At 35.7% G+C, this 72089-nt stretch overlaps 1 protein-coding gene across 1 annotated transcript; it reads right to left on the bottom strand.

Moving 5' to 3' along the window:
* Positions 1-31267: 31267 nt before the first annotated feature.
* On the bottom strand, positions 31268-64504 carry LOC114696796. The gene is made up of 3 exons (XM_028874748.2): positions 63138-64504; positions 58234-58323; positions 31268-33829 (listed from the first exon to the last, which is right to left on the bottom strand). Exons 1-3 carry the CDS (start codon positions 64366-64368, stop codon positions 31350-31352), a joined length of 3801 nt encoding a protein of 1266 aa, XP_028730581.2. The 5' UTR covers positions 64369-64504; the 3' UTR covers positions 31268-31349.
* Positions 64505-72089: the final 7585 nt, after the last annotated feature.

The raw sequence follows: 72089 nt of genomic DNA, 5'->3' as shown, positions 1-72089 counted from the left end.
CTAGGCCTTCTGCATAAGTGAGACAGTTAGCCGTGTAGCTTGATCTGGCTAAGGGGCCCCCAGGAAGTAAGATTCATCCCTGGTGCAGGTGGGACACCTTACACAACCTTGATGCAGAAGGAGGTGCTTGGACCTGCCTCTACTGAATGTACCAGGTTCTGCTGACTCCCCATGGGAGGTTATACCTCGTTGGAGGAGGGAAAGGGTGGTGGGTTGAGGGGAAGACTGGAGGGGTGGGAAGGGATGGGGATCTGTGGTTGGTATGTAAAAATGAATAAATTCCATAATTAAAAAAAGAAACACACCTCAGCATCAAAAATAGATGTTACCTCAGGGAAGAGTGTTAGAAAAAGATATTGCAAGCAAATGGACCCAAGAAGCAAACTGGCAAAATGATTCCAATATTTAACAAAATAGACTTCCAATCAAAATTAAAAGAGATGGGGAAAAACACTTTGTACTCATCAAGGGAAAATTCCACCAAGACAACATTTAAATTCTCAACATCTATGCCCCAAATGCAAGGGCACTCACATTTGTAAAAGAAACATTACTAAAGCTTAAAACACACACTGAATCACACACATTAATAGCGGGAGACTTCAACACCTGATTCTCATCAGTGGACAGAAACTAAACAGAGAAATAATGGAACTAACAGATACTATGTCTCAAATGGACCTATCAGATATCTACAGAACTTTTCAGCCAAACATAAGAATACAGACCTTCTCACCACCCCACAATACCTTCTACAAAATTGACCATATACTTGGTCACAAAGCAAATCTCAACAGATGCAAAAAAGTTGAAATAAACATCTATCTCTTATAAGACCACCACTGATTAAAGTTGGATTTCAACAACAATAGAAACACTAGAAAGTCTATAAACTCTTGGAAACTAAACAACTCTCTAATGAAACACCACTGGGTCAAGGAATAAGTAAAGAAATTAAAGTCTTCCTAGAAGTCAATGAAAATGAATGCACAACATATCCAAACTTATGGGGCACAATGAAAGCAGTGCTAAGAGGAAGGTTAATTGCACTAAGTGCCTTCATAAAGAATTTGAAGAAATCTCATACTAGCAACTTAACAGCACACCTGAATGCTCAAGAACAAAAAGAAGCAAACACGGGGCTGGAGAGGTGGCTCAGCGGTTAAGAGCACTGACTGCTCTTCCAAAGGTCCTGAGTTCAATTCCCAGCAACCACATGGTGGCTCACAACCATCTATAATGAGATCTGGTGCCCTCTTCTGGCCTATAAGCATATGTGCAGATAGAACACTGTATACATAATAAATAAATCTTTAAAAAAAAAAAAAAAGAAGAAGCAAACACAACCAAGAGGAGTCGACAGCAAAAAATAGTCAAATTCAGGACAGAAATCAATAAAACAGAAACAAATAGAACAATAAAAATAATCAATGAAACAAAGAGTTGGTTGAGAAAATCCACAAGATAGATCCTTATCCAGACTAACTAAAGACACAAAGAAAATATTCAAATTAACAATAACAGAAACCAAAGGGGGATGCCTAACAACAAACACCAAGGAAATCAAAAGGATCACTAGGTCATACTTCAAAAACCTGCATTCCACAAAATTGGAAAGTCTAAAAGAAATGAACAAATTTCTTGATACCACCTACCAAAGTTTAATCAGGTTTAGACAAAAATTTAAATAGACTTATAAGCCCTAAAGAAATAGAAGCAGTCATTAATTGTCCTAACCATAAAAAGCCCAGGGCCAGATGGTTTTAGTGAAAACATAGTAAAAATTAGTGAAACCAGACTTTCAAAGAAGAGCTAATAGCAACATTTCTCAAATTATTCTTCAAAACAGCAACAGAAGGAACATTGCTGAATTCATTTTACAAGACTACAGTCACAATGACACCCAAACCAAAGATTCAACAAAAAATGAGAATTACAGGACAATATCCCTCATGAACTTCGATGCAAAAATATTAAATAAAATACTAGCAAACCAAATCCAAGAATGCATCAAAAAGATCATCAATGATGATCTAGTAGGCTTCATTCCAGAAATGCAGGTACAACTACAAAAATCTGTCAATGCAATCCACCACATAAACAACCTGAAATATGAAAAGAACCCATGTGATCATCCCATTAGATGCTGAAAAAGCCTTTGACAGAATTCAATACCCCTTTATGATAAAAGATTTGGAAAGATAAGGGATACAAGGGACATAACTAAATATAATAAAGGTAATAGGCTGCTGTGGAATATTAATTTAAGATGTGTTACATCCATTGATACTGTGGAATATTTGTTTAATGATGCAAAGATATGTTACATTCTTTTATGCTGCATTTGTTTAACTCTGTTTTTTAACTCTGTTTAACTTTGCTTGCCCAACACACATCCTGATTGGTCTAATAAGGAGCTGAATAGCCAATAGCTAGGCAGGAGAAGGATAGTCAGGGCGGTTAGGTAGAAAGAATAAATAGGATAGAAAAGGAGGAGAAAAGGAGAGGTGGATGCTGGGGGCCAGCCACACAATCAGACACAGAATAAGAAAAAAAGAAAAGATATACAGAGAGAAAGGTGAAAACCCAGATGCAAAAGGGAGATGGGATAATTTAAGAAAAGCTGGCTAGAAATGAGTCAAGCTATGGCTGGGCACTTATAAGATGGAATAAGTTTCCATGTGATTATTTGGGAGCTGAATGCCAGACCCCAAAGAGTCAAAGAGTGAAAACAACCAACTGCAATATACAGCAAGCCAACAGACAACATAAAATTAAATGGAGAGGAACTCAAAGCAATTACACTACAATCAGGAAGACAAGGCTGTCTCTCCATATCCATATCTTTTCAATATAGGACTTGAAATTCTAGCTAGAGTTATGACAATTAAAGGAGATCAAGGGGATAAAAATTGGAGAGGAAGTAGTCAATGTAATGTTACTTGCAGATAATATGACAGTATACATAAATGACCCCAAAAATTCTACCAGGGAACTCCTATAGCTGATAAACACCTCTAGTGAAGAGGCTGGATACAAAATTAACTAAAAAATCAGTAGCCCTCCTATATACAAATGATAAATGGGCTGAGAAAGAAATCAGAGAAACAACACGCTTCACAATAGCCACAAATAATATAAAATATCTCTGTAACTCAAACCAAGCAAGTGAAAGACCTATACGACAGGAACATCAAGTCTACAAAGGAAATTGAAGAAGATAACAGAAGATGGAAAGATCTTCCATGCTCATGGATAGGCAGAATCAACACAGTGAAAAGGGCCATCTTGTCAAAAGCAATCTACAGATTCAACGCAATCTCCATAAAAATTCCAACACATTTCTTTACATATTCTGAAAGAACAATACTCAACGTCATATGGAAAAACAAAAAACCCAGGATAGGTAAAACAATTCTGTACAATTAAAAACTTCTGGAGGTAATTAAAGTATAGTTCTACTACAGAGCTATAATAATACAAACTCCATGATATTGACATTAAAACAGACCACTAGATCAATGGAATCAATCAGACAGAAATCCAGATAGCTGTGGATACCTGATTCTTGAAAATGAAGCCACAAACACACAATGGAAAAAAAACATCTTCAACAAATGGTGCTGGTCTAATTGAATGTTGGCATATACAAGAATGCAAATACATTCATATTTATCACCCTGCACAAAACTCAAGTCCTAGTGGATCGAAGACCTCAACATAAATCCAGATACAGTGAACCTGATAGAAGAGATAGTGGGAAACAGCCTTGAATGCATTGGCATAGGAGCCAACTTCCTAAACAGAACACCAGTAACATAGAAACCAAGACTGACAATTAATAAATGGCACCTCCTGAAACAGAAAATCTTCTGTAAGGAAAGGACACTGTCAATAGGACAAAATGATAGCCTACAGAATGGGAAAATATCTTCAACATCTCCACATATGATAGAGAGCTGATCTCCAAAATATATAAAGAACTCAAGAAACTAGACATCAAAAAAACAAATAATACAATTAAAAAGTAGGATACAGGTCTCAACAGAGGAATCACAAATGACTGAGAAACACTTAAAGAAATGTCCAACATCATTAACCATCAGGAAATTGCAAATCAAAGTGACTCTCAGATTCTATCTTACATCTGTCAGGATGGCTAAGATAAAAACAAGCAAATGCTCATGCTGTTGAGGATGTGGAGCAAGGAGAACAATCTTCCATTGCTGGTGGAAGTGTAAACTTGTACAGCCACTTTAGAAATCAATATGGCATTGTGGTGATATACTGTATCCTCCAAAATATTGTGCACCCTAATGAAGTTTACCTGAGGATCAGAGGAAAAAGCCAGCCACTATTATATAACATAGAACTCAGGCAACAGTAGCACATGCCTTTAATTCTAGCATTCAGGAGGCAGAGATTCATCCAGATCTCTGTGAGTTCAAGGCCACACTGGGGAACAGAGTCAGGCATGGTGGCACAGAGGTCTGGAGGTCTGTACAGACAGACAGGAAATGATGTAGCTGGGCAAAGAGAGGAAGTGAGTTGGCAAAACAGAAAGGCATATAGGCGTGGGTATACAGGAAGCAGGTCTCTTTTGGATACTGAGATATTGGTGAGATAAGGATGGCTGTGATTTGTCCTATTCCTCTGATCTTTCAGCATTTACTGCAATATCTGGCTCTGGATATTTTTTATTAATAAGACCATTTAGTAATTTGTCTTGCATCTGGTGGCCCAAAGTTTTGGCAAGAATTCACTAAAAAGTCACTTGTGACATTACAGGACCCATTTCAGTTCCAAGATACACTTGGCCAGAGTCTCCACCCAATTTGGGCTAGAGTCTCTTTGACTTTTTCTCACCTCCTGCATGGGGGGCTCTCTCTGGATTCCAATCTCATACTGCTACCACACTAGTAGCTCCCTTGAAATTCCCTCAGACTTATACTGTTCTACACAATCAGCACACTTGGTGAGTCAATTAAGATATCTTAAAGGGAGAAATTAGTTAAAAGAGAATTTTTCCCACATTAAAAAATGGGAAACATTTTTATAATGGAGGGAATATGGTCTCTGTTTGATAACATATTAGGCAGTCTGAAAATGAAACAATTAAATGAGAGGATAACTAATGTTGATAGGATTTTCATAATGCTAATTATGAATATTATGTTTGATCATTTTTATCTTAGCATTAAAAAAGTTGGCCAATGTGAGTGCCAAGTAAAAGTATTAGAAAAACTTGTTAAAATGAATTAAAGAGAAATTCTGACCTAGACAGAAGAATTTAAAGGTGAACCTATCTCAGCATTGAATTATATGGTTACAGAGAAACAGCCTAAGGTTACCAGACAGCAAACATTAATCTACCTGGTAACTACACAGGAACAGCCAAATGCTCAAGTCTGTGTGCAAGTTAATTGGACTCCAGTGGAAATGTTAGATTTGAGGAGATTTAAAGAAGCTATAGTATCATATGGTATGCATTCTCCTTTTGTAAAGTAGAAGTTAAACTTTTATTCAACTTGTAATAGAATTATCCCTCAGGACTGGAAAGATTTGGTTACAGCAGTCCTAGAGGCTGGGCCACAGTTACAATGGATGAATTGGTGGAAAGAGGAAACAAAGACTATAGAACAATGACGTAATGCTAGAAGTATTGAAATTTCCCAAAATCACCTTCTTGGAGAAGCTAATTATGCTTATATACAAAGACAATCTTTATATGATGATCATACCTTAATTCTATGCCACATAGCAGCCATGAATGTGTGGGACAGAACAGAAGAAGCAGGGAAAAAATTGAGTCATTTACTAAAGTTATATAGGGGCCAAAAGAACCATGGATTTCTCATAAAGGCTTTCTTCAACAGTAAATAGAATGATACAAAATTCAGAAGCAAAACAGATAATAATTGAATCTCTGGCTTTTGAGAATGCTAATACAGCATTCAAAAGGGTAATTAGGCTGTTAAAGGCACAATCAGCACCCTTGGAGGAATGGGTCTGGGATACAATTAATATAGAATCTCATGACCATGATGATACATGGATAGGAGAAGTGATTTCAAAAGCTTTGAGGAAAATAATAATGTCAGATGTTTTAGTTGTGGTAAACAAGGCTACCTAAAATGGGACTCTAAACAGGGTGTCCCTAGATGCTTCAAGGAACAATGGCAACAGAACACCCCACCCTTCTGTATTATGCAAGAGGCATGGTAAAGGCAAACATTGGACTAACAAATGTAGATCAAGGAACAGATAAGGTAATCCTTTGCCTTTGCCATTGGGAAACTCCCTGAGGGGCCTCTTGCAGGGACCTATGGTAAATTCAGTTCAGACCTTTCCTGCAATCAAAGAAGAAACCTCTTCTCAGAGCAATTAAATAACCAAATGCCTATTGTAAAAAATCATACTACTTGGGGCAATAGAAGAGCTATAGCAGAAAGAACAGGAAATTCAGGAGAAACCACAAAGTGAATTTTTTGGCAAACTTCTATAAATGAACAAAGACCAAAATCAAAAATTATGAATAAATGATGTTCTCATGGAGGGTCTTGTAGACACAGGTTTGGATAAAACAATAATTGCACTAGAATCTTGGCAACCAAATTGGCCTCTTCAGGAGATAAATATTCTGCTCAAGTGAAACAGAGAAAAAGATGGCTCAAATGTATAGGGCCAGAAGGACAGAGAAGAAAATTAAAGGCATATGTAGCTAATATAGCTATGAATTTATGGGGCCATGATCTATTACAAGAATGGAATACTCAGATTAACACACCTCCAATTTCAGAAAAAAAACCATAAACTAACACTGAGAGAAATATTAGAAGATATTATAAAGAACAGTCACCAGTCATCCAGGTTTTACAAGAACAAGGCACAACAACTGCTGATCTTTCAAAGACAACAACAGCTCTACCTTTAAAACACTTAACAGACAAGCCTGTATGGGTTCAGCAATGGCTTTTAACAACAGAGAAACTGCAGGTCCTGGAAGAGCTGATATAAAAGCAGTTAAGTGCTCAGCATATTGATGAATCAACCAGCCCTTGGAATTCTCCTGTATTTGTTATTAAAAAGAATTCTGGTAAGTGGAGAATGGCAACAGACCTAAGAGCAATTAACAAGGTAATTCAGCCAGTGGGCTCTCTACAATCTGGAATTCCTTTGCATACTCTGTTACCTAAAGAATAGCCTCTTATAGTTATCAATTTAAAAGACTATTTCTTCTCAATATCCTTACAAGAAAAAGACAGAGATAGATTTGCCTTCCCAGTGCCTACTTATAATAATTCTTAGCTGGTTAAGAGATATCAATGGAGGGTTCTCCCACAGGGAATGTTGAATAGCCTAATTCTGTGCCAATATATTGTATTACAGCCATTGGAAGTAATACATAAACAATTTCCTGAACCTGTAATTTATCATTACACGGAAAATATTTTACTAGCTGATTCAAATGCAGAAACCTTAGAAAGAATGCTTGGAGAAGTAAATTTTGCCTTGTTTAGGATTACAAATTGCTCCTGAAAAGATAAAAAGAGGAGATTCTATCAATTATTTAGGATACAAAATAGGTCTACAAAAAATTAGACTCCAAAAGGTACAAATTAGGAGAGATCAATTACGGACTCTTAATGACTTTCAAAGATTTTTTTGGAGACATTTCCCATCTACAAACTGTTGTTGGGGTAAAAAAGGATGAAAGGTTTGTTCAAAACCTTAGAGGGTGATAAGAACTTAAATAGTCCAAGAGAATTATCAGTTGAAGCTGAGAGAGAACTGTCCTTGGTGGAAAAGTAAATACAGGCTGCACATGTGGATAATTTGGATCCAAAGCTTGATTGCATTTTGCCTATTTTACTCTCTAAGCATTCATTCTCCTACAGGAATTTTAATGCAGAAGGAAGATATTATATTGGAATAGATATTTCTACCAAATAAACAGAGTAAAAATTAAAAAACTTACATGGAAAATATCTCTGAGTTGATTTTAAAAGGAAAATAGAGACTTCATCAATTAGCAGGGATAGACCCAGCAAAATTGTAGGACCTTTAATAAGGATGACATTGACAAATTATGGGTAGAAGGTGAACCTTGGCAAAGAGCTTGCAGTAGTTTTTGGGAGAGATTACCAACAACTATCCCCAAAGACACAGAATACATCTTATAAAGATAGCTGACTGGATCCTGTCTCAAATTGTATGGGAAACACCAGTATCTGGAACCCCTACATTTTATGCAGATGAAAACAAACAAGGAAAGGCAGGTTACAAATCAAAAAATTAAAGTAGTTTAAAGTCTTTACAATTTGGTTCAAAAATCAGAATTATATGCTATTCTGATGGTATTAATGGATTTTTTGGAACCTCTCAACATAATTACTGACTTTCATTATGCTGAAAGAGTGGTCTTACATATTGAGACTGCAGAATTTATATATATATATATATATATATATATAATATATATATATTTAAATATATATAAATATATATAAAACTTTTGTTATGACACTAATGGTCATATAGAGTACTAACTAATTCTAGAAAAAAAGCTTCATTTAGCTGTCTGTATATGTTTTCATGTTTGAGTCTCTATTAGTTTTATGCAAAAAAATCATGACCACACCTAACAGCAAATTTGAAGTCTCCAAAATGATGATGGGGCCCCACAACAACGATTCTATAAGGATGATGTTAATACCATTAAGCTGACAAACAATACCCAAAGATTGGCTTTGGACTACAAACTGCTCAGAACAATTTCAAGATGGCTAGCTGAGATGATCCAGCCTCAAGGACTTGAGATAACCCCTGTACTTTTGCATTATGCAGAGATTGGAAGCAAATGATACAGCTCCCTCTCCCAGAACTTGACAATTAACTCAATTTTTTTTTCTTTTCAGGATCCCCTAAAGATGCCTTTGCCCCCAGACAGCAGGAAGTAAATTTAAGAACATGGTGCCCACATTCTCAAGTGGTAGGTGGGTGGCTTTTGGTTTTTCAATGGGTTTTGGATAATTGTCATTGTTTAGGATGGTTGGTTACAAGTTGTTATTGTTAATGGTCACAAAAAAGGCTAATAAAAAGGAGATTACATTTAAGTTACTGTTTGAAAGAATAAAAAGAAAAAAGACACATAGATAACAGGTAGATTATTGAATGTACTTTTAGAAGGCAACTACTACTTTTCTGTATTTTACCTTGGATTGGAATTTTGTATCTTGTATACAAATTATGCATATGGCTACAAATTTGAGATTGATTTATATAGATATGATAAAAAGGTAGATTACTGAATCTACTTTTAAAAGGCAACTACTAATTTTAAATATTTTACATTGGATAGGATTTTTGTATATTGTATACAAATTATGCATACTGCTACAAAATGAGGACTGATTTTGTTAGAAAACATTGTACATATATTTCTAATCTTGTTCAAGATATTGTACCTATACAGTTCATTTAACAATGTATTGCATATTGATAATCCTTGAAAGTTAATACCAATTAATTAGGATATAAAGAAATGAAAGTGGTTAGTTATTACAATTAAATTTGTAGTCATATTAGGTATGTTTTCAACGTCAAGCAGAGATATATTTTAGATAGACAGGTTATCTTCAAACCCTTCAGAGATCTACAGATTATGGCATTGAAGATGTTTTAATAACATAGATTTCTTTTTTCTTTTTTTTTATGACTATGCAACATGTCTGCTCCTGGCAGCACCAATCTACTTCAGAGAAAAAGATAAGCACTGAAGAAACTCCATATGGAGTTAACTTTCACTTTGTCAAAAGTTAGCCACTGGTAAAGAAACTACCCTTGCATCGAGTACTGAGAGTATGCTGTCCAAAATAGACAAGCAGGACTGCTGATCCTTGTCAAGACAAAGTAAGAAGGCTCTTTAGAAAATCCTGCTTCACAGATGAGTCTGTCAGATATGCTAAGCCTGTAGGCCAAAGATGATGCCCCAACATTGCAGAGAAATCTTGGGTGACTGTCCAGTCAGCTGGCTGTTTCTGTCATAACTCACATTTTTGGAAGTCGCTTGTTTGCACTTTCTGTTTTACTAGGTAATATTATTTCCTTCTTGGGTCTCTGAGGGAGTTGAAGATTAGATAGTTGTAGTTACAGTTTTCCTTATTAACAATTTCAGGAAATAAACTCACTAAAGAGGTATAAAGTGTATAAATTTGAAAGACATCAAAAGATAAGTTTTGGGTATGAAAATTAGGATAGAAGGTAAATTAGATACAATTCTTTGGATTCACAAAAATAGGATAGATAATGGAATATTTTCTCTGAATTTGTTAAATGCAAATGGACTAGACATTGTTGATGTATTTGTTGCTTGTATATATTGTATATAGTTATTGTACTTATTGTATATAGTTTTTCTTGTATTTGTTATAATTTATTTTAGACAAAAAAGGGGAAATGTGATGATATATTGTGTTCCACAAAATATTGTGCACCCTAAAATGTTTATCTGAGGATCAGAGGAAAACACCAGCTTCTATAGACAACAAGATGTCAGGCTATGGTAGCACACGCCTTTAATCTTAGCAATCAGGAGGCATAGATCTATCTGGATCTCTGTCAGTTCAAGGCCCAATGAGGAACACAGTCAGGGATGGTGACACACACCTTTAATCTCAGCACTAACCACAGAGGTCTCGGGATCTGTATAGAAAAACAGGAAGTGATGTAGCTGGGCAGCGAGAGGAAGTGAGTTGGCACAACAGAAAGGCATATAGGTGAGGGTATACATGAAGTAGGTCTCTTTTGGAGACTGAGGTATTAGTGAGGTAAGGATGTCTGTGGCTTGTCCTATTCCTCTGATCTCTCAGTATTTACCCCAATATCAGGTTTCTCATTTTTTATTAATAAGACTATTTAGCAATTCGAGTTACATGGCACTTTCCAGAAAATTGGGTTTCAATTTACCTCAAGACCCAGCTATACTAATCTTTGGCATATATAAGGATGCTCTCCCATACCACAAAGATACTTATTCAACGCTTTCACAGCTGCTTTATTCATAATAGCCACTAACTGGAAATAACCTAGATGTCCCTCATATTTGTTATATTTACACAATGGAGTGTTACTCAACTGTTAAAAAAATACACAGACACTGTCAGCCCCAATTGTACCAAGAAGTGAGTGACTGTTCTCCCAGCTGGACAACCCAGTCTCTAGGCCCTAGGCCCTGAGGCATAGCAGATGTCCCCCACCCCCACCCATTGCAGCCCCAATAAACAGCCAGAGGCAAGCCTCCTATGGGCAGGCCTCCCCACCACCACCCCCATCAGACTTTGTATTCCACAAGTTACACTCTGTCCCCCATTCCACCCTTCCCCCGTGACCTCAGAGGCTCTCTGAGATACAGACACTGCCTGAACCAATTGTATCAATACTGGCTCTCTGAGACATAGACATTGCCTGCACCAATTGGACAAAGAGTGACCCCCAGAGGCACAAGCACTGCTGATTGGAGGAAGAGATGGGAAGACATCAGTACAAGAATAAATTCAACAACACAAAGAGCAATATGGCACCATGAAATCCTAGCAGTTCTACAATAGCAAAACCTGAATGTCCCAATGTAGAAGAGGCAGAAGAAAATGACCTTAAAAGTATTTTTATGAAGATGACAGAGGATTTTAAAGAGTAAATGGAAAATTCCCTTAAAGAAATCAAAGAAAGACAGACTCTGCCAGCTCTGATTGGACCAAGAGGTGAGTCAGTGTTCTCACAGCCAGTCACCCCAGCAACTAGGCCCTACACCTAGGGGTACAACCCGTACACCCTACCCCCACCCATTGCAGCCACAGTTGCAGGCCAGGAGGCAAGACTCTTGTGAGCAGGCCTTCCCACCACCCCTATTGGACCCTGCAATCTACAAGTTCCACTCTGTCCCCCAAACTCACCCAACCTCCTGAGACTCCAGCAGCTCCCTGAGACACAAACATCACCGGTGCTGACTGGATGAAGAGCAGCTCCCTGAGACAGACACCACTTACACAGTGCAAGAATACACTCAACAGCATAAACAGCAATATGGTACCACCAGAACCTAGTAGTTCTACAACAGCAAGATCTGAACATCCCAACATAGAAGCATAAGAAAATGACATTAAAAATGATTTCATGAGGATAAGAGGCCTTTAAAGAGGAAATGAAAAATTCCCTTAAAGAAATTGAGGGAAGGGGTTGAGGATTTAGCTCAGTGGTAGAGCACTTGCCTAACAAACTCAAGGCCCTGGGTTCAGTCCTCAGCTCCAGAAAATAAAATTTAAAAAAAAAGAAATTGAGGGAAAAAGCAAAAAAAGGAAGAAATCAATAAATCCCTTAAAGAAAATCAAGAAAGGGCAACCAAACAGGTGAAGGAAGCAGTTTGAGACTTGAAAATTAAAATAGAGGCAATAAAGAAAAAACAAATTGAGGGAATGCTAGAAATGGAAAATCTGAGTAAATAAACAGGAAGTATAGATGCAAGCATAACCAACAGAATGTAAGAAATGGAAGAGAGAATCTCAGGCATTCAAAATATGATAGAGGAACTAGATTCATTGGTCAAAGAAAACATTAAAGCCAACAAAGTCATAACACAAATTTTCCAGGAAATCTGGGATACCATGAAAAGACCAAACCTAAGAATAATAGGGATAGAAGGAGAATACCATCTTTCTTAAAGGTATAGAAAATATATTTAACAAAATAATAGAAGAAAACTTGACTAACCTAAAGAAGGAAATGCCTATAAAGATACAAGAATCTTACATAATGACAAACAGATTGAAACAAAAAATAAAAAAAGGTCCCCTCAACATATAATAATTAAACCATTAAACATACAGAGTAAAGAAAGAATATTAAGAGCTGCAAAGGAAAGAAGCCAAGTTACATGTAAATGCAGACCCATCAGAATAACACCTGACTTCTCAGTGAAGGCCCTGAAAGCCAGAAGGTCCTGTACAGATGTTTTGCAGACACTATAAGACTATGGATGCCAGCCCAGATGGCTATACCAGGCAAAACTTTCAATCACCATAGGCAGAGTAAACAAGATATTCCATGACAAAACCAGATTTAAACAATATCTTTCCACAAAGTCAACCCTACAGAAAGCACTAGAAGGAAAAATGCAACATAAGGAAATTAGATGCTCCTATGAAAACACAGGCAATAGATAATCCCACACCAACAAATCCCAAAAAAGGGATATGCACACACCCTATATCCAAAAAAAAAAAAAAAAAAAATCACAGGAATTAACAATCACTGGACATTAATATCCCTTAATAGCAATGGACTCAATTCACCTATAAAAAAGACTAACAGCCATTGCCAGCAGTCTTTTGTGGGGGTATCTTTTTGGATTTCTGTGGAACTCTTTAGCACTTTGTTTCTTCCTTTTCACATGTGGTCTTCATTTACCATGGTCTCCTATTTCTTGTTCTCCCTCTCTGTTCTTGATCCAGCTGGGATCTCCCGCTCTCTTTCCCTCGACCCTCGCCCTTCATTGCTCCCACTCATGTCCAGGTTGTTCATGTAGATCTCAGCCATTTCTCCATCATTGGGCGATCCTCGTGTCTTTCTCGGGGGTCCTGTTTTCCAGGTAGCCTCACTGGTGATGTGACAGCCGGGACTGACCTACTCTGGTGATGGGATGGCCAAACACCCTAATAGTTGCCAGAAACCCCATCCAAGGACTGAGGAATCTGGATGCAGACATCCACGGCTAGGCCCCAGGTGGAGCGCCGGGAGTCTAATTAGCAAGAAAGAGGAAGGTTATATGAGTGAGAATTGTTGAAACCAAGGTTGGATAAAGCACAGGGACAAATAGCCAAACGAATGGAAACACATGAACTATGAACCAAAGGCTGAGGGGTCCCCAAATGGATCAGGCCCTCTGAGTAGGTGAGACAGTTGATTGGCTTGATCTGTTTGGGAGGCATCTAGGCAGTGGTACCAGGTCCTGGGCTCGTTGTTGCATGAGTTAGCTATTTGAAACCTGGGACTTTTGCAGGGACGCTTGGCTCAATCTGGGAGGAGGGGACTGGGCCTGCCTGGACTGAGTCTATCAGGTCGATCTCAGTCCTCGGGGGGGAGGCCTTGCTCTGGAGGAGGTGGGAATGGGGGGTGGGCTGGGGGGAAGGGGAGGGGGCAGGAAGGGGGAGAACAAGGGAATTTGTGGCTTTTATGTAGAACTGAATAGTATTGCAAAATAAAAAATGTAAAAAAAAAGACTAACAGGCTAACAGAATGGATACAAAAACAGGATTCATCCTTTTGCTGCATACAAGAAACACATCTCAACTTCAAAGACAAACACTACTTCAGAGTAAAGGGTTGGGAAAAGATTTTCCAAGCAAATGGACTTAAAAAGCAAACTGGTTATCTAGCCTAATATCTAACAAAATAGACTTCAAACTAAAAGTAATCAAGAGAGATCCAGAAGAATATTACATATTCATCACAGGAAAAATACATCAAGATGAGGTCTCAATTCTGAACATTTTTGTCCCAAATACAAGATCACCTACATTTGTAAAAGTAACATTCCTAAAGCTTAAATCACACATCTAACCCCTCACACTAATAGTGGGAGACTTCAACATCCCACTCTCATCAATGGACAGGTCTGCCAGACAGAAACTTAACAGAGCAATAAGGGAACTAACAGATGTTTTTACTCAAATGAGCTTAACAGACATCTGTTGAACATTCCACCCAAACACAAAAGAATATACATTCTTCTCAGCACCCCAGGGAACATTCTCTAAAACTGACCACATACTTGAACACAAAGCAAATCTCAAAAGATACAAAAAATTCAGGTTAACCTTCTGTATTTTATCAGACCACCATGAGTTAAAGTTAGAATTCTACAACACAAATTACAGAAAGCCTAAAAACTCATGGAAACTGAATAAAGCTCAACTGAATCACCACTGGGTCAAGGAAGAAATAAGGAAAGAAATTAAAGACTTCCCAGAATAAATGAAAATGAATGTACAACAGCCAAACTTATGGGACACTATGAAAGCAATACTAAGAAAAAATCCATAGTTCTAAAGGGCTAACTAAATAAAGATGTTGGAGAAATCTCACACTATCGACTTAACAGCACACCTAAAAGTTCTAGATTAAAAAGAAGCAAACTCACCCAGGAGGAATAGACACTAGGAAATAATTAAATTGAGGGCAGAAATCAATAAAATAGAAATAAAGAGGGCAATACAAAGAATCAATGAAACACAGAGTTGGTTCTTTGAGAAAACCAACAAGATAGACAAACCCTTAACCAAACTAACCAAATGGCAGAGAGAGACTGTCAAAATTAACAAAATCAGAAATGAAAAGGGAGATGTAACAACAGACAAGGAGGAAATCTAGAGAATCATCAGGTCATACTTCAAAAACCTTTACTCCACAAAATTAGAAAATCTAAAAGAAATGAAAATTTTTTTAGATATGTACCACACACCTAAATTAAATCAAGATCAGATAAACAATTTAAGTAGACCTATAACCCCTATAGAAATAGAAGAAGTCATTAAAAGCCTCCCAACCAAAAAAGCTCAGGCCAGGTGGTTTCAGTGAAGACTTCTACCAGAATTTCAAAGAAGAGTTAATACCATTACTCCTCAAATTGTTTCACACAATAGAAACAGAAGGGACATTGTCAAATTCTTTTTATGAAGCCACAGTCACCCTAATACCAAAACCACACAAAGATGCAACAAAGAAAGAGAATTACAGACCAATTTCTCTCATGAACATTGATGCAAAAAATACTTTATAAAATACTGGCAAACCAAATCCATGAACACATCAAAAAAATCATCTACCAAGATCAAGTAGGCTTCATCCCAGAGATGCAGGGATGGTTCAACATAGGAAAATCTGTCTATGTAATCCACAATATAAACTGAAAGAAAAAAAACCCACATGATCATCTCATTAGATGCTGAAAAAGCTTTTGACAAAATCAAGCACCCCTTTAGAGCAAAGGTCTTGGAGAGATCAGAGATACAAGGAACATACCAAAATGTAATAAAGGCAATATACAGCAAATTGATAGCAAACGTCAAATTAAATGAGGATAATCTCAAAGTGATTCCACTAAAATCAGGAACAAGACAAGGCTGCCCACTCTCTTCATATCTATTCAATATAGTACTGAAAGTTATAGCTAGAGCAAGCAATACGATAACAAAAGGAGATCATGGAGATATAAATTGGGTAGGAAGATGTCGAACTTTTGCCATTTTTACGTAGGATGATATTATATATAAGTGACCCCAAAAATACTACCAGGGAACTCCTACAGCTGATAAACATCTTCAGTGATGTGGCTCAATACAAAATTAACCAGAAAACAAACAAACAAAAAAACCAAAACCCCAGCAGCTCTCCTATATACAAATAATAAATAGGATGAGAAAGAATTCAGAGAAACATCATCCTTCACAATAGCCAAAAATAATATAAAATACATTGGAGGTAACTCTAACCAAACAAGCAAAAGACCTGTATGCCAAGAAATTTGCATCTTTGAAGAAATAAATTGAAGAAGATATCTAAAAATGGAAAGATCTCCCATTCACATGGATAGGTAGGATCAACATAATAAAATGGTGACCTTACCAAAAGCAATTCTACAGATTCAGTGCAATCCCCATCAAAATCCCAACACAATTCTTCACAGACCTCAAAAGAAAAACACTGAACTTCATATGGAAAAACAAAAAACCCAGGATAGCCAAAGCAATCCTGTCCAATAAAGCAACTTCTGGAGGCATCACAATCCCTGACTTCAAGTTCAACTATGGAGCTATAGAAATAAAAACTGCTTTGTATAGGCATAAAAATAGACATGTGGAACAATGTAATTGAATTGAAAATCCTGACATTAATCCACACACTTATGAATACCTGATTTTTGACAAAGAAGCCAAAATTGTACAATGGAAAAAAGAAAAGCATCTTCAACAAATGCTGCTGGCATAATTGGATGTCAACATGAGGAAGAATGCAAATAGATCCATATCTATTGCCATGAACAAAATTTAAGTCCAAGTGGATCAAAGACCTCAATGCAAATCCTGTTAAACTGACCTGATAGACGAGGAAGTAGGAAGTAGTCTTGAATGCATTGGCACATTAGACTACTTCCTAAATATAACTCCAGTAGCTCAGACATTGAGAGCAACAATCAATAAATGTGACCTCCTGAAACTGAAAAACTTCCGTAAGGCAAAAGACACAGTAAGACAAAATGGCAGCCTATAGAATGGGAAAAGATTTTCATCAACCCCACATCTGATAGAGGGCTGATCTGCAAAATACATAAAGAACTCAAGAAACTAGACATCAAAATATCAAATAATCCAATTAAAAATGGGCTACAGGTCTAGTCAGAGAATTCTCAACAGAATAATCTCAAAGGGCCAAAAGACATTTGAGAAATTGCTCAACATCCTTAATCATCAGGGAAATGAAAATCAAAATGACTGCAAGATACCATTTTACACCTGTCAGAATGGCTATGATCAAAAACACTGATGACAGTTTATGTTGCAGAGAATGTGGAGCAAGGGGAACACTCCTCCACGGATGGTGGGAGTGAATACTTGTACTGCCACTCTGGAAACCAGTATGGCATTTTCTCAGAAATGTGGGTATCAATCTACCTCAAGACCCAATGATATTATTCTCAGGCATATACCCAAGGAATGCTCAATCATACTGCAAGGACACATGCTCAACTACGTTCACAGCAGCATTATTCATGATAGTCAGAACCTAGAAACAACCAAGAAGCCCCTCAACCAAAGAATGGGTAAAGGAACTGTGGTACAGTTACACAATGGAGGTAAAAATCAATTACATCAAGAAATTTGCAGGCAAATGGATGGAACTAGAAAAAAAAAATCATCCTGAGTGAGGTAACCCAGACTCAGAAAGACAAACATGGTATATATTCATTCATAAATGGATACTATATGTAAAGCAAAAGATAATCAGACTACAACCTGCAGCTTCAGAGAAGCAAGGAAACAAGGAAGACCCCAAGAGGGAAACAGATGAGATCTCCATGAGTAAACTGGTGACGAGGGGAGGCAGGGAGGCAATAGATGGGAGGGATTAGGGGATGAGAACATGAGGGGATGGGATAGTTGTGCTGGGGGAGGGATGGAGCGGGATAGCAATGAAAGATCTTTTTAAAAAAATGAACAGTCTCTATTACAAATTATGCATGTGCTACACATTTGTTGTGCAACATGGTAATTAGAATCTTATGCTTTTGAGTTAGACTAGAATTTAAATCCAATATCCTTAGCCTTGTGGTCCTTCTTAGCTATCTGACCCTATAGCCTTTGTAACCTGTAGAGCAGTCTCATGGAATGGAGCACTAGGTAATTTCCATAGGGTCAAATAGCTAAGAAAGAGGTATCTTGATAGAGAGTGCCATTATGAGGTTAGGGTGAAATCTAGTGCTAGGGACAAACACAAGAATCCATAAGGATGACCCCAGATTCAACTATTAGCAATCGTGGAGAGGTTGCCTAAACTGGCCTTCCTCTGTAATCAGAATGGTGACTACCCTAACTGTTGTCATAGAACCTTCATCCAATAACAGATGGAAGCAAAATGCAGAGATCCACAGCCAAGTATCAGGCTGAGCTCTGAGAGTTCATTCAAAGAGGGGAAGAGGGTTCATAATAGCAAGGGGGTTAAGATTATGATGGGGGAAATCTACAGAGACAACTGATTCAAGCTCCTGGGAACTCATGAACTCTAGACCAACAGTGGTGGAACCTGTATGAAACCAAACTAGGCCCTCTGCATATGGGAGACAGTTATATAGCTTGGTCTGCTTGAGAGGCCCCTGGCAATGGGATCAGTATCTATCCTTGGTGCATTAGTTGGCTTTTTGGAGCCTATTACCTATGGTTGTATGACTTGCTTATCCTTGATCCAGGAGGGAGGGGCTTTGTAGTACCTCAACTGAATGTACCGGGCTTTGTTGACTCCCCATGGGAGGTCGTACCTTTTTGGAGGCGTGTATAAGGGGTAGGTTGGGGGGAGGTGGGAGGAGGAGCAGGAGAAGGATGGAGTGGGAAATGTGGTTGGTATGTAAAATGAAAAAAATTAAATAAATAAAAACATAACATCATGAAATTTACAGGCCAATGGATGGAATTAGAAAAAAAATCATGAATGAGGTAAACCATACCCAAAAAAGAAACAGAGTATGCATTCACTTTTACATGAATATTAGTTGTGAATTAAATGATAACTATGCTACAATTCATAGATCCAGAGAGGCTAGGTAACAAGGAGAGCCCAAGGGGTGATTTGCAAATCTCCTTGGAAAGAGCAAATAGAAGAGATTTCATGGGTGGCCTGGGAAAGGGTAGGAATGGTAAGAGAAGAGAACATGTGGGTACCTGTAGGAGAATACTGGGATAGACAACTGGAACTGGGGGACATTTCAGGGGTGAGGTAGAAACCCAGAGCAATGGAAACTCCCAGAAATCTATGATATTGGCTCTCTAGCAAAGATTCCCACTAACAGAGTATATGGAAGGCCACCTTCTCTAACCAGGCAAGGCTTCCAGTAGAGGGATGAAACACCAAACCAATCACAAAATGACCTACAATTTGTCCTTCCTGCAACAGGTACTTGGGTAAAGACGACACAGAACTTGTGGGAGTGGCCAGTCAATGACTGGTCCAACTTGATACCCATGCCACAAGAGGGAGACCATGCCTGTCACTGCCTAGATCGCCAGGATCCAGAGGGTGGATAGACAAGACACCTAGGATAGTACCAAACACAACTTCAAAAAAAGAAAACTGTCAATGAAATGATTCCTAATGACGCTCTACTATACTTGTAGCCTGGAGCCTAGCATAATCACCACTAGAAAGGTTGTATCCAGCAGCTGATGGGAGCAGATACAGAGACCTACACCAAACATTAGGTGGAGGTGGGATAATCCTGTGGATGAATGGGAAAAAAGATTATAGGAGTCAGAGGGTTCAAGAATACCACAAGAAAATGGCTCAGAATCAACTAACCAGGGCTAGTAGGGCTCACAGAGACTGAACCGACAATCAGGGATCCTGCATGGTTCTGACCTAGGTACTCTGCATATATGTTAAGGTTGTATAGCTTGGTGTTTCTGTGGGACTCCTAACAGTGGGAGCATCGGTGTGGGGGGGGCTGTCTCTGACTCCTTTGTACTGCTTTGGGATCCTTTCCTTACTACTGGGTAGTTCCCTCATCCAGCCTTACGATGAGGAGATGTGTCTAGTTTTACTGCAATTAATATGTCATGTTTGGTTGATATTCCTGGGAAGCCTGGCCTTTTCTAAAGGGAAAGAAAGGAATGGATCAGGGAGGGAGGAGAGAAGGTGAGGAGGGAGGGCCAGGAAGAGGCGGGAGGGAAAATGCAGTTGTGGTGTAATATATGAGAGAATAAAATAAATACAGAAACAGAAGCAGCATTTCCAAACTCCTATGAATCCGGTATTGCTCTAATACCATAACCCGACAAAAGCTTGATAAAAAACAAGAACTATAGGCCCAATATTCCTGATGAACATAGATTTTTAAAAATCTTCAATAAAATACTTGTAAAAATACAGGCATATATCAAAAAATATTCACCATGCCAGGATGATCCAGCAGATATAAATCATTAAATGTAATAATCACAAAAATGGTTTTAAAGATATAAAGAATTATCTCATGGTCCTCTCAATAGTTGCAGAAAAAGCTTTTTGCCAAAATCCACTATTCCATCATGACCAATGTCCTAGATATTGTAGGACTAAAGGTGACATACTTTAACATAATAAAGTTTATATATGAGAAACTCACATCCAACATCATCCCAAATGGAGAAAACTCAGAGCAATCCCATTGAAATCAGGGAGGAAACTAGGATGTCAACTATCTACATTATTTTTTAATAGAGTGGTCAAAGCACTAGCTTGAACAATCAGGAAAGAAAATAAAATTAAAGGAATATAAATAGGCAAGGAGATGTCAAACTACCCCATTTTCAGGTGACATAATATACATTAAGAGATCCTAAAATGCTTACCAGGAAACACCTACAAATGAGCAACATTATCAGCAAACTGTCAAAATGAGAGTCAAATTAAAATATCAGTATCTATTTTTGATACACCAATGACAAATACACTGAGAAAAAGATCATGAACAAACACTCATCCACAATATTCTCAAGAAAATAAATGTTCTAGGAACAAACCTAACAAAGGAATTAAAAATATCTATAATGAACACTTTACACCTCTGAAGAAAGGTTGAGAAAGACAGTAACTGGAAAGACATCCCATTCTCATAAAATGGTAGAATTAACATTATGAAAATGACCATCATATTAAAAGTTATTCAGACTCAAATGCAATCCAATAAATAAAACCCCCATCTAATGCTTCACAGAAATAGAAGAAAAAACTATTCTAATAACCAAAAGACTCCAGATAGCCAAAGCAATCATGAATAAAATGAACAATGCTGGAGGGATCACCATTCCAGATTTTAAGCTATATCAGTGTTATATCGTAATAAAAAACAATATAGTACTGACACAAAAACAGGCATGTAGATCAATGGAAGAAAACTGAGCAATCGTCACTACAGCCATCTAATATCTGACAAAGCTAACAAAAAACATACACTGGAGAAAAGATAGCTTCGTCAAAAAGTGATTTTATGAAAACTGGATGTCTCCATGGTCACCCTTAACAACAATTAACTCAAAATGGATCAAAGACCTCAATGTTCACTTGCAACTGCAAGAAAAAAAGTCAGCAAGTACAATACAAGATACAGGTGAAGAAATAGCTTTCTGAAAAGGACTCCATTTACCCAGGAATTATGGCCAACAATTGACAAGTAGGACCTCATAAAACTAAAAGTTTCTGAATTGCTAAGGAAACAAAAGTGAAGAGCAGAATCTTTGTCTGCTACCCATCTGATAGAAGATTAATGTCCAAGATTTATAAAGAACTCAAAAAGAGACTCATAAAAACAAATGACCTATTTAATAAACAGGCTATGGATCTAAACAGAGAGTTCTCAAAGGAAACAAAATGGCTAAGAAACATCTCAATAATGTTTATCATCCTTAGCAATTAGAGAAATGAAAATCCGAACAGCTTTGAGATTGTATCTTATCTCAGTCAGAATAGCTAAAGGCAATAAAATAAATGCTGCATAAGGCATGAGGAAAGGAGAGCCATCATTTACTGCTGGAAGGATTGCAACTTGGTACAGTCACTCTGCAAATCTGTGTAGGAATTACCCAAAAGCTAAAAATGAGTCTACCATATGAACTAGCTATATTACTTCTTGGAAAATGCCCAAAGGAATTGACAATCTATTCTAGATATTTATTTAGCAAATGTCCAGTTGCTCTATTCACAACAGTGAATCTAATCAACCTTGATGCTATTCATATGGAAAAAATAGATAATGAAAATATGGTACAGATACACTATAGAATGGTATTTAACAGCAGAAAACTGAGAAATGATGAAATTTTCAGATTAATGAGTGGAATTAGAAAATATATTGAATGAGATAACCCAGATTCAGACAAACACCGAATGTTTTCTCTCTTCTGTGCATCTAGCTCCAAATCTTCAGATGTGAGTACATAACTTGGGACAACTTCAGAATCCAGTAAACTATGTAAAAAAGGACTATAGGGGAGCTCTGGAGAGGATGTTAGAGCCTTATGCCATATCCTTCCTATATATTGACAACTTTGTTGGTTTATTTTACAGAATGAATAGCATCTTCAAGGAGGCCAAGTTGAGTAACTATGAAAACTTGTTTTGTACAATTTACTGAATTTTTAAAAAAAACTGTATATTTAGAGTGTGCTTTACCAGTAAAATCTAGAGGAAACATTTTCATAGAAATTTGTTATTGAATGAAATGAATTAAAAAGAAAATTTATTCATATATGTTAGGATTATGCAGAAAAGACTCAGAAATCAATGAATGTTTATTTTATGTTCAATGTAAACATCTAGTTTGTTACTTTCTTGTTTATTTTAGGTTTTTATTCATTCACCTAATTGATACAAATAAAGAAGATGTAAGGTTCTGGAAATAAAATACATTAAAAACAAGGCATGCTTGGCTGGGCGGTGGTGGCACACACCTTTAATCCCAGCACTCGGGACGCAGAGCCAGGATCTCTGTGAGTTTGAGGCCAGCCTGGTCTCCAAAGCAAGTTCCAGGAAAGGTGCAAAGCTACACAGAGAAACCCTGTCTCCAAAAACCAAAAACCAAAAACCAAAAACCAAACCAAACCAAACCAAAACAAGACAAGATATTCTTAACAGTGTTATGCTTAGCTTTCTTTCTTCATTGAGGGCACTTAAGATTCTGGTCTCACACTAGATAAATCTGGAAAATCATTTTCATTTACATTTTTTACTTTCATTTAAAAATTATATTTATAATTTGTGAGTGTGTATGTGTGTGCATGTGCACTGGTACATGTGTGGAGGTCAGAGAATAAATTATGGGAGTTGGTTTGTTCCTTCCACCATGTACGTTTCATGGATCAAATGTAGATCATCAGTAGTGACAGTAGGCACCTTTAACCACTGAGAAATCTTGCAGGGTCAAGGATATCATTTCTAGATGTTACTCAGATTCTAAATCTTAAATCAAATGTAACTATCTCCTCAGGCATACATAAAACTCTTTGTTTTCTATTTTTAGATTAATCATACCACCAATATCATTCACATCAGAAAACTGAGTTCTCTTAAGTATTTCCTTCTTTCCTCCCTCATCCAATTATTCAGCAATTTTAAGTTGTTTTTATTTCAATATCTCAAGTATACTTTCTCATCTCCATTTTTACTGCCTACTGCCTTATTTCAAGACCATTTGAGTTAAAAGTCTACAATAATACAGGGAGACAGGCTTTCTAGTGCCCTTAACTCTCAGCTTCCTCTAAAATCCATCCTCCATACAACCAATAAACTGGTTTGTTTGCAGCTCAATCACATCATATTATTACCCGGCTTTAAGTTCTTAAGAATTATCCATTTTTTTTTAGAGAAGCCTGACTCTTCTATTATGGTAAACAAGGGTCTTACATCTGTTCCCAATGTGAGTTACTATCACCAACCCATCTACACAATGAACTCTATGCATGCTAAACTATTGGTAGTTCCCCACATGTATTAAGATCTACATTAATGACTTATAACTAAAAAACTCGTGGACAGAGCCCATCCATATTGTTTATATGAGGCTTGTGAAGGAAGTGATTTTTATGTTTTATGTTGAGGGAAGATATGAAAGAGAACATGCTGTGTGTGTGTGTGTGTGTGTGTGTGTGTGTGTGTGTGTGTGTGTGTGTGTGTCTGTGTATAAACAAAGTAAGGCATAGAATATTTAGGAGACTTGGCTAGCTGGAGAAGAAACTTATGCATAATAGAGCACACAGAGTTTCTAAACTGTCTGTAACTTACTTAAAGATTTCTCAAATTTGCATTGCTTGATTGTCCTAAGTGTGTAGTGTACCTGGAAATCAAGAGTCAAAAGAAGGTGTTTACTTAAGTATGTCTAGAAACCTAGCTCTGTCTTCTAACTGAAAAGGAAATAAGTTTTCTTTTATTTCAATTATTTTTCAGCTATATTGTTAAGTCCTATATGATCTGTTGTTTCTTTCAGGAGGATCCATAGATAGATTCACTTGAATGAGATAAATAAAAAGTTAAACAAACACTACACAATACTGATGAGTCTTAACTATTTTAATTTTGAGCTCCATACTCACAAGACAGTGATAACAATAACAATTAAGATTAACAATAAAATATAGATTAAGAATGGGTTCTTTTAAATCTAAAATGGTCACCACAATACTAAATAAAATTTGTCTTTAATTTTTTAAAGGTAAAGCTATCTTCTTGAGAATAAAAATAAAAGGAAGAATTTCAGGTTGGAAAACATGTCTGTATTTTGAATATTTAACAATAAAATTTACTTTTGTATGTCTAGAGAAGGTTATAGTGTGTCCTTTTCCTAATTCCACAGTCTGTCACATATAAGTAATATGGATGGGGCAAATATCACATCGTACTTTGAAGTATTTGTGGCCACAACAGACAATAAATGCATGGACATATAATAGGGAGAATATCTAAGAATAAACATAAAATAAACATTGCTCAGGGATCTTTGTAGTTCTTTTTGAAGTTATTTGCTCATATCCTCAGAACCTTCTTGGTTGTGCTTTTGTCTTTTCTATCTCAAGGTGTTCTTTTCATTAATCAAAGGCCAAGGTTTTGTCTGCTACCTGTTTGGAGGCTGAGCTGCAACAACAGGATAAAAAAAAAACTAGGGAGTCATCAGTGATAATAAAAGAAAAATATATTTCTTCTTATAGAGTACTTTAAATAGTTTATTTAATAGAAAATGTTAGATATTGTGACCCTTGAAAAGTTCAAGTCCTTACACAAGAAACTGCTATGATTATCTTATAATAACAGGGATAATACTGTTTATTAAAATACTAAGATGGGACCAAAGTGATGTTAGTTTGTAACCTATATGCATGATATATTAGGTTAATGCTATGCTTACTGTATTTGATTTCTACAATAGAATGTTATATCTAATATAGAAATTAACTCTATATGTTTAATTATATGCTATTTCATCTTATAGCTATGTAATAATGGAAATATTACTTAAATATTCTATGCTTCTAATTCCTCATGTGGGAAATAGAGATAATGTAACTACTTAAAAGTGTATTTTGTATTACTAAGCGCTTGAACAACCGCAAATTTTATCTATCCTCCAATTTCATCAATTTCTCAATCTTTTATTATGTAACTTTACATACCATTTACAATTTGTATTGAAGAATATTTTGAATGAGTTACATATTTTCTGAACTGCTTAAAATTCTCATAATTAGTAATCTTAGTAATTTTTTTCTGGTTGAGAATCATATAAAATTATCTATAAATTGTCATTTCAGGGCCTATCACAAACTTTTCTTTCGTCATTGTTTATCACTATGTATTTTATTTAGATGCTACCAGTTTCTATTGGTAGTATACAATTTACTAGATGAAAAATGCAGCTTTGATACTATAATAGAAAACTAGATGAGAAACCCTGAAGAATCAGGGAAATTATGATTCTGAAATTGCTTTCAGAAAGGTCATAGGCATTTATTTTTCTATACACTAAAGCAGTAACAAAGGTGTTTTTTACTTGGACTTTGGGACAATTGGTTCACTTTAGATTCCTTACCCATGTCTTTGTAGGTTTGTATTTGGCCCAGAAAACAACACATCACATAAATGTAAAGAAAAGTTTAAAACAAAGTTAAAAGCTATTTTTCTTTTCTAAGACATAGTCTTATTATGTAGTCTTTGTTAGTCTATCTGGAACTTGCTATATAGATGAGGCTATGCCGAACTCACAGAGATCTGCTTGTTTCTGCCTCTGGAGTGCTAGAATTAAAGGCATGTGCCATCTTACATGGCAACATCTTTATGTTTTATAAGATTAATGATGATTTTTCTCATAAATTATCCAGAGAACAACTGAAAGATTTACATTAGTAGTGGCTCTCTCTTTTTTTAATTGCAGTTTTTTTCCCCCTCTCAGAATTCTTGGAGAGAATACTTTGGTTATATTAAATTTGAGACCTTTAACTATACCAAAAATAAAATACAATTCAGTTTATTATATCTCAACTGAACATTATCAAGTCCCCATCTAAGTTATAGGTGTAGTTAAATGGCAGATCATTTGTCTAACACAACAGTGGCCCTGGTTCAATAACTCAACACTACAAAAGTATGAAAGATAAAAATCATTATCTGACAAGTAATATAACACTAAGAGACCATCAAGTACTTTAGTAACATGGAAAAATATTGAATTGTTATATCAAATAGCTACTTTATGGTGATGTTTAGTATACTGATGGTGCTCTTAGTAAGGAAGTCGAACAATTAACAGACCTTGAGCAAGTTGCCTTTATCTTTGAACAGGAGATCTTTCGTGGTATTTCAGACTGAAAATTTCTAAGAAACACATCTTCCACTGTAAGAAAATATAGCATACTCATAAAAAGCCAGGAGTGAACAAATTGATTATCTCTATGTAAATATATTGAGGGCCATTTTTTTTAGAAGGACACTACATTCCCTGGACTATGTGGGCTTTTAACATTTGTTTTAAGGTCTGTTAACCTCACTAATTAAACTTATAAATGTCCCTCTGTTGTTACATATTAGTTGAAGATGTGTTACATTTGTTTATGCTGTGAAACATTTGTTTTAATAATGAAAAGATGTGTTGTATTCTTTTATGTTGCCTTTCTTTAACTCTGAAGCTGTGTTACTTTGCCTGTCTAAAACACCTTACTGGTCTAATAAAGAACTGAATGGCCAATAGCTAGGTAGGAGAAAGGATAGTTGGGGCTGGCACTCAGAGAAAATAAATATAAGGAAAAATCTGGGAAGAGGATTGAGGAGTGAGAAAAGGGGAAGAAGAGGGGTACTCTATGGGCCAGACTTCCAGCTATACAGCAAGCCATGGAGTAAGAAGTAAAGAAAGGTATATAGAACAGAGAAGGATAAAAGCCCAGAGGCAAAAAGTAGATGGGATAATTTTAAAAATGGTGGCTAGAAACAAGCCAAGCTAAGGCCAAGCATTCCTAAGAATAAATCTCCATGTGTCTATTTATTTGGGAACTGGGTGGCAGGTCCCAAAAGAGCAAAAAGTATAAAATCCATCATGGTAATAAGATCAGGAAGGACATGTTATACTAGGGATAGCACTTAAAAGTACAAGTCCAACAACTTCTGTCCTCTTAAGACTATTTTACCTTTGACAATGTTATATTGTAACTTTCAGTCTTTCCAAAACAGCGCCTTATCTGTTGCATCTCTCAAATATTCAACATACTTATAAATAAGAACATGTTTACTGAATTATATTTGCAGCACTCTTTAGATGTAAGAGGGAACTTCAGCACAAAAAGCATATTTGTTATGTGCAAACATTTATTAATGGAAATGCTTACTCCATACTTATAACTTTCTAGTTTTATTAGACTATATAAAAGTATTGTATTGTTCATGAAAGTATTTTATTTTTCAGTGTCATTATTTCATCATTTTGTACCTCAAACATTATGCTGTAAACACAAAATGGCCGACTGAATTGTTTTAATGCAGTTCTTGTAAGTTATTCACATCTGTCATCAAATATGGAATTGTATTACTTCTGCTTTTATAATCTTTTAGATAACTTATTCAGTGATACTAGTCATTTAGTAATGTAGTTCTAATTCTACTAAAGACAAAATTAGCCATTGCCATAAAAGAGATAACTTTGGGAATTAAGATATCATTAAGCATTTCTAAAATTTGTAGCACAAAATGATAACCTACACATATACTTTGAACTAACTTAATTACATTGGCAACGTGTTGTGATCAAAGTATCTTAAACATTTCAAACCACTCTGGAAACTCAGAGAGAAGCTATTAAGTTTGTTTTCTTTTACCTGATATCTCAAATGTGTACTTGTTTTATATGAAAGTTAGTAGACTGTGAGTTTTTAGATGCTAGCAGCTATGTTTATCACTTAGACTTTATTTTATAGCATAAAGGATGGCTTAATTATTAAATGTCTATTAAATACTTCAATAAAAAAAGGTACAAGTGGTTTAACTATGTATGCTGGACCTGGGTTGGTTGTTTTAGTTGACTTGTGATTGGTAGAAAAGTTCTATTTCTGAAACGTGAGATTCTATCATTTTGTTAATGGTATGAATGAAAAGCATACATGTTCTATTGACAATTTTTGTGTTCAATAAACATGGATATAATAAACCAGGGAAATCTGGAACACCAAATGTCTAAGGGAAGGCAACTACTCTTGCAGAAAATACTGTTTGGAAGGCACAACAAATACATTATTTCCAAAGCTATTCACAATTTACTGTGAAGCCTGCTTTCTCCAATGAAAACATTTTAGTTGGTTGCAAATATTTCAATTGTCTAGTCCTGATATAAACATTAGAAAATATATTGCTGGGTATAATATTTATTTTGATACATAGTACATAAAAAGCTCATTTTGTTATTATATTTTAGAGAAATCCATGCCTTGCACTTGGAAAATTTGTTTTTAATGTAAATGAAATCTATTTTGTAGGTATATTTCATCTTGTCACCCTTAGTTAGAAAACATAGTTCTTAAGTGCCATAATTTTAACCACAAAATGCTAACTATAGTCCTCAAAAATTGTAAACTTTAAAACCATGCTTTCATTTTGCTATAAATAACAAAAGAATAAATAAAACATATTTCAATTTTTGTCATACTAATGCAAACAAACGTTCACTTGAGAGAAATAATTGGAAAAACAAGAAAAACAAACTCTTTAATTTTAAAGATTTTATCTGAGCAATACTTTTATTACTTATAATTAGCCAGTATTAAATTTAATTTTATATAATAAAGACATAAAAGCCATACTTGCTGTTTCTAGGAAGATGCTGTCTCTTGGGAAAAACCATAAAACTGTTCTCTACTAAAGTAATAAAAGCATTAAGGAGATAATTTTGTACTTCTCTTTTGGCTATTTGAATCTGTGCTGCAATCTAAATGTATAGTTATACTCATTTACTTATTTTATGAAAAATTATATAAAGTTGAATATTTGCACAAGACACTAAAAATTTATTTACTTTGTCTAATGTATAAAAGGGATAAAATTTTAATGTATAGCATCTTAATTATGCTTTGTTGATAATGTGTTCATAAAGTTACATAAAAAAACAGTACTTATTGTCAAAAACAGTTCTCCATATACTTTAGCAATCTTAATTTGTGCATGTAATTCAGACTACTAAAGGAAATATTTGATAAAAATATAGGTTCCTGAAGTTTGGGAGCACCTGGAATGATCTATATGCACCTCGTTGGCCTGCTTCCCCAGTGCTGTGATTAAAGGTATTCACCACTATGCCCAGCAAATATCACATTTTTTGATATTAACATGAAAATATTTTGATTGTGATTATATTTAACCTGCAAAGTTGGAAAACACTGACACCTTAATGGTACTGACTTTTCTAACCCGGGGGAGTATATCTCTCAATTTATTTAGTTACTTTAGTTTCTCAAAAAAAATGTTGTTTTCAATGCACAGATCTGGCACATGTTGGAACACTGTCTAAAAATGGAGTTGTGTGAGAATTCTGAGTATTTCTGAGAAAACTCCAAGAAAACAAGACAAGGGTCTTATGACCTCAGTTTCTTCAAAAACACATTGTTCTTGGAATGTGTTTTCGTACTGCTCCCTGGTAGCGGATAGGAGTTGTTTCAGATTATTCATTAAACTGGCTATTGCTATTTGTTTACATGTCTTTATGGAACAACATGGTTTTTTTTTGTTTGTTTTTTTGCCATGTGTGGCTTGTCCTTGTGATTGTACACTTTACTATGTGACTCTTCTTAACCCTAGAGTATAAATTTTCTGATTCTCTGAATAAAGTCAGCTATTGCATAAAAAAAGGTTTATTCATTATAAAGAAAAATAAGATAAACAGGTTTTAAACTAAAGTTAGGAAAGCAATTGGGGGCTTTGCTTTCTGATATATCACCAAAATAACTCAAGTGCTATTAATTTAGAAATAAATGAGAATTTAGAATGCCAAAGTTACTTCAAATACCCTTCTTAAAAAGATCAGTGTTTTGGTATGTAAAATGAAAAAAAATATTAAATAAAAAAGATGAGTGTTTTCAAAGTTGATTTTGGTTAAATGGTTTCATTCACAATACTTAAGATTAATTTTGATTTGATTGCTCTTCTCTTTTCTTCCTTCTGTCTCTTCCCCTCCATAGCTCCCTTAACCTTTCTTCTATTACTGAAGAGGACTATAGCCAAAACAAGGGTACACATGGGCATTACACGTGTAAAAATTTTACTAGCTCGCTTGTGACTAGGTTTCTGTTTATGAACTATTCAAACATTGTTAAGAAAGTAGAGAAGTAGAACAGTCTATTAAAGCCTATTCAGCTATCTTTCCATTCACCAAATGTATACAAGATGAATATTTCTTATTGAATATCATACTACAGACTTTAATGTGTCAAAGAATTAATACCGGATAACTTGTCTCCTCTATTCCAGAGTTTATATATGCAACTAAGTAAAATAATTTTAAACTATGTTCAATAACCTAACACTAAAAATTACAGGAGACAGAGATGAATTTGAGATGTGTATTTGTGTAAACTTACCTTAAATAATTGATTCACAGCACCTGATGATATAGCACACTTCACAACATCTTGTAGTTCAGCTTCCACTATAACATCAAAACTAGGGAGTGGAATATTTTGATTGGAAAGAATCTTGAAAGGAGAAGAATCCTTGATGCCAATTGGATTCTGGACCCTAGGAAAATCTTTTAAAAAGCCAGATTCTTTGGCATCAAGGGTATCTGCTGAGTCAGTGGCATACTTAGAAGTATCAGAGTCCATGTATGCAGCAGAGTTTTGGAACTGAGCACCAATATTTTGGTTATCAAAAATTATATAAACTCTACCATGTTCAAGTGAATCATAAAATTGAGAGGTTATCAAAAAATCAGGATAAGAAATATGGTTGGTGCCAGCAATAAAATTAGAGCTATTTCCATAAATAATTTTAAGAATAGATGATATGGAGCTGATTTTTAATTCAGTATCAGTGAAAATACTAGTATTGATGGTACTAGTAGAATTATGAGCATTCTGAATATTTTTGATGATAATGTTGAAACCATTAAAATGACTAAATCTAGGGAAATGTTTATTATCTGGGGCATAGTTTTTTCCAGCAGTAAACTGAAAGCTAATAGCATTAGTACAGCTGGTGATGTTGCTGGTAGCAATGGCATTGGTAGTGTTCAGTAAAGAGCTGGGTCTACTAACATATTTCTTTCTACAAAAATAGTTTGGGTTGACTAGAAAACTTGACCTTACTTTGTATGTAAACACTGTGACATCATTAAGGTCTGAATAATGTTTTATGGCATCTGTATATTTGTGAACAGCAGTGCTAGTAGACTCTGTGTCATAGTTAGGATCAGAAATATTGTTAGGATTAACAACATTACAGGGTTTGGTATTATAGTTAGACTCAAGATCTCTTGGTAGTCTATGGCTATTTGGGGGACTGGGATTGTTGTTAGAATCAGTCTCATTTTTGATGAAGTCAAAACTGTTGGCAATTGGTCTAATATTCTCAGAGTAAGTATTATTTCCTTGTCCAATGTCATTTCTAGGGACAGCATCATTGTTGGAACCAGAAATGTAGTCCAGCACAGTTCTATTTTTGTTTCCAGAGGCAGCATTTGGATTTGTGCTACCCTTGGTAGCATTACTGTGTTGATTGAAATCTTCTGCCAGATCAGAAGAACTGTCTAAATCAGTGATATATTTCAAGTTAATGTCACTGTTGGAGGCATTATCAATGGCAGGATCAGGCTGATTGTTGTGATCAGTTACATTTTTAGAGTCACCATCATTGCTGTAATCAGGTCCACTTGTAGGCCCGGAAGCACCATTAGGATCAGACCTACTATTGCTGTCAGTATTATTTTCAGAGTTGCCATCTTTAGGATCACTGCCATCAGGGTCAGATTTGTCATTGGGACCTTTCTTATCTTTGTCGTTGTCTTCATCTTCAGTGTCTGTTTCATCTTCAGCATCTGTTTCATCTTCAGTATTTGTCTCATCTTCATGGTCTGTCTCATCTTTGGAAAGAAGTTTATCTTCAACATCAGCCTCATCTTTGATATTTCTAGCACTGATAAATTTAATAATGCTGTCATCAGGATTATCCTTATTTTGAGGTTGGTCAGTAAGGTTGAACTTGCTTTCACTTTCAGATAATCTTACTGGTGTTGACAATATGTGGCCACAGGTACTATGTTTGCCCATGTTTTTTTTAGATTTTATAGGAATGGTATGGGTAGCAGCAGAGCTCTTAAGATTTTGGAGAGCTGAACAACTTTCACAATGTAAATAAGAGGTAGAATCCACAGAATATTTAAAATCATCCCCATGCAGAGAGCAGCGGATGCCCACGTGATGCTTAGGATCCAGGGATCGAGATGAAGGGCTATTTCGAGAAGTCTTGAAGTGTCTAACAGTTTTAGAGCTCAGAGAATATTTAGAATCTGAGGAAATCTGGCCATATAAAGAAGAATCAGAGTCAGAATCATCAGAATTTATGGGGCATTTATGAAAAGAAGAGTTACTGAGTTCCATAAAACATCTGGCACATTTTTGAGTTCCCACATCCAAAGGATATGTAAGACTTCTTCGAGTCTTCTGTCTTGTGACAGAATTAGGACTCTCGGAATTTGGGCTTCCAACAACCGATGATACATTAGAGGTGCAAGTCTCAGAACTTAGAGGAATGGGAGTAATTTGATACCGAAAACTCTCACAACCATGGGCATATCTATACTCCCTGCAATGGCGCTTATAGACAGATATTTTCCGGCTGGCTTTTCCATAATACTTTTCATCTGTAAATGTCTGAGAGTCTGGAGAAAAGATATAGTTGTGCTTTTCCTTTATTTTTTCCTGTGAAAGATGCATGTCACTGAGACTTGAAGATGCCTCTTTGAATCTCACAGTTTTGTCTTCAGTCTTGTATCTTGCTAACTGAATTCTGCAAACTAAGAGAGAAGAATAAAATATGAGCAAGACTAGGCAAATATATAATGAATATAACTTTTATGTTCATTTTACAATAGAAATCTGTGCAAAAAATATAATTTCCTTCAAAGTATTATGGTTAGTTTCATTTGACTTTTTTTTTCTGACTGTATTTTCTAAATTTATTTTCACATGGACAACTGATAATTTTCTATACACAAAACAAAGAAGTTGGACCAATACCACCTACCACGTAAATTGTATTTTCTGCATATTGTATGCCAGAGCAAATATGTTTTTTTTTTCATTTTTTCAAATTTATTTATTAAATTTAATTTTACATATCAGCCACAGATTCCCTTGTTCTCCCCCCTCCCCCCAGTCCACCCCCCATTCCCATCTCCTCCAGGCTGAACTCATTTGACTTTTTAAGGGGAGGCCATGATCCTAAATTTTCTTCTCAATTAAATGCAATTTTCTGCTTTTTAAGATATAAATGAAACATGGTCATTTACTTCAGATAGTCATTTTCTTCAAGTTGATAGAGCTTACTCTTTAGAAAATAAATCATTATATAAGAATGCATAAAATGCTGTGACCAATATAAAACTATGGCTTTACAAATTTGTTATGATAAATCTATCTACATTGTTTCATTATGTTTCTAGAAATATTAAGAATTTTATTTGTTCCTAGGCTACAGCATTTATAATGTATAAAATCTGTATATTTAGAGAGAAAAAGATACCCTTGTATTTGATATATATTCTGGTATGAAAGTTAATAGCAATAATATCTTGTATAGCTATCAAGAAATCAATGATATATCATCCTGGAAATGTAGATATTTACCATTATATTAGCTTTAAAAGTTAAACTAAAATTATTGAATTTCATTATGAATAATCTTGTCATCAAGGTACATAGGCAGGTGCATGATTGAAATTTAAAAACAAATATAAACATCTGTTTTGCCATTCCCTCCAAGTTTTAAGATTTTTTTTATGCTTAAACACGAAGTCATATTTTGGAAAGAGTTTAGGAATACTGAATGGTAATCTCCATTTAGAAATTGGTAATAAATTTTACAGACAAAGACATAGGCTTTCTCATCAAATTTTCCTTATCATCATAAGATCATATAAAAGATCATAAAATCATAAAAGATCATTATAATTTTTACTATTTTTTGGTGTTTATAAAAGTTGCACAATCAAGTAGGTATACTTTGAAAGATATTCACTAGGATAAGGCATATATGATTTACTTATAATGAAACATTTCTTCCTGGAAAGACTTCATGATTTTATTTCTAATAAAATGAGAGTATATTCCAATAAGTATATAAAGTTATTTTGGGGCCCCTGATAACATAATGGTATTAAAAGATATTTGCATAATGGTGAGGAAAGGGATCAGTACCCTAAATTCATATGCTTTATAATAAATACAAAAGTAAAATTACTAATTTTCTATACCAAGCTAGATATTAAAAGTACTGAAAATGTAATTATTTTCCTCAATGACTATGGTCTTTGAGCACAAGTATCAGTATACTTTAATTATAAAGTGCTATTATTATAAATTAGTGACAAAGGGTAACTGCCTGGCAGAAACTCTAAAAAAAAGACAGTATGACTGTTTGTAATAGCATTCCATATTTAAGGTAACAGTAGAACAATCTAGAATAGTAATAGTCTGAAGAGCAGATAATAAGTATACAGTTGTTAAAGATGTACTACACTATTGAATGGCATGACAATTTTTATATTTTTGCAAAAGGGCATATTAAGTATATGATCTTATGAGGATAAATGGATTTAAATATTTGTCATGAGATAAAGAGACATCAAACTACAAAGGACATGAAAATGTGATACTGTACTCAGGCCTGTCAATTTTTTAATTTTATTTTTGTGATGTATGGTTGTATGCACATGTGTGCTCAGTTCTGCATACCCATGTGGAGACTAGAGTCATTATCAGACATTTGCCACTATTTTTCCCCTTAAAATCTTAAGACAGTCTCTCACTGAAACTAGTGGTTACTGTTCTCTCTCATAACAGTTGTTTCTAATCATACTATCATAAAGATCTACATGTGATTCATGTTTTTACCTAAACATTATTCTAATAGTATATGGTGGTTTGAATAGGAATGGCCCTCCTAGACTCATGTGTTTGAATGCTTGGCCTATAAAAAGTGGCAGTAATAGGAGGTGTGGTCTTGTTGAAATATGGGTGGTTTTGTTGCAGGATGTGTGTCATCATGGAGGATGTCTTTGAGGTCTTATAGGCTCAAGCTAGGCCTATAGTGGCAGTCTCCTGCTGCTGCCTATGGATCAAGATGTTGAACTCTCAGCTCCTTCTCAAGAACCATGTCTGCCTAAACACTGCCATGCTTCCTGCCATGTCAATAACAGACTAAACCTCTGAAACTGTAAGCCATCCTGAATTAAATGTTTTCTTTTATAACAGTTGCTGTGGTCATGGTGTCTCTTCACAGCATTAAAATCCTAAATAAGACATAGCATATAAGTGAAATTACCATGAATTATACTATTTTAGACAGGACTCTTAACTATAATATTTTTTACTGTTGTTTAGTTACTTCCCACTAATTGTTTGTATTGATACAATTTTTGGTATTTTTTTATTATTTACTAATTGTTACTAATCAACTAAATTTACCACTATTTCAAAAAGCATTTGCTAGTTAGCCATCAAGTAGAGTTTAGATACAGAGAAACTGAGGAATATACTGTGGATATAAGCAATGCTATGTTCACACACAAATCTATCACTGACCAAGGAATTTCAGGAAACATTCCATAAAGAATTTCAATATTTTTTAAAATCTTATTTTGTGTGTAAATGAAGTATGCATGTGTATACTTACCCATGTGTGATTATTTGTATGAATGGGGCATTTGTTACACATTATTTCAAACAATGTCTCTCTTATTATTCACTGCTGCACATGCCACTCAAGCTTGTCTTCATGTCTGCAGTGACTTTACTGTTTCTGTTTTCCATATTCCCTTTGCAGTAATGGGATTAAACTAAACATTCCCCTTTCTAGCTTTTACTTAGGTTTTGGGAACTGAACTCAATTATCTGGCTTTTGTGGCAAGTGCTTTACACACTTCCTCAAGAAAATAAGTCTTAAAGAATGAGAAGTAGACTCTTAGAGAGACCTAGTATATTCCAGGTGTCTGTGGGATACTGAGATTTAGATAGCAGGCTACTTAGTGTAGGTTCTCTCTTGAATATCTGGGAGTAGTGACTGTTTTTATAATGTGCAGATATAAGTATAAAAAATCAAAGAGAAAAATGAAATACAGAAAATTTTCAAAACAAAGTAACCAGATACATTTCCTGAAATTGATATATATTACTTACTTAAATCATAAATCAAAATAATAATCATAAGTATGCTCAGCAGAATATGAAAAAAGCCATCAACAAAGTGAGAATTTCAAGATAACATGTAAATTACTATGTATCAAATAGAAAACAAAGAATTAAACAATACAATAATTAAATGAAAAAAATACTCACTAAAGTAGATCAATAGCAATTAATCATGGAAAAGGAGAATGAAATAACAAAATAAATAATTGGAAATTAGGGGGAAAAAGAAAAAGAAAAGAGTGATGAAATTATAAGGAAGTTGTAGGATAGTGACAAATGTATCAGTACACACATTTTGGCAAACTCAAGGATAAAGAAAAAACAGGAAAAAATTTTATTTGAAGACATATGGACAAAAGTCCCCAAATCTAAGAAAAAAAAAGATCTATGAGGTCATATAAACCCAATATAAGGTAAAGACAAAGAAATCCATACAAAGACACATATCAAAAAAGCAAATAAAAATTAAAAACAGTAAGGAAATGATTTATGATGCATAGGGGAATCATTGTTCGCAGAATTCTCAACAAAAAGATTCAAAGGACAAAAACAATCCATTGATATATTCAATGTATTGGAAATAATAAATACCACTAAACAAGGGTATTATGCCATACAAATTTGTTTTAAAAAGTAAATAAAGAGAAATATTTTATCTGGCAAACAAAAGCTTACAGAATCCATCTAATTGTGAATTGCTTTATAAGAAATGCTAAAGAAAGTTCTTCAAATAGAAATACAAAGATATTAAGTATGAAAACATAAAATTATAAACATTCTAGTAAGAGTAAATGTATGAACTAATACAGCCTGTATTAATACTGTATCTGTGTTAAGTAGATGATCTTTAATCCTACTATAAAAGACAAAACTCGCCGGGCGGTGGTGGCGCACGCCTTTAATCCCAGCACTCAGGAGGCAGAGGCAGGCGGATCTTTGTGAGTTCGAGGCCAGCCTGGGCTACCAAGTGAGTTCCAGGAAAGGCACAAAGCTACACAGAGAAACCCTGTCTCGAAAAACCAAAAAAAAAAAAAAAAAAAAAAAAAAAAAAAAAAAAAAAAGACAAAACTCAGAGAATTAATATAAGTATTATAAAAATGCTAATGGTTATATATTATTAAAATATGTAAATTATGATATCAATATCAGACTGTGCAACTACAAGGAAATGTATGTGTGTCATACGCAATTGAAGTTGAGTTCTTAATCACCTTAAGACAGCTGTTATAAGAGCTGTTTTACTTAAGTCTCATGGTAGCCTCAAATAAAGTGTGCCATATATGTGATACATAGAAGAAAGGTATTAAAGTACATTCACACATTCACACAAATGGGGCAGGGAGACACAAAGGAAGATAGTAACATAGAAAAAGAAGAAATGAATGAACCATAACACTCTCATCCCAAAATAAAATGACAATATTGACTCCTTCCTTATTATTTATTGGTTTAAACTTAAACTCAATTAAAGACAGTATTACCATTTTTGCATTTACAATAATCCTATTTTAGTGTTCACATACAGTGAAATTGAAGAGACGATAAAATACATTCAAATATTAACCAAAATAAATCAGGAGTATTCATAATAGAAAAAATAGATTTAACAAGTTCTTTCATTCCATGTGGTTTTAATATTCCAATAAATACTCTGTCATCTCCCAGCATATAAGACAACCTAATTAGATTAACACAGAGATCCACCAGTACTCAAAGTGAAAATAAATGACTATGAAAAGCACAACCCTAAATGTAACATCCGTATCATACCCCTTCCATGAAGGCTCAGAGATCACTGCAGAAGATAAGAAGTACTGGAAAAATCAGAGGTGCTGAATAAATACAAGGAAACAGTATCCTCTGAACACAACAAGGCAGCTGTACATACAAACCCCGAGAGGTAGTTACAGCATGCACAAGCCCCCTGCAAGCTCAAGCCAGATAAAATTCCAGGATAGAGAGGGGAGTTTGGCACAAATTACTACTCCTATCCAAGGAGAGATTGACAAGTGATAACTGCTGGAAGAGATGAGTTTTCTTAAGAGTGTATCCCACACTACAGTGGAAGGCCACACATCCAGGAATATATGAGCAGCACAAATTGAATTTGCTGCATGTAGAACATAAGTACATCCATACAATACACTGAATCTGATAGAAGAGGAAGTGGGGTAGTCTTGAACTCCTTGGTACAGGAAAAGACTTTCCAAACAGAACACAATTAGCACAGGCACTAAGAACAATGAGCAATAAATGGACCTCATTAAACTGCTTTTGTATGGCACATGACACTATCTATCATTGATGGAACTAGAAAAAGTTATCCTGAGTGAGGTAACCCAGATCCAGAAAGACAAATATGGTATGTATTCACTTGGAGTGGGAGCTAGCTGTTATAGAGGTTAGGTATAGCATAAGCAACTGGGGGTAGGGATGTATCTCCCCAGGAAAGTGAAATAGAATAGATATTTATAGATAGACAAGGCAGGATGTGGTGAGGTGGCTGGAACAGGAGGATTAAGCAAGGAGGTGGAGGGGAAAGGGAGCAAGGGAGAGAATACAGGAAGGAACAGCTAAAACTAAGAGCCAATTGAGAGGTCATATGGAAACCTCATACAGTAACACTTCTAATATATATATGAAGGCAATCTAAATGAAATTGCCAAAAATGAGAGAGACAGAGATACAATTTAATATCTCATCACCAAATTATGTTCCCAGCACCGGAAATGTGTTATATTATATCTAATTGAGTTTTTAGCCAAAGGAGTCCAATGGGAACCCTCAAACAATCCAGACTATAGTAAAGGCTTTATAATTCCTCTCTACAAACTGATGGCAAAGCTGTATTGCTGAAGACAACACCGAAGTGACTCAATTGTGCAAGGAGAAGTTGAACTGGTGCCTACCTAGTGCCTTCACCCCTACAGACTTAATGCTCATGGTAGTGGAAGGTACTCTGCTTGCTACCATAGGAGAAAGGTAAACACCAACCCAGCTAGAAATGCTTAGATCTACAATGGTGACCTTCCTGTAAGATACACTGGGTGCAATAATGTCACAAATCTTGTAGGAGCAACCTACCAATATCTGATTTAAGGCTCACTACAAGAGATGGAACCCATACCCAATACTGCTTGGGTGGCCAATAACCTGAGACCAGTGATCTAGGGGAAAATCAAATGCTACTGTTCTGCTAAAGGAACACAGCAATAAAATTTCTCCTAATGAAATTCTGATATACTTATAGATCAGTGCTTCCTCAGATATCATCAAAGAAGCTTCCTCCTGAAGTAGATGGAAATAAATACAGAGACCCACAGCCAGAAAATATGCATGGTGGGAGAACTTGGAACACTCAACCCTAAATGGGATGTCTCCATCAAATCGACAGGGCTCAGGGAACTCTGCAGAAGAGAAGGTGGGAAGAGCTTAAGAACCAGAGGGGATGAAGGACATCATTTTTTTAAGGGCTAGAGAACTGAGAAGAAACTTCTCAAAAGAACAAATATAAAATTTTAGTTAATAATTCATAATGTGTCCCACATCCTTAGCTGTTAAGGGAAATGCAGATTAAAATTACTTTAAGATTTCATCTCACACAAGAAAGGAAGGCCATGCCAGGCGGTGGTGGCACATGCCTTTAATCCTAGCACTTGGGAGGCAGAGGCAGGTGGATCTCTGTGAGCTCTCAGCCTTCCTGGTCTCCAAAGCAAGTTCCAGGAAAGGCACAAAGCTACATAGAGAAGCCCTGTCTCAAAAAAAAAGAAGAAAGGAAGGCCATGATCAGGAACTGTACATATGATAAGAAATGCTGGAAAGGATGTGGGGAAGGAGGACCTTTATACATGGTTGGTAGGAGTTAAAACTAGTGCAACCTCTTTGAAAATCAGTTTGGAGTTTTCTTAGAAAACTCTCTCTCTTTCTCTTCTCTCTCTCTCTATATATATATATATATATATATATATATATATATATATATATATATATCTGACCCAGAGTGTACCACTGTTAGGCATATATTCAAAGGACTATATACCTTACTACAGAGATACTTGCATATCCACATTCATTTTTGCCTCTATTCACAATTAATAGGAAGGTAAATAAACATAAACACCCATCAACTGAAGAATGGACTGAAATTTTGGTACATATATACACAATAGAATATTACTCAGATGGAAAAGAAAGGAAAATAATGAAGAGTACAGGTTTAGAAGAAATTAAACTGAGTGGGATTCTCCAAGGCTCAAAAAGACAAATTCTATATTTCTCTTTCATATATATATTTTAGATTAATTTTTATTTTGTGTATTTAACCTGGAGTACAAGTGAAAGCCATAAAACTGGAAATGGGCCATGGTGTGACATATTTAGAAGAGAGAGGATAATAAAATATAGGTGAAAGGAAAGGAGAAGTGGGCTATTAGGGGCAGAAGGGCTCAAGCAAGAAGTGGACTAAAGGGGATGGGAAAATATTTTCAAAGGAAGAATTAACAAAAATAAAGTGTGTATGAAGAAGCTACAAGGGAGCCTATGATCTAGCAACTCAAATAAAAATATAATTAGACGAAAAATTACATGTAATATGAATGAACAATGAGGAATATTGGAAACTAGAAGTTTAAGTGGGGATAGGGACATGGAGTAGAAGAAAGGAGGTATTGGGTTAGGTTAAACAAAACTAAGGATGCATTAATAAGCCTCATGAAACGCCACCATTGTAGAATATTATTTTAAAATGTTTTACATTTGTTTATGCTACGGAACATTTGTTCAATGATGCAAAGATGTGTTTCCTTCTTTTATGTTGCATTTGTTTAACTCTGTGAAGCTGTGTTACTTTGCCTGTCAAAACACCTGATTGGTCTAATAAAGAGCTGAATGGCCAATAGTGAGGCAGAAGAAGGGATAGGTGGGGCTGGCAGGCAGAGAGAATAAATAAAAGGAGAAATCTGGGGGAAATAAGAAAAAAAAGCAAGAGAACAAGATGAAGACATTAGGGGCCAGCCACCCAGCTACACAGTCAGCCATGGAGTAAGAGTGAATGTAAGATATACAGAAGAAAGAAAAGGGGAAAGCCCAGAGGCAAAAGGTAGACAGGTTAATTTAAGAAAAGCTTACTAGAAACAAGCCAAACTAAGGCCAGGCATTTATAATTAAGAATAAGCCTTCGTGTGTGATATGGGTGCTGTGTGGTGGCCCCCAAAAGAGCCAAAAGACCAAAGACCAAAAGAATAGAAAAACAACCAACAACATTCCACTAGTTTGTAATCTACATACACACATATCACACACACACACACACACACACACACACACACACACACACACACACATTAAAAGAATTTTTAATGGAAGTGCCACATGGGTGAACAATGCTGCTTTTCAACTATATGGGCTTAATGAAAATTTCAGTGTCAGGCACTGGTTACTTCCCTGTCAAAGATTCATTGAGAGACACCCAAAACAATGAAGGATATGTCTATTGCTCTTGGATGCCTACCTTAACTAGATGCCAAGACCCTACTGCTGAAGACACCACACATTCAACTTGTAGGGTACAGAGAAATTATGCTTGAACTGAACATGAAACTACCTTTCTCCTGGCTAGGTTCATAGTGCTTGCTACAAAATGATATTCAGACTGTCCGGGGAAAAATGAGCTTATACAATATTGTACTCTTTGTGTACTCACTTACGAGGCAAGATATGCCCACTTGTACATTAATGAAAAGACAGTTTATGGAGTCACCACCCCCTCTCTTGATTGGATTTGAGGATTGCTCTACAGGAGGGAATTTTTGCTTGGTTCTGTAATCATGGTCAAAATCCATGACTAGAGAACCCACAAGCCCAAGGATTGAACCTGGCAGAAGAAGAATCACTTTTCATTGTAAGTGGTGGCCAGTGGTAGGTTGTCCGTGTGTCAGTGGATGATCCTGTGCACATGTGCAACACTAATTGCACTCAGTGTGTTATAAAACATTTGTAAAGACATGAAGTAGGGAGTTGTGTTAGAGTAAGAAAATGGGGAGATGGGTATGATAAGATATATTATGTACATGTATGACATTTTAAAAAATAAAGAAGTAGGAAATGTAATTGGAATGCCTGGAAAAAATGAGGGCATTTTAAAGGAACATTTCTGTCTCTTACTTTGGCTATCTGGACTGGTGAAACAAGGAACCTCAAGAATCATAATTTCCCCCAAGAAATCACACAATGAAAGAAGTAGCTTAGGCTTGATGATGGTCAGAGGGAGAACTTGTAAAGCAGAAGGGATTTCACATACCACTAACATGGTAACTTGTCAAACCACTATTCAGGACAGACCAGAGTCAAGGCAATACTAAGTCAATTATGGGCATGACCACACCTTGGCCAGGGCTTAGTTATGCATACCTCTTTCATTCTATTTAAAACTTAACCTAATGTCAGAGCACCAAATATGGTCTTGGTAGGAGTTTCACTGGATTTCTTTGTCTCTCTTCCCAATTTGGTCACATTTACTAAATCTCCTTTGTTCTTCACTACTACTTAGGTTCTTGTAATAAGCTTATCGAGGACAGGTGACTGAATCTTGTTTGTTAGGACTTCCAGGGGCACAGGCTCTCATCCTAACTATAGCGACAATATTAAGAAGATGGAATCTTTGAGGTGATTAGATTAGATAAACACATTCAAGTGAAAACTACTAGTTTGAATGATAGTTGATTCATAAGATAAAAAAAAAAAGAAATCAGAGAATACACAGCTAATTATGTGTTCCATGTTCCTTGTTATTTGTTTCCCTGAATGACCTTAGGATTCTGCTGAACAAAATGCTATCAGGGGATGTATCCCCTCAAAGTTGCACCTTAAGAACAATGTTACAAAACCCTTTTCTTTATAGTGTAACTTGATTCATATATTGCATTATAGTAACACAAATGAACTAATACACTAAGTCATATCTTCATTGTTATCATCAAAGCAGCTTCCTGTTCACTTGTTTTATTTCCATAATCTCTATGAAGTCGTAATGTTAATTCTTCAAATTCTAAATTAACTGCTACTTCAACTGGAGAAAATAATTTGTATTAAAAATGTAGCTTTAGCCGGGCGGTGGTGGCGCACGCCTTTAATCCCAGCACTCGGGAGGCAGAGGCAGGCGGATCTCTGTGAGTTCGAGGCCAGCCTGGGCTACCAAGTGAGTCCCAGGAAAGGCGCAAAGCTACACAGAGAAACCCTGTCTAGAAAAACCAAAAAAAAAAAAAATGTAGCTGATTCAGATAAAAATGATATGAATACATTAAATACTTACTACTTCATAAGTACTGAAAGGATAATTCAGATTTAAAAAACGGGTAAAAAGTGTAATAGGATACAACTCCATTGGCTTTTGTCACTGAGGAATAATTTGAATGTAAATGCTTTGAATATAGAAACTCGAATGAGTAACTTGAAGCAATCTTATTTGTTTCTGTTAATCTATCAAAGTAGTTCAAAACAGAAATATAAAATGTACAAGAAATTTCTAGATGTAGATACATTGGAAGTGCTTTAATTTTTTTCAAATAAGCACTTGTTACATCAGATGTCTACTCATAATTTCTGATGATTTTACCACCCTTTGTAAATATTTTAGGGCAGATCAATTTAAATTCTAAAGAAAAGGAAGGAGAGGTAGATGGGTCCGGCAGCAGTGACAAGCAGAGGTAGGTAGGCCCGCCGGCGGCAGCCGCAGAGACACACAGGCCCGGCGGCAGCTGACAGAGACATACAGGTCTGGTGGTGGCCCGCGATGGAGACAAGCAGACACAGCTTGGAACAGGGACGCCTCTAACCCCAACACCCAGGGAAGAAGCTATCTCCATGGGACGGAACTAGAACGAATCTGAACACTCCATCTGAGGACAACCCAACAACTTGGAGGTGTTGGTGAGACTACCCCGCTCAGCTGAAATCCATCTGGGAGAGGATTCAGATGCCTACAGTTTGAAGTCTGAAGAAACAAGATCAGCTGAGGAGTTGACAAATGAACAAAACGTGACCTGGGAACACAGAAGAAGGCGCTGCCCAGCCACCAAACCAAATCACCAGAATCATAAGTATATAATTCACCGATTGAAATCAGCTGTCCCTGAAGAAACAGCCCAATAGCACCAATTTAACCAAGAACTCCTACTAAACCAAGACTAAAAATTAGAACAAGAGAGACACTCTCAGACACAGACACCACCTGCACCGAGCAGAGGAAGAGATGAGTAAATGCCAGTGCAAAAATACAGGCAACAACATAAAGACCTATATGGTAACATCAGAATGTAGTGATTCTACACCTGCAAGACCTGAACATGCCAAGACAGAAGAAACAGAAGAAATCAACCCTAAAAATGACTTTAAGAAGATGATAGAGGCCCTTAAAGAAGAAATAAAACATTCCCTCAAAGAGGAAATAAAAACTTCCCTTAAAGAGGAAATGAAAATCTCCCTTAAAGATGAAATAAAAACTTCCCTTAAAGAGGAAATGAAAAACTACATTAAAGAGGAAATAAAAACTTCCCTTAAAGAGGAAATGAAAAACTCCATTAAAGAGGAAATAAAAACTTCGCTGAGAGTGGAAATGCAAAACTCCATTAAAGAGGAAATGAAAAACTACCTTAAAGAAATGGAAGAAAAAATGAACAAAAACTGGGAAGAAATCAAAGAAAGCCAAGAAAAAGCAATTAAACAGATGAAAGAAACATTCCAAGATCTGAAAAATGAATTTGAGACAATAAAGAAAACACATGCTGAGGGAATGCTGGAAATAGAAATCCTGAGTAAACAAACAGGAACTACAGAAACAAGCATAACCAACCAATTGCAAGAGATGGAACAGAGAATCTCTGACACTGAAGACACAATAGAGAAAATAGATTCGTCAGTCAAAGAAAACACTAAAGGCAAAAAAGTCGTAACACAAAACATCCAGGAAATTTGGGATACCATGAAAAGACCAAACCTAAGAATAATAGGGATAGAAGAAGGAGAAGAATATCAACTCAAAGGCACAGAAAATATATTCAACAAAATCATAGAAAAAAACTTTCCTAACCTAAAGAAAGAAATACCTATGAAGATACAAGAAGCTTACAGAACACCGAATAGGCTGGATCCAAAAAAAAAAAAAAAAAAAAAAAAAGTCCCCTCGCCACATAATAATCAAAACACTAAACACACAGAACAAAGAAAAAAAATATTAAGAGCTGCAAAGGAAAAAGACCAAGTAACATATAAAGGGAAACCCATCAGAATAACACCAGACTACTCAATAGAGACTATAAAAGCTAGAAGATCATGGACAAATCTTATGCAGACACTAAGAGACCACGGATGCCAACCCAGACTATTACACCCAGCAAAACTCTCAATCACCATAGGCAGAGTAAACAAAATATTTCAGAATGAAACCAGATTTAATCAATACCTGTCCACAAACCCAGCCCTACAGAAAGCACTAAAAGGGAAAATCCACTGCAAAGAAGCTAAACAAATCCATGAAAAATCAAGCAATAGATAATCCCACACCAACATACACCAAAGAAGGACAACACAACACAACCACAAAAAACAACAGGAATTAACAATCACTGGTCATTAATATTCATCAATATCAATGGTCTCAACTCACCTATAAAAAGACACAGGCTAACAGAATGGATAAGAAAACAGGACCCATCCATCTGCTGCATACAAGAAACACACCTTAACTTCAAAGACAGGCAATACCTCAGAGTAAAGGGCTGGGAAAAGTCTTTCCAAGCAAATAGACCTAAGAAACAAGCTGGTGTAGCTATCCTAATATCTAATAAAATAGACTTCAAACTAAAATCAATCAAAAGAGATCAGGATGGACATTACATATTTATCATGGGAAAAATCAACCAAGATGAAGTCTCGATTCTAAACATTTATGCTCCAAATACAAAAGCACCCACATTCATAAAAGAAACACTACTAAAGTTTAAAACACACATCAAACCGAACACATTAGTAGTGGGAGATTTTAACACACCACTCTCACCAAAAGATAGATCTACCAGACTGAAACTTAACAAAGAAATAAAGGACCTAACAGATGTTATGTCTCAAATGGACTTAATAGATATCTACAGAACTTTCCATCCTAACACAAAAGAATATACCTTCTTCTCAGCACCCCATGGAACCTTCTCAAAAATTGACCACATGCTTGAACACAAAACAAATCTCAACAGATACAAAAAATTGGAATAATCTCCTGGATTTTATCAGACCACCATGCCTTAAAGTTAAACTTCAACAACAACAAAAATTATAGAAAACCTACAAACTCATGGAAACTGAATAATGCCCACCTGAAACATCAATGGGTCAAGGAAGAATAAAGAAATTAAAGATTTCCAAAATTCAATGAAAATGAAAGTACAACATACCCAAATTTATGGGACACTATGAAAACAGTGCTAAAAGGAAAATTCATAGCTCTAAATGCACTCATAAAGAAGATGGAGTAATCCCATACCATTGAATTAACAGCACAACTGAAAGCTCTAGAACAAAAACAAACAAACTCACCCAGGAGGAATCAATGCCTGGAAATAATCAAATTGAGGGCTGAAATCAATGAAATAGAAAACAAGAGAACAATACAAAAAAATCAATGAAACAAAGAGTTGGTTCTTTGAAAAAATCAACAAGATAGACAGAACCCTAGCCAAATTAACCAAAAGGCAAAGATAGAGCACCCAAATTAATAAAATCAGAAATAAAAAGGGAGACATAACAACAGACAACGAGGAAATCCAGAGAATCATCAGATCATATTTCAAAAAACTGTACTCCACAAAAATGGAAAACCAGGAAGAAATGGACAATTTTCTGGATAAATACCACATACCAAAATTAAATCAAGACCAGACAAACCATTTAAATAGACCAGTAACCCCTACAGAAATAGAAACAGTTATCAAAAGTCTCCCAACCAAAAAAAGCCCAGGACCAGATGGTTTCAGTGCAGAATTCTACCAGACATTCAAAGAAGAACTAATACCAATACTCTTCAAAGTGTTCCACACAGTAGAAACAGAAGGAACACTACCAAACTCTTTTTATGAGGCTACAATTACCCTGATACACAAACCACACAAAGATGTAACAAAGAAAGGGAACTACAGACCAATCTCCCTCATGAACATTGACGCAAAAATACTCAACAAAATATTGGCAAACCGAATCCAAGAATACATCAAAACAATTATCCATCACGACCAAGTAGGAGTCATCCCAGGGATGCAAGGATGGTTCAACATACGAAAATCAGTCAATGTAATACACCATATAAACAAACTGAAAGAAAAAAAACACATGATCATCTCTTTAGATGCTAAAAAAGCCTTTGACAAAATCCAACACCCCTTCATGATAAAGGTCTTAGAAAGATCAGGAATACAAGGAACATTTCTAAACATAATAAAAGCAATTTATAGCAAGCTAACAGCAAACATCAAATTAAATGGAGAGAAACTCAAAGCGATACCACTAAATTCAGGAACAAGACAAGGCTGTCCACTCTCCCCATATTTATTCAATATAGTACTAGAAGTTCTAGCTAGAGCAATAAGACAACAAAAGGAGATCAAAGGGATACAAATTGGCAAGGAAGAAGTCAAACTTTCACTATTTGCAAATGATATGATAGTATATATAAGTGACCCCAAAAATTCTACCAGGGAACTCCTACAGCTGATAAACATCTTCAGTAAAGTGGCAGGATACAAGATCAAATCAAAAAAATCAGTAGCCCTCCTAATCACAAATGATAAAAGGGCTGAGAAAGAAGTCAGAGAAACATCACCCTTTACAATAGCCACAAATAATATAAAATACCTTGGGATAACACTAACTAAACAAGTGAAGGACCTTTTTGATAAGAAATTTAAATCTCTAAAGAAAGAAATTGAAGAAGATATCAGAAAATGGAAGGATCTCCCATGCTCATGGATAGGTAGGATTAACACAGTAAAAATGGCAATCTTACCAAAAACAATCTACAGATTCAATGCAATCCCCATCAAAATCCCAACACAATTCTTCACAGACTTGGAAAGAAAAATACTCAACTTCATATGGAAAAACAAAAGACCCAGGATAGCTAAAAGAATCCTATATGATAAAGCAACCTTTGGAGGCATCACCATCCCTGACCTCAAACTCTACTATAGAGCTATAGTAATAAAAACAGCTTGGTACTGGTATAAAAACCGACCTACGGACCAATGGAATCGAATTGCAGACCCTGACATTAATCCATGCACATATGAACACCTGGTTTTTGACAAAGGAGCCAAAACTATACAATGGAAAAAAGAAAGTATCTTCAACAAATGGTGCTGGCATAACTGGATGTCAATATGTAAAAGATTACAAATAGATCCATATCTGTCACCATGCACAAAACTCAAGTCCAAGTGCATCAAAGACCTGAACATAAATCCAGTTACACTAAACTTAATAGAAAAGAAAGTAGGAAGCACTCTTGAACGCATTGGAACCGGAGACCATTTCCTAAATAAAACACCAACAGCACAGACCCTGAGCACAACAATTAATAAATGGGACCTCTCGAAATTGAGAAGCTTTTGCAGGGCAAAAGACACAGTCAATAAGACAAAAAGACAGCCAACAGAATGGGAAAAGATCTTCACCAACCCCATATCTGACAGAGGATTGATCTCCACAGTATATAAATAACTCAAGAAACTAGACATCAAAATACTGAACAGTCCAATTAAAAAATGGGCTAATGTGCTAAAAAGAGAATTCACAAAACAAGAATCACAAATGGCTAAAAGACATTTAAAGAAATGCTCAACATCCTTAATCATCAGAGAAATGCATATCAAAATGACTCTGAGATACCACCTTACACCTGTCAGAATGGCTAGGATCAAAAACACCAATGACAGTAAATGTTGGAGAGGAAGTGGAGCAAAGGGAACACTCCTCAACTGTTGGTGGGAATGTAAACTTGTACAACCACTGTGGAAATCAGTATGGTGGCTTCTCAGAAAATTAAGAATCGAACTACCTCAAGACCCAGCCATCCCACTCTTGGGCATATACCCAAGGAATGCTGATTCATACCATAAAGATACATGCTCAGCTATGTTCAAAGCAGCACTATTTGTAATAGCCAGAACCTGGAAACAACCTAGATGCCCATCAACGGAAGAATGGACGAAAAAAATGTGGTACATATACATAATGGAATACTACTCAGCAGAGAAAAGCAATGAAAGCATGAAATTTGCAGGCAAATGGATGGAACTAGAAAAAAAATCATCCTGAGTGAGGTAACCCAAACCCAGAAAGACAGTCATGGTATGTACTCACTCATAAGTGGATTCTAGATATAAAATAAAGAACAATCAGACCACAACCCATAGAACAATGGAGGATATATATATATAGATGGCATGGAGGTCCCTAGGAATACTGTGGCTTATAATAAACTTCAGTTTTACTCAATTATTGAAAAAAAATAGCCAAATGAATGGAAACACATGAACTATGAACCAAAGGCTGAGGGGCCCCCAGCTGGATCAGGCCCTCTGAATAGGTTAGACAGTTGATTGGCTTGATCAGTTTGAGAGGCAACTAGGCAGTGGGACCAAGTCCTGTGCTCATTGCATGAGTTGGGTGTTTGAAACTTGGAGCTTATGCAGGGACACCTGGGTCAGTCTGGGAGGAAGGGACTGGACCTGCCTGGACTGAGTCTACCAGGTTGATTGCAGTCCTCGGGGGAGGAATTGCCCTGGAGGAGGTGGGAATAGGGGGTAGGCTGGGGGTAAGGGGAGGGGGTGGGAGGGGGAAGAATAGGGGAACCCGTGGCTGATATGTAGAACTGAATGGTATTGTAAAATTAAAAAAAAAAGAAAAGGAAGATTAAAAAGACTTAGGGCATTCTTCTTTGTCCCTGAGACTTGGAAATAATCTATTCTTTCTTGGCTTTGCTTTTCTAAAAGAGAGTTACTGGTTTATTTTGCTTTGGCTTTTTATTATTGATTTTATATGATCTTATAGCCTAGACCTGAATCTATACTCAAACTCTAATAGACCTGCTATTTCAGACCTAATATTAAGCAGTGTCAAACAGAAATCACTCTACTCAATGAAAAGAATTCAGATTGTGTGTCAGAATTTGGACACTCCTTACTCCCAACTCAGAAAACATGATGAGTGCTTCACTGTTTCTGGATCATGCATAAATGCTTACAGGTAAGAATTTGTCCTTTAATCAATCTGGAAACAAGATGCTAACAACCTTTATATTTGCAACACAGAGACTGATTGCATTCCTAACTTGCAATTCTTCTCTATACTGTAAATTAAGGGAGAGCATACCACAAGGAGTTTAATCACTCCTGATATATTGGACTTTGAATCATCTCTGGGACATAGCTCACTGCTGTTGCCTTGTATTCAATTTCAATATTAGTGTGGTTTTAATAATGTACTAAGAGCCTAATTTACTTTATCTACTGGTATGACATTTTAATATAGAAATTTGATTGCTAAATGTAGCTATCCCTAGTACAGAATTGATCTTTTATAGGCTGACCATCATATTGTACTATGAATGGTGAAATATCATATAAAGCTATTTTTAAAGTTTTTTTTAAATTTGTAACTTGTATTTCTGATTAAGTTGTATATAAATATTCTACAAAAATATTTTTGTTACTTTTGCATACAACCTAATCAAGACAAAAGATCTTGGTAAAATATCAGATAAGTGAAAATAAAACAGATATTGCTGATGGCATACACTAATTTTATAAAAATAGATTCTAAGCCTTACAAATTTGGGCATGGGTTTCTAAATAAGAATGAATGATCATTGCTTTTTACAACTGTTTCTGTTAGTTTCTCCCCTTTCTTAAGGAAAACTTCCTTGACTGATGGTTCAAGGTATTGTAAGTTCTTTGAGCCTAAAATCACACCAGGCAGCACTAAATATGAAATGGTATGGGATAGCTTAAATTCCAACACATACATAGAAAATAAAGCATTTCAAGGTATCAACTGGTATGTTGGTCAAACAAAACTACCTTAAACTGTCAGCCTTTAGGCAATTGTTCTGAAAACAGACAGAATTGACTTAATTGGACTACACTCAAAGCCCTAAGGAAGTGTATCCCTTGATGGGAAGCCACAGTGGAAATCTGGTTAACCTATATTGTCTGACTAATATATATTTTATTAGGATGTGTTTCCAAGGTACCAGATGTGCCTTCTGGGACTGTACTCTTAACTATTATGATAAATCTGAGCCTGCAAGGCTGTAAGATCAGCTCAAACTTATTAGCTGCAGTTACACTGTGCCTGAATTGATGGCCTGAGTTTTTTTTTTTTTTTTTTTTTTAAGATAGACTTTTCTAGTAAGGGGCTTTTGTTCTAACTAGATGAGGGAAGATTAAGAAGTATAAACTGAGATCATTTATACAGTTGATACCTTGCCACATGGGGATTCTATGAATAAAAATTTTCAGGAAAAGCCATCTTGTAGAAGGTCTAATGGAGGAAACTGCCCACAGATTTAGTAAAACTGTTCTTTAAACTTTTATGTTAGAAAGGTTTCCTTTGCCCTTGACTGGTGTCTAGATTGGATTTGGAAAGGACTTAAGAATGTTACAAGAATGAATTACTGATATATTGTGCCTAAATTGTAAAAAGTGATATTTGTTAATATATGCTTCTTATTAAATGAGTATTATATTTAATATTCATACGTGCATATAATTTTGGATCCAATCTACTCCCTCCCTCTCTTCGATTCCACTTTCTACACCCTCCAGCTTTCCCTCCCAACTTCATGTGCTTTACCTCTCTTTTAAATTTAATACCTTCTGAGTCCACTTAGTACTGCCTATATGTGTGTGTGTCTGTGGGACCATCTACTGAAGCATGGCTAGCCTTTCATAATGTGTAGCCCTAGCTGCTCTGAGTTCATACACAACTGTGCTCTCATGACAGGCATACGCAGTTTTGTTACAGATATCCACTCTCTCTGGCTTTTATATTTTTTTCAATCCCTTTTTCTGTAATGATCCCTGAACCTTGGGAAAAGGCAGTGTGACACAAAGTGCCATTTAGAGCTGAGCACTCTACCACCTCTTATTCTCTGTACAGTAATTGATGGTGGGTCTTTGTACTAATTGCCACTTATTGAAAAAAAAAAGTTCCTCTGAGGAGGGTTAAGAGATTCACTAATCAATGGGCATAAAGGTAAGATCATAGGGGACAGTTTAACATATATCAATTTAGCATAATAATAGTATTAGGGCCTATGACCTAGCCAGCCACTGATTTTTGCCCTAGTTAGTGGGAGAGGCAAATCATAAAAGCAACTTACATAGAAAGTATACAAAAAGAAGATACAAATCCACCAAAAAATTCTAAGAGAACACAAGCAAAACAGCTGAATGAAATACGCAGGATAGGAAAATGGCATTCAATAAAGAGTTACTGAAGAATACCAAAGTAAAATGCTGGAAATGAAAATTTTAATAAATCAAACAAAAAGTTTAGTGTAAACCTCACAAAAAGAATGGATCAGGGGAGGATGTAATATCAGGGCATGAAGACAAGTTAGAGGACTTGGAATACTCAATAAAAGACAAAGATAAATTAACAAATGTCTGTGAACAGAATTTATGCAATATTGAAAACACTATGAATAGACAAAAATCTATGAATTTTCAGAAGGGCAATATAAATATAAGCGGGAATGAAATGGAAAAAATAAAGAAGAGACAGTTGGGACAGCTTGAAAAGAAACTGGTGAAGATAGATATATGACCTGACAACACAAAGTGTCTTGTTTCTCAGGAGGTTAAAACCCTACTAACCATTCAAGTCCATGTTTTTTTTTTTCCTTTGGAGGCAAAAATATAAAAGAGGAAAGAGGGAAATGATACAGTGCAAAGCTACAGGAGACCCAAGTAGGCCAGATAAAGTGGCACTGTGTATTAAGAATGGGGAAACAGCTGTGAAAGGGACAAAACTCAGGATGAGGATATAGGATATGAAAATTTGCTGGTTTCAGATTTAAGATTCTCAATATTCCTTTTTTATTCTTCAAGAAGCTTATCTCTGTATCTGCTTTTATCAGTCATTGGATGTATGTTCTATGATGACAATTAGGGTAGACACTAATCTCTGTGCAGGGGAAGGCTAGTTCAAGCACCCTCTTAGCTGGGGACAATCTTGTGAGTTCCTGGGGTTTTCCCTAGCTGCAGATGCAGAGATCCACAGCCAAGCACTTGGCCAAGTTGAGTTGAAGAGAGGGAAGAAGGATTATCAGAGCAGGGGTTGGGATGGGGCCTCAGAATCATGATGGGAAAAACCACAGAGACAGCTGACCGAAGCTAGTGGGAGATCATGGACACTGGACTGACAGTTGGGGAGGCTGCCTGGGACCAAACTAGGCCCGCTGAATATGGGTGAAAATTGAGTGGCTTGATGTGTTTGTGGGTCCCTTGGCAATGGGATAAGGACTTATCCTGAGTACAGGATGGGTTTTATAGAGCTCATTCCCTATGGTAAGATGCCTGACTTAGCCTTGATGTGCCTAAGGGTGGGGGGGGGGGCGCTAGGTCCAGCCCCAATTTGATATGCCAGCCTGTGTTGACTACCCAAGGGAGGCCTTATCCTCTCTCTATGAGGAGGGGACAGGAGTGGGGTGGGGGCAAATGGGGGGAGGAGCGCGAGAAGGGGAGCAAGGGGGACAGGGGTTGGTGTGTAAAAGGAATGAAAAAATTTAAATAAAAAAGAAAGAAGTTTATCTAACTCCTATGAATTCCACTGCCACAAGTAGTCCTGTTCTCTTTTTTGTGTCTTCCTTTAAAAGATCAGTTTACAGATGTTGGGCCAGTCTGTGGGCTCTGCTCCAATGGCAGAATCTCATAATGTGGTCATACCTTTGTATGTTTCATTAGGAGTTCAGTTGTGAATGCAGTCTCCATCCCTAGACCATTCTTTGCAATATCTGACACTCTATTTAGATCCAATATGATAGTTCATGGCAAGTTTTCACCTCACTTAGTACTATGTAGTCCTAATTTACCCCCTACCAATTTATCAGTACTCTGCTGACAAAATTTCATCATATAGTACCATGACAGTTACTCTCAGTGTGGTTCACAAAGGGTCTTTCTGGGGTGCTTAAGTGCCCACAATGCATATTTTTTTGAAATGATGTATGGTACTGTTACAATGATAAGCAGGTAAATTAATGGCAAAATTACAATCTAGACATAAAATTATGGATCAATTTAAACTGATTTCTTTTACAAAGGTATCAAGAACATTCAATGTAGAAAAGAATAATCTTATTAACAAATGATAATGGAATAAGGTGCAGTCACTTGAAAAAGAATGAAAGGTTCTCTTATATCACACTATACAAAAAATTCCCAAAATAGACTAATCAGTGAAATGTAAGACCCAAACCTATGAAGCTCTTAGAAAAAAACAGGTAGAACACTTTACAACCTTGAAACCAAAAAAATATTTTTATATTAGACCCAAAAATATAAGGAACAAAAAAGATAACTGATATTAATTATAGATAATATGAAAATAGATATCTATACTAATATTTTATCAAATTAAATTTGATTTTGACTCCATGAAAATACAGTCCACACAAAAGAAAAAAGTATTATGAAGTCATATACCTAATGTATACGTGTACATTTTAAAAAGCAATTTTTGAGGGTGGGCCAACTCATAACTCTGGTTATGGGTCTGGATAGGTGCAGGGTTGGCCAGTCCACCAGCTCTCCCTTGTTCTCACCACCAGGGTGAGCTCTCCAGCATTGCCCTGGATAGTTCATATCTTGTAGCAATGGGCAAGGGATGGGGTCAGTTCTCCAGATTTTATGTCCTCAGGGTTGGCTCTCCCACACCTACACCTTCAGGGCCAGCTCTACTGTGTTTCCCAGGTGAGGTACAGGTGCCACTTTCTCAAGTGCTGCAGCTGGTGATGGGCAGGGACAGCTCTCCCATTCTTAAGACCCCAGGGCCAGCTCTTCCACCTGCCACAGGTAGTGAGGTGGGGCATCTCCCCTGCCCACAACACCATATGGCAGATGAAGGGTGGGGCCAGATCTCCCACACACTCATGTTCTCATGGCTGGTTCATGCCCTCCCCCCTCCACCCCCCCCACTCCCCCCCCCACCCCGGTCAGTAGGGTCAGCTCTACTGTGCTGCTCAGGTAAGATGTAGGGCCCACTTTCCCATGTGATGCAGCTGGTAAGGGGGAGGGTCAGCTCCCTGACCTACCACAGGTGGTAGGATCAAGGCAGGAAGGACATCTTTCCCTTGCACTCACCACCACATTTTGGTAGATGGGTATGTGGCCAACTATTCCACTCTCACATCCTCAGGGGCAGCTCACCTATGCCTCTGCCAACAGAGTCAGCTCTACTATACTGCCCAGATGAGGAGCAGGGCTAGCTTTCTTGAGTGCTGCAACTGGCAAGGGGAAAGGTCAGCTGCCTCATCTATAGCAGGCAGAGACGGGTGAAGGGTAAGTGGGGGGGCAACTCTCCCACACCCACCACCCCATCTATGATCTTCTGGAACATGTGAAGGGGCTGGTCCTGAAGATACAAAGCTGCAGGATCTCCTCGGCACAGGGCAACAGGATATCCAAGAGGAGTCCCAGTGAGGCCTAGAACCAGACCAATTACTCTTTGCAATGAACACTTTTAAGAAAAGATATATGGATAGAAGGGTTTACTGCGTGACTCACTGTGTCACAGTAGTTTCTATGACTAGATTATTTTGTTTTATTTTATTTTGTAGGGAAGGTTGCAAGAGCAGATGGCAGATATGAAGGGACAATGAATGAATGTGTGATGTGAAAGAGACAAAGAATAAATAAAAAAGAAAGTCAAAATAAAGATATTTTTTGAGATTGTATTCACATAATTTCCTCCAAATCCTCTCATGTATTCCTCCTTGCTCTCTTTCAAATTTGTAGCCTCTTTATTCTTTAACAGTTGTTACATACGTGTGTGTGCATGTGCATGTGTATGATAAATACAACCTGCTCAGTCTATATAATATTATTTGTTTATATACATTAACTTCTAAAATGTATATTATATTTGGGACAGTTCATTAAGCAACAAATAATGGGTTTTGATGCAATTTCACTTCTAGGTATATTACCGGCAAGAAATGAAACACATGCCCTCATAGAATCTTTTAAAAACATTTAGAGTGGCATTACTTATTGTATCTGAGCTTGAATGAAAGCAAATGCCCATCAATTTATATATCTATACATAAAATTTGATAATGCCTAATATGGAATATTGTTCAGTCATAAAGGGTATGATACTGCAATAGACTAAGCTTGAAGTAATTATACTAATAAAATGAATGTAGTCACAAAGTAGCATTCACCATATACTTCAATTCATATAAAGTAAGTAAAATAGGGAAATCAACAAAAAGTTGATTAGTTGTTTCTGAGGGAAAGGTAGGGTAGGGAAAGATACATAGGTAATAGTTGCAGAGTTGTCATTATACTGATAAAAATACTCTAATGGAGTTGATAGTTGCATATATCTGTGAATATATTAAAAATCACTGAGCTTCATACTTTATTGGTTGAATTATATTCTAAACCATTAAAAAGACATTATGGGCATTACGAATCTAACCAGCATTTCAGGAAAACACTACATGTGTTGCAAAAAATTGTTCCTGGGTTGAAAATTTATATATATATAGTGTAGTTGGACTTGACTTCATGTGCCTTTTTGTTTTGCTACTTTTTCTTTGTAGTAAATCACAGAATTAAGTATTATTATGTATTACATTACCTTGTAACCACTATTACACTTCATATTCTGAATTTATTTTCCCAAATATTACCACATAACATGATTAAATTCTTAGAAAATTATACTATATACTCACCTCTGTTATCTTTTTGCTGTACAGACTTTTGCTCTTCAGTTTTCTTTTCCTGGCCAAGCTTAGGAGGCAGGATAACAGGCCTCCAAAAACCTATAATCATATTAAACAGACTCAGTTATTCTACAATTACTAATTAAATGATGCTATGTAAAAGAATGTTTACTATGCAATTCCAGACTAAAAATCGTTTTTGATGCTGTAACATAATTTTCAAATATACTTATTTGTAATGGTACTCCTATTCTCAAATTTCATGAAGCTTACTAAACCCATATTAAAATGAGGTTTAAACAAATGGCCTATACCCTATAGTCATAAACTTCTAGCCTCTTCTACCACAGTCCTAAGCAACCACTAAGATACCTTCTGCCTCTATAGATTTATATATACTTCAGGACATTTTGCATAGTGGATTGATTGTACAACATGCGGTTCTTTCTGATTAGTTGTCTTGTATTCAGAATAATGTCTTCCAGGTTTACCTGTTACATGCCAAAATGTCAGCACTCCTTTGTTTTATATTGCTAAATAACATCCACTGTGTAGATATGCAACATTTAACTTATCCACTCATTATTTGTTGAGTATTTGAGCAGTCTCCACATTTCAGCTCTAATGAATAATGCTGCTACAAAGTTTCCTCTTGAGTAAAGAAGATGTTCTGTGATTGGATGGTACTGATTGTTAAACATGTTTGTAAATAACCTGCAGACCACTGTTTTACAAGTTTTATGGATTTGTCTTATTTCTCCAAAAAAAAAGTTACATTCTTATCTATGGCTTTTGAATTTGTTGTTTCTCTTTCAGGAATCCTCATCCTCAGATGTTACGAGTTTCCTTCAGGTCTATTTTCATTCACTTTCTCAATATGCTTTTCTCTTGCCACATATATAGTATGTATTTAAATGTCATATATACACTATATATATATATATATTTCTTGTATCTATTGTCTGTTTTTATTAAAAGCACATGCTACCTCAAAGAAAAAAATGTAAAACTCTATGTAACAACTAAAAAGAAAATCAGCTTTAAAAACTGCAGCAATTTCGTAATAATAGAGTGACTAGTTGGCTTAAAAAAACATCTATTTAGGGTGTGCAGTCACAGAATGAAAGTGACTTCATTTTGAGTGTTGGAGATATAGCTAACTCTTTTCCTTACATCTATTTACCATTATAAAGAGAATAGCCACTTGTGGTAAAGACTGTCTTTAAGAATTATTGCTCATTTGGAAATGAAGAGGAGATGTATAGCACAAATAACAGTTTTTTTGTCTTTATTATAAACACATTTTATTTATTAATAAAAAGGAAATACCAGATACAATATAACAAAACTGAATAAATTTATCAGCAGACATTTTGTTAAAGAAGACATATAAGTGAATAAGAACACTTTCCTTACACTTAGAAATTTCAATTTTAATTGTAGGTTTAAAATTGTATTCATAGCATTAATTTATATTTTAATACATAATATGTACATATCAATGAGGAATCCCAGATGCTCCCCCCAAATCTATCTTTTGGCCATTTTTTTTATCTTTTAAGTGCATGGTATCTTAACCAAGTAAACTGAAAAGTCTACTATTTTAAGAATAATCTGAGAGATAAGAAATTGTGATTAAGCATTAAACTGGCAACAAGAAGTACTAATACTGCATGGTATTTGTAAAATCAAAGAACACTTTTCTCGAACTCCAAAATTTATATAGTTTTCTAAACCATAAAGGTTGACAGTTTTACTTAAGACTTTGTAGATTAAGTTGTTTATGTATGAAGCAAAGCAGGAAGCATATTGTGAAATGATGTTTAGAGAGGATTTTAATAATATACTACATTTCTTAAATGTAATCATTTTAATGAATACTTAAGTAATATTTTAAAAACTGTTGATATATTATTAATATTAATGTGATTATTTACATAATAAGAACATTTAGTGAAATTTACTTCAATGTTTGAAAGTGTTTCTATCTTCTGATTGGACATATATCAACGCATACTTTATGTTGATTATTAAGAAATTTGAGGACATCATGGGAAAAGGAAGAGGCAGGGTTCTGGGGAGGCTCTTAGGAACCCATAAGGATGACACCACCTTGGACTGCTGGCAGTGGTCCAGAGGGTGCCTGGACTGGTCTACTCTGGTGACCGGTCTAGGGAATACCCAAACTATCATCACAGAGACTTTGTCCAGTGACTGATGGAGGCAGATGCAGAGATCCATGGCCAGGCACCAGGCTGAGCTCTGGGTATCCAATTGATGAGAGAGGAGGGATTCTGCAGGTGGGGAGCGTCAAGATCATGATGGGAAGAAGTGCAGAGATGACTGACCACACTATTGGAAGCCCATGAACTGTAGACTAGTGGCTGTGAAGCCCCCACGGGACTGGACTAGGCCCTCTGGATATGGAAGATGGTTGTTTGGCTTGAACTGTTTGGGGAACACCCAGGCAGGGGAATTGGGATCCATCCCTGGGGCATGGGCAGGCTTTTGGGAATCCGGGGCCTGTGGTGTGGCGCCTTGCCAGCCTTGGTACAGTGGGAAGGGGCTTGGATCTGCCTAGGCTCAGTGTGCCAGGTTCTGTTGACTCCCCATGGGAGACCCTGATTTGGGGGATGTGGGGATGTGGGGTGGCTTGGGAGGGAGGGCTTGGAGATGGGAGGAGGTAGGAGGTGGGATCTATGGGTGGTATGTAGAGTGAGTGGAAATTTTTGTAATAAAAAAAAAGAAATTTGGTAATTCTATCAAAATTCAAATATTAAGAGAAAATTATACTTAATTGATTAGTTTCAGAGCAAATAATATTTTCTCAGTGAGGTAGTTTGAATGAGAATGGCTCCCATAGGCTCATACGTTTGAAATGCTTGGTCTCCAGGTGGAGGAAATGTTTGAGAAGGATTATAAGGTGTGGCCTTGTTGGAGTAGGTTTGGCCTTTTTGGAAGATGCATGTTACTAGAGGTAGGATTTGAGGTTTCGAAAGCTCATTCTAGGCCAATCTCATGCTCTCTCTCTCTACCTGCAAACTTTGGATTAGATGTGAGTTATCAACTACCGATCCAGCACCATGTCTGCCTGCCTGAAGCGATGCTCCCCTCATTGATAATGGATTACCCTCTGAAACTTTCAGTAAGCCCCCATTAAATGCTTACTTTTATAAGTTGCCTTGGTCATGGTGTTTTGTCATAGCAATAGTAGCCATAACTAAGGCAAATAATTATAAACTTCCTAAATTAACAGATGTGTTTGAGAAAACACTAGACTAGGAGCTTTTGTACTCTAGCTTGGTCAATAATTACCTATGTGATCATTTAAGGAAGATGGTTACTTTAGCCTTAGTTCTCAATGTTTACATCATGTACATATATACTATATTGCCATTACTGTTCATTTTGTGCACACTCATGTGTACTTGCACACAGCAACAGGTACACATATATGTGCAGGTAGACAACATTTGTGTATGCATATGAGTGGAGGTCAGAGATCAACAATCAGTGTCTTGCCTCAGAAGTTTTTCATTTTTTTAAACAGAGTCTCTCAATGGGAACTAGAGCTCTCTGATTAGCATAGGCTGGCTGGCTGGCCATTGAGCCCTAGTGATGTTACTGTCTCTGCCATCCCAGCACTAGGATTAAAAGTATGTGCTACCACATTCAGATTTTTTTTGCAATTGTTTTTCTAAATTGGAAAATCTTTTGAGGATAAAAATATTAAAATCCATGTACCACAATTATGTTTGTAAACTAAAGCACTATATTCAGATAACACTAAATTCAACACACCAGACAAATAACCTGAACTTATTATTTTCATGGTTCTTAATGGGAAATACCTCTTAGAGTTGACTGACAGTGCATCTTCATGGTGAGCAAAATAAACACTAGAGCATGAGTTCATACCTTATTATTTATTGTGCTACTTTGGTTACTTATTTGCACCTCAGTTTCTCCATTTGTAAAATAAAGATGATAACAGTAACCTACCTTCTAGTATTAGGTGGACTTAATACATTCATATATGTAAAATCTGTGAGCTTTAATAAACTAGTGCAACTGAATCAATACTAATTAGTACATGTAAAATGTTTAGAGTTATTCATAGCAGTTGTATATAAAGCATATATATTTGTTCTAAAGAATCAATTAAATTGTCTAGGGCAGTGGCTCTCAACCTTCCTAATGATGCCATCCTTTAATACAGTTTCTCATGTTGTGGTGACCCCAACCATAAAATTATTTGTTACTACTTCTTAACTATAGTTTTGTCATTGTTCTGAATCATAATGTAAATATCTGATATGGAGGATATCTGATATGTTATTCCAGTGAAAGGGTCATTTTCCCCCAAAGGGGTCATGGCCCGAAAGTTGAGAACTAGTGGTCTAGGGACTGGAGGATTATAATGATGCATTATGATAAGATAAACATGAGTAACAAATAAATGCAAACTATTCATTGCAAATTATGGAACATGAGGAACATCTTTATGAGCAAAGAAAGGTAACTTAAACACTGATATACTTAGGCTTCTATATTTAAAACCTTTTTATAATAACTAAACAGGAAAAAATCTCCTTTTTCTTATTCTAGAATGATGAAAGCTAAACGTAGCATTGTGTTCTTAGGCCAGAATAGACATTGTTTTTAGAAACATTTTAACTTTCATCCTTTCAAAATAGAAGAGATAAAAATTACCTAAAGCAAGTTGATATTCCTAATTTTGAAAGTGAAATAAACATCTGGTATTAAGATGTTTAGTCTCTGAATTTCTTATAAGTTTTCTTAAGTAGTTTCAGCCCCAAATATATCAAAGTTACTGACACTTTGGGAAATGTTATGATGCTATTAATATAATTTATAAATTATTTTCAAAGGCCACATACATTTTAGCTTACCTGGAGGACGATTATCCTTTCTACGAGCACCAAGCCGGTGTGCTTCATTTTCTGAATCATGACGGTCAGACTCTATGAGATGTCCTTCTCTTTCCTTATCCATTTGAAACCCCTCATTTTCAACTCCCTTCTCTGTCTTTATAGGACATCTTTTGCTTTCAGGTTCATTTTGATCTCGTTCATTTCCAGTTTTTTTCTGATGTTTTTCAGAACTGGAGTCTCCTTGATCTTTTTCAGTGATACTCTGAAATGTTTGAAGGTCACCCTGACATTTTCCGAAGCTATCTTGAGGTACTATAGACCTAAACTGATATTTTCCAGAGCTATCCCAGTGTCCGCTATGATCAGAATCTAACTGTTTTCTTTTAGCATCTAACCGGTGATGCAGAGACTCAGACTTGTGAGCCAGTTTGAGTCTTTCCAAATTGCAGGTACTTTTGCATGCTTCAGCCTTCTTCATGTGCTTCCCAGAATCAGAGGACATCACAGGGCTTTCAGAGTCTGAGTCCACTGTTCTTTCAGACCAAGAATCCTTTGGGAACTTGTTAACAGCAGTGCTCAGATGAAATGTTTCTATACCCATGAAACATTTCACAGCTGCTGAGGCTAGCTCACATCTTTCTGAATCTGAGTCCATCTCACTTGATTCAGAGTCAGAGTCCATCATATATCTCTTAGGTCTTTCCTTTTCTGTTTTTTCCACCTGTATCAGATGTACCTTAGATGCTGATGCTCTACTTTTTTCTGTGCCTGAGTATACTGCATAACTCTCAGGATCAGGGATCATCCAGAAATTTTCATCCTCTATCATTGCTTTTTCAGATTCCATTAAACGTTTTATAGAATCTGAAGCCATTTGGCGTTTTTCTTCTATGTTCATTTCATTATCAGAGTCAGAGTCTCTTTCAGAGTCAGAATCTTCCAGGGACTTTTCTGAGCCTGAGGGTACCCAGTGTTTCAGAGATCCATATTCCACCTGGCACTGTTCAATTCTCACCAGCTGTTGCCCTGTCTTGGTCAAGTCTTCAACAGAGAATGAAGCAATTTGATAATTTTCTGCTTTTAACAGGTGTTTTCTAGAGTCTGAATTCCTAGGAGACTTTTCGGAGTCAGAATCTACTCCCCATATTACTGATCCAGAGTCTCGAGATTGTTCTTCTAACTCAAAATCTGAGTCAACACTTCGGTCAGAGTCAGAATCAATCACACATCTTTCAGAACCAGAGTCCATAGGAGGAGTATCACTTTCAATAATTGTAAGGTCTTGGAGAGTTTTATAGTAAAAAGAACTCCCCAACGTTGCAGATGCATCTATATCAGGAATTTCTGCTTCATATTTGTTTCCTTTATCACGTTCCAGTGTAACTTCTCCTTCATCACTTCAAGAAAAATAAGCATAGATACATGTTTAAATATTTACAAGTTGATACTAAGATATTATCTCTATTGAAATTCTTCTGTAAGAAAATACTATGGAGCACATAGTCCTATCTGTGAACTGCATAAAGCAAAAAGCAACATTAAGCTTTTTGCAAAAAAAAAAAAATATTAGTGCATTTATTTTATACTCTTCCATGGCATTAAGTGTTTGCATCTTCCCTCACATTAACTATTTTCCAATGGACCTAAAAGTATTTCCTGTTAGGATACTTCCTTGTTAATATATGATTTTCTTGACACTCTCTAGTTAATATATCAGCATTTGGGATCAAGTATCACATTTAATGTTTACTGTAAATTAAAAATAGAATATTTTTACATTCACATCTAGGTGAAAATTGTATATAGATGGATCTGATTATTAGTGAGAGTTACCTTGAAGTGTCAACTCTTTGTGAAGATGAATAACTCTCAGACATGCTTTGATTTAGAAGGGATGCATATTGTATGGGAGGTCCATGTGATAAGACTGTTGTAGTTATTGGCTGAAAAACAAATAAATCATGAAGTTATAGCTTTTTTAGTTAAATACAATACACAAAAGCATTTACACTGGAGAGGATTTCAACTTGATTAGTTACAAACTTGTGCTTGATAGCCTTTGCATGATCTTCCTGAGTAAAACCTCAGAATTAACATCTAAATGTAGACATGGTAGACACATTATGGGATGTTTGTTCATTATCTATATTCCTATAAACTAATCTCTACTCCTAAATACCAGAACGGTCTTTGGAACCTAGTATTTGAATTGCATGTAACTAGCATTTGATTAAAATTAGAGTAACACTGTTCTCTTTGTTAGAGATTGAGAGTTAGTATTCAGAAAGTTTTCTCCCTGCTTGTTGTGTGAAACTGAGGGTAGGCAATCTTAGTCTCCATGTAAAAGCTAGTTCTGTCATGTGCGTAGAGGAGCATAACAAACAAGTTTTAGAGAAGAAGAATAGAAAAGCCATACATAGATGAAGTAGATATAAGTGACCATATGCTTCTGAAAAAGAGAGATGGAAATATTTTCTATCAAGTTGTTGATATTTTTCAGTTCCTAATTCAAATTTCTCCTTAGTAGTAACTCTATTTCTGGTCCTTGAATATTTTAAAGGTGAAAACAGATTACTGAATTAAGTCCCTAATCATTTATCCATTGCTTTCATTTTCAATTATAAGTAAACTTTTGTTCCTTCCAATCACAATGACTTTTGCAAAGAGAGCAGAATTGCAGCCATTATTTTATTGAAAATATCAAAGTAGAAAAATTTGTAACAAATGTCCATTTTAGACACATGGAAAATACAAGCACAGAAAGAAAGCTGAAGGATGATAAAAATTAATTTGATTAATGTGAAGAGACTTCTTTCTTTAATATAATTTAACAAGACATAATAATTTACATATACAGTAATCTGTGATTTACGTATGATATAAAAGAATTTCCATATTATCTCTTATATTTCAGAATTGATGGTAATACATGAAAGGTTTGAAATCTACTTTCTTGGAACATAACTGGAAGGCTTCAACAAGATACTTAGAAGTATTTTCTGAAACATCAAAAAAAATATAAAATATACATGATTAAAAAATTAAAAATAACATTTATTTACAAGGTAAATAAACAAGAAAAATACTAAAATTTCCACATGACAGGAGAAGTGGATAGCAAATGGGATTTATATTACTCTAAACATTATCTACAAGTACAAAAACTCAAGCACATCTCTGACTCCTATTCTCAAGCTATATATATATATATATATATAAATTGTCATTAAACCCTGATTTTACATGTGCTACTTTTTGTTTTGTTAGTTTTGCTTTATTGGTTCATTTTATGTTTTGAAATATTTTATTAATAGGTACTAATTGAACAAAGTGACAAATTTTAAGTGGCGTTTTCCTTTAAGTACTTTGACTATATTCACTGCATGCCTTCTCCTGTCCCATTTTCAATTAATTTTCTTACCAATTAGTCCCCTTTTACTTTCATGTTATATATGTGTGTATATTTTTTTCATGGAGAAAACATGACATTTGTTTGAGTCTGCATTATTTCACTTAATATGATTATCTCCATTTCCATCAATTTTACTACAAATGACATAGTTTCATTCTACTTTGTGGATGATTGGAACTCCATTGTGCATCTATACATTCTCTTTATTCATTTGATGATGAACGCCTAGGCTGATCCTAAAATTTGGGTATTAGGAATAGTGCCATAATGAGCATGGCTGTTCAGGTATTTTGTAATATGCTTACTTATTTTCCTCTAAATATACTTGCAGGAATGATGTGTCTGAAACATGTGCCACTTCTATGTTTAGGGTTTTGCTTGAAACTTTTAAACTGCTAGAAGAAAATATAGTAGAAGTACTTTGACTCATAGGTAGGCATGGGTAAGAAATTTCTGAAAATGTCACTAATATTTCAGTAAATAGTAGCAACAAGTGACCAATACTAGTTTATGAACTTAAAAAACGTATTCACAGCAAAGGAAATTACAGAATAAAGAGACAGCCTTTATATGAGAGAAGGCATGATAAAAGAAAATCTTTGCCAGCTAACCAGTTTATAAGGGATTAATATCTAGAATATATATTAAGAACTGAAAAAGGTCTCACAAAACCCACACGAATACTCTAACCAACAAATGACCAAATGAAATGAATAGATGCTTTTCAAAAGTACAGTGGGTTGGTGAGATGGCTCTGGGGGTAACGTTCTCTGCCACCAAGACTGATAAGTTAAGTTTGATCATCACTACAAAGAAATTATACTGGAGAAAAGACAGCACCTTCAAGAAATGGTGCTGTTCAAACTAGATAGCTTCATGTAGAAGAATGAAAGTAGATATGTAACTACCATCCTGCACAAAACTCAACTCCAAATGGACCAACAACCTCAGCGTAAAAACAAATCTCTCCATCTCATGGAGAAGAAAGTAGAGAACAGGCTTGAATTAGCACATGAAAAGACTTTCTGAACATGACACTGATAGTATAGGCATTAGGGCCAACAATTAATCAATAGGACCTCATAAAGCTGAAAGATTCTGTATAGTAAAGGACCCCATCATTTGAAAAATATGACAGCCTACAGAATTGGAGGCTTTTTTAAACCAATTATATGTTTTAGAAGATTAACACAAAGGATTAGTATCTAGCATATATAAAGAACTAAAAGAGTTTACCACTTCCTTCTGCACTGCAGCCAACATCTAAGCTACAGGACATACCCTATTACCTGCACTCACACACAGGATTAGCGTCTACCACCTCACTCCATAAGCATACTTCCCAGTTCCTCCTCCAGGATCTACTCAGATGAGTACCCCTGATCTCTTCTCTGTGTCATTTCCACAATCTACCAGATTTAGCCTGGATCCCACAACTTGTATACCAGTCTAGTCAGGACTTCCCTGCCTTCAATAAAGAAGAGCTGTAGGATTGGATCACCACCTTTTCTCTTTTCTCTACAACACAGGACTGTCCCACATCATATCCCACCTTTATACTCAGATCTATCTACTCCCACACTCCCATTGTAGAACAGGAAGCACATACTGTATACCATCCCAGTCCTATCTGCTCAAATGACTTCATTATACCCAAGTCATTTCCAACCTCAAGACCTAACCTTCCCCCACATCTCTTCTCCAATCTGGTTCATCCAGTATAAAATCAAAACTAACAGAAGTCCACATGCCCAGATCTCATCATAAAAATAACAATATAAAAGAGTAAGCCAGTATGTTCTCTTCTGAATCTACTTGTCCTATAGAAATGCTTGCCCCGGCAATTACCCAAATTAACTTCAGGACACAGAAATTAAAAGAATCACGAGCCTTCTCAAATAATTCAAGTTTAAAGAAGAAACAAAGAAATAGCAATGCCCAAGAAAATACAAACATAAAGCTGATAAAAATGATGAAGACAATCCAGTACTTGAGAATGGAATTAAATCAGGAGATAGAAACAGTGAAGGAGACTCAAGTTGAAGTGCTGACCTAATTAAGAAACTTAACAGCCAAAACAGAAAATTCAAAGGAAAGCCTTACAAGTATAATGCCTTAATCGAAGGTCAGAATATCAGGTCTTGAAGATAAAACAGAGATCTAGATCAAATGAGCAAGGAACATGAAAATTAACAAGAACAAAACAGGAAAGGAACAAACAGGAAATGTGGGGCACCAGGAAAAATGAAACCTATGAATTATAGAGACATATGAAAGAAAAGAATCCCTATTTTATTTGGTACACAGATCACCAAATAAATAAGACTAGTAAATGAAAGTCTCCATGGCATAGCATAGCTAAAACATTAAACATACATAACAAAGAAAGTGTGCTGAAAGCTGGAAAAGAAAAAAATGCAAGTTTCATATAAAAGAAACCCCATAAAAATTCTGATTTCTCAGTGTAAACACTGAAACTCAAAAGAGCCTGGAGCAATGCATTCTAAGCCCTAAAAGAGTATATTAGCCAACCTAAAATAATATATCCAGCAAAACTACCAGCCATGATTGAAGGAGAAAGAAAAATTTTCTATTACATACATAGCCCCAAAAAATTATCCAACAAACCAAACCTAAGGAAAATACAAGAAGCATTATTTCAGGCTGAAGAGAGGAATGAACATAGATAGCAGAGACTGTGAAGGGAAATATGAAGCCATAATTATTAAGACACAAAATACAACTGAGAACACAAATACCACCACCAAAAATCAACAACATAATGATGACAACTAACACATACCTTTCAGCAACTTTAAATATCAATGGCCTGAATTACCTGCTCAAAAGACACTGACTAAATTAATCACAACACAAAATTCATCTATCTGCTCCTTACAAGCAACACACCCTAGTTTCAAAGATAGTTGCCACCTTAAGAGTAAAAGGATGGATGAAAATACTACAATTAAATGGGACTAGGATATAAGCAGGTGCCATTATATTAATGTCTAACAAAACAGACTTCAATCTAAAACTTAGAAGATATAGAGACACTTCATTCTAATAAAGAATTAAGACGACTTTATTATCTTAAACATATATGCAACAAACTCATGGGTGCATAATTTCACAAAAAATTACACTGGCATTAGACATAGATTAACATCAATCCCTTAATAGTAGGTGACTTCAACACCACACTTTCTCAAATAGACAGGTCATCCAGACAAAAATAAAGAGAATGAAGTTAATATTCATAGAATATTCTAAGTATACACATTCCACTGAGAAGCACATGGAAACTTTTCTAAAATAGACCATATCCTGGGACACAATAAATTGTTTAAAAATCAAAAAGATTGAAATCATTCCTAGTATCCTATCTGACCAAAATGCAATAAAACCGAAAATTGATAGCACACAAATCTCTAGTAAATCCACAAACCCATGGATATTACACAACTCATTATTGATTGATTAATTAATCAAAGAAGAAACCAGGAAATAAAATAAAATTTCCTGGAGCTAAATGAAAATGTTTTCACACAATGAAACAAAACCCCTGGGACACGATGAAAGCTATTCTACAAGTGAAATTTATAGCTCTAAGATCCTACATTAAAAAAAGTCATAAAGCACAAAAAAATGATGTAATGATACAAGAAAAAATTTGGAAAAACAAAAACAAACCAAATCAAACCCAGTGTATGACAAAAATAATAAAAATCAGAGCAGAGGTCAACTAAACAGAAACAAAGAAACAAAAAACAATGCAAAAAATCAACAAATCTAAGTATTAGTTCTTTGAGAAGATAATATTGACAGACTTTTGATCTAATGAATGAAATCAAAGAGTACCCAAATTAACAAAATTCAAAATGAAGAGGGAAACATTATAAAAGACATCAAAGAAATTCACAGTATTATAAGGAAATATTTTTAAAATCTATTATCTATGACCCTAATAAATTTAAAAGTATGGTTTTCTAGATTCATCCAAACCACAAAATTTAAATCAAGAAATCAACAATCTAAACAGACTCATAATAAATAAGGTGATTGAAATACCAGTAAAAAGTTGGGAAGAGGGGGATGAAGAAAAAGGGGGGTAAGAGGAGGAGAAGATGATGATACTACCTGGAACAATCAAGGCAAGATAAGGAAATTAAAGAATATAAATAGTGAAAGAAAAAGTTAAACCATCAGTTGATGTGATATTATACATTAGAGATCCCAAAATTGTACTCCAAAAAAACTTCAAGAAATGATAAATTCAGCAATGTGACATGATAGAGAATGACCTTGCACAAATCAGTTGGTTTCCTTACACCAATAACAATTACACATAGAAGGAGATCAAAGACACACTCCCATTTTAGCCTCAAAGAAAATACAATATGTAGGAATAAACCTAACCAAGGAAGTGAATGACCTGTAAGATAAAAACTTGAAACATCTAAAGAGATAGAAAAAGACACTAGAAAATGGAAAGACAATACCATTCTTATCAATTGATAAAATTAATATTATGAAAATGACCACTCTACCAAAAGCTACAATCCCAGTCAAAATCCCCATCTCATTTTTCACAGAAATAGAAGGAAAAAACTATCCTAAAATCCACATGGAACCACAAAAGACCCAGATTAGCCAACAGTCCTGAGCAAAAGAAAACAAAACCAAAACAATGCTGGAGGATTTACAATTCCAGATCTTGAGATCTATTACAGAGCCATAGTAATAAAAAACAATATGGTGCTGCCACAAAAAATGGACATGTATACCAACAGAAAAAAATTGAAGATCCAAATATGAACACATGTAACTTTAACAACTTAATATTAGACAAAGATACCAAAAACATACACTGGAATAAATAAAGCATCTTTAACTAGATGTTCATATGCAGATTAAAATTATACCTATATCTATCACTTTGCACAAAACTAACTCAGAATAGATCAAAGACCTAATTCTGAAATCTGAAACACTGAAATTTCTAGAAGAAAATATAGGCAGAATACCACATGATACTGGTACAGTTGTCTGAACAGGACCCCATTTGCCCAAGCATTATGGCAAACAATTAGCAAATGGAGTTACATGAAACTAAAAATCTTCTGAACAACAACAAAAACACAAACAAAAACAATCAACTTGGCAAAGAAGAAGCCCACAGAATCAGAAAGAATCTCTGCCAGCTATATTTAAGTCAGAGGTTTAACATTCAGATTATACACAGAACTTAAAATAAACAAAGAAACAAAATCAGAGTCAACAAACCAAATGACCCAGTAGTCTGGGACCTGAATAGAGAGTTCTCAAAAGAAGAAAAAAATGGCTAAGAAACATCTCAAAACATGTTCATCATACAGAACAATTAGGGAAATAAAAATCAAAACAACTTTGAGATTTCATCTTACCCCAGTTAGAATGACAAACATCAGGAGAACAACTGACTACAAATGCTGGAGGGAATGTGGGGAAAGGTAACACTCATTCACTCTAGGTGGGCTGCAAACTATTGCAGCACTATGAAAATCAGTGCAGAGAAT

Source organism: Peromyscus leucopus, chromosome X (assembly GCF_004664715.2).
Source record: "Peromyscus leucopus breed LL Stock chromosome X, UCI_PerLeu_2.1, whole genome shotgun sequence".
Taxonomy (NCBI): Eukaryota; Metazoa; Chordata; class Mammalia; order Rodentia; family Cricetidae; genus Peromyscus; species Peromyscus leucopus.
The sequence above is the reverse complement of the archived record's forward strand: the minus strand, read 5'-3'. Positions and strand labels throughout refer to the sequence as shown.

What these genes read in the sequence shown, in the direction of transcription:
- LOC114696796 (XM_028874748.2), bottom strand. Translation starts at nt 64,368, where the DNA reads ATGGACTCTGGTTCTGAAAGATGTGTGATTGATTCTGACTCTGACCGA. An exon ending in AAAGGATAATCGTCCTCCAG is followed by an intron (nt 58,324 to 63,137) that starts GTAAGCTAAAAT and finishes ATATGATTATAG; the next exon opens with GTTTTTGGAGGCCTGTTATC. An exon ending in ACAGCAAAAAGATAACAGAG is followed by an intron (nt 33,830 to 58,233) that starts GTGAGTATATAG and finishes CTTCTCTCTTAG; the next exon opens with TTTGCAGAATTCAGTTAGCA.